A 72,089-nucleotide genomic window follows, 5' to 3' on the forward strand; every position below is an offset into this window, starting at 1 on the left:
TTAGCACTGGGAAACACTTTTTGATTGATAAAAAGTGCATTTTATATACATCTATATAGTTTAGACCAAAATGAGGGACAAATGGGGAGGGACATTGCTCCAAATCAGGGACAGTCCCTCGAAATCCGGGACAGTTGGGAACTATGGTGATGGGCACTGATGAGGAAGCATTGATGAGGCTGCACTGATGGGTGGCACTAATTGGCACTGATGGGGCTGCACTGATGATCAGTGCCCTGATTATCTGTGTAGATGTCCCCTATCCGGATTTACGGAAGCTCTGTTTACACTGTGATTTGACACAGCTGATCACGTGGAAAAGTGCTGCTGTGATCGGCCCCTTACCATGATCTTTGATCAGCCATGCCCAAAGGACACAGCGATCACAGAGTGCATCGGATGACCGCAAGAGGCGTGGTTCTGAGAGGACAGCCAAGTACACCCTCCTGGAACGAGAGATCTTCGATGTAGCTGTCTTTTTCGGCAACGACATGGTTAGGAAGCGATGCCTAGGGCAGCCCATGGATAAGTTCTTATATTTGATTCAATCAGGATGTTGGTCTCGATCCCCCCCCATCCACACAATTGATGTGGGGGGTGGCTTCCCACTGTGCCTTTTGTATTTCTGACAGCAACAAGACTTCCCCCATCATTAGAATACACTGATCAGCGCTGCCGGCTTTAGCCGCGAGTGCTGAGTGAGCAGGAAAAATCCTACAGGGTGGTTGTACAATTCAATTGGACCGACTTGCCTATACATGGATCGAAATTTCATTTCCATGGACAACGGGTGTTTTCCCAAGTCTCCTGAAGAAAAGCAGCATCAGAAACTAACAGCCAAGTGCTTGACGTGCCTAAAAGCATTTCCAAAAATGCAGCGATCGACTTCAGTACAGCCAGATGCTGTAAAGGCAACTTATCGCCAAAAGGGACACTCAGGCAGTGACATGGACACCCAGAGAAGGCCCCCCGCCCACTGCCAGACATGCAATAGGAAGTCTCCATCTTCACTCAGGCAGTGAAATGGACACCTGAAGAAATCCCCCACCACTGGACAAGGAATAGGAAGTGTCTATCTTGCTCAGGCAGTGACATGGACACCTAAAGAAAGCCCCCACCACTGGACAGGGAATAGGAAGTGTCTGTCTTGCTTAGGCAGTGACATGGACGCCTGAAGAAAGCCCCTCACCACTGGACTGGGAATAGGAAGTGTCGATCTTGCTCAGGCAGTGACATGGACACCCAGAGAAGGCCCCCACTTCCTGTTTAAAGAAGAGGAGAGAAGACAGCACTGGTAAAAAGGGTAAAGCCTCTCACTTCTTGTTGCGCCTTCAGGACAGGAAGTGAAGGGGAATCTTTCCAACAAGACAAAGAAATAAAAAGACCCTTTCTTTAGCTTTCCAAAAACAAAACAAAAACAAATATACAGTATTTGACTATTCATGCACTGTAGGATAACCGCACCTTTTATAAGATTGTCCGTTAACCTCATCGTTCATGTTATGCATATGTATGGTCGGCAAGGAAACTGTGCGTCGTTAGGCTGCCAGGATGCTGGCAGCTGGGCCACATAGCGTCTTTGGTTGCTAGGACACAGGCAACAGGACCATACAGTGCTATTGGTGGCTAGGGTACAGGTGGCTGAGCTGCACAGCATCGTTGGTTACTAACACTCTGGCAGTTAGTCTGCACAGCAATCATTGGTTAGGCAGCAGGTTTCTGGGCACATTAGCATTATTGGTTGCTAGGGTGCAAGCAGCTTTGCTGCATAGCATCGTTGGTTGCTAGGATGTTTCCAGGCTGTACAGTGTTTTTGGACAGTAGGATGCTGGCAGCTGGGCTGCACAACACCATTATACAGGCAACTAGGCTGCGTGGTCTTAATGGCTGTTAGAACCCAGGCAGCTGGCCGCTCAGCATCATTGGTGGCTAGAATGCAGACAGCTGGCCCCACAGCATACATTGGTTGCTAGAACGCAGGCAGCTGGCCGCACAGCATCATTAGTTGTTAGGATGTGAGCAGCTGGCCACACAGCATAATTGGGTTTTAGGACACAGGTGGCTGGGCCGCACAGCAAACATTGATTGCTAAAACTCTGGCAGTTAGTCCGCACAGCAATCATTGTTTGCTAGGCGGCAGGTTTCTGGGCAGTTCAGCATTATTCGGTTGCCAGGATGCAGGTTTCCAGGCAGTACAGTGTTTTTGGTTGCTGGTAGCTTGGGTGCACACCATCACTGGTAGCTGAGCTGCATAACACCATTATACAGGCAGCTGGGCTGCGTGGTGTTAGTGGTTGTTAGGACCCAGACATCTGGCCACTCAGCATCATTGGTTGCTAGGATGTAGGCAGCTTGCCACACAGCATCATTAGTTGCTAGAACGCAGGCAGCTGGCTGCACAGCATAATTTTTTGTTAGAACGTGAGCAGCTGGCCGCACAGCATCATTGGTTTTTAGGATGCGGGCAGATGGCCCCACAGCATCATTGGTTGCTAGGACACAGACAACTTGGTTGCTAGAACACAGGCAGCTGCCCGCACAGCATCATTGGTTGCTAGGAAACAGGCAGCTGGCCGCACAGCATAAATTAGTTGCTAAGACGCTAACGGCTGAGCCACACAGCACCATTGGTTGATAGGACGCAGGCAGCTGGGCCAAAGAGTGTCATTGGTCGATTGATTATCTGTACATCATTATTGGTTTTTATGGTGCAGGTATTCACTATAACAACTAATGAAGGTCTGTAGCCCAGTCACCAGCCTCCAACAGTGTCCTATGCATACAGATCAATGTTACTGAGCTGCAGCGAGTACACTCCGGCCTCAGTGCCGCCCCCCCACCAAGTGCCACCTGAGGTGGTAGCATCACTTTGCCTCATTAGCGACATGCCCCTAGGGCCATGGCATACATGCGCACAAAGAGGAAGACCTGGTGGGGACCTCTTTGCTGTGCAGGGCTAACCAGGGATGCACAGCAGAGATCACTAAATGAAAGAGGAAGGTAAGTATGGGATCTCTGGTGGGCGAGGGGTTTTAGGACAATAAGGGTATAAAGGACCATTGTACAAAAGGCCAAGTAATCCTTTAGGTGACCAAGGTGTGCAAGACCCACATTTCAGCAATAAAGCGCAACGGGCGCCATCCCTCCTGTAACGCGACCACGGAGCGCAAAGTCTGATGGTGAATATTGTATCAATTCACTTGGCGATTCTTCCCAGGCTACATTCCTGCAAAGTGTTTTCTGTTGCTAATGAGGGTAACGTGAGCTCACCCGATGAGCGTTCACACCCGCCTCCTTTCTATGGGGAGAGTGGAGGAGGAGAAGGGTGTGTGAGCAGCAGGCGTTCCCTGTCCATTTAAACAAGTCATCCCCACCCAGGGTGTGCCCGGTTTCTGCTCTCCCCAGATCCTTAAGGAGTCATAGCGTAGAATAAATAGAGTGCACAGAGCAGATCTCTTTGTTGATCACGGCTTTGGTATACCATGGCTGTGTTTCTGTTTCATCGGTGATGCCGTAGACGTCCTTATTTTATTTCTAATGCAGATCTTGGGATCCAGGATCGCCATAGGTTTTTGGCTTTAAATTGGAATGAAACGTCCAAAAATTTGCTAATTGGTAGAGTTGTTTTGGCAAAAGAGCCTCTTCTGACAAAGCATGCATTTACCTGTCTCGAGTGGCAGGATGATATAACGACATTGCACATACAAAAAAAGTTACGTTATCATTGGTCTTCAAAGAAAGGAGACGTTGGACCAGGAGAAGTTTACAGTGGTGGATGGAACAAGTGTGGACCACACATCGCTGGAAGAGGTCCAACGAGGGGGTAAGTCTGCTACAATGTGCTGTACGTTCCTCTCCAATAAAAGTTTTATTTTTTTAGTTGTTGTTTAGTTTTGAGTGGCGAGGGATTAGAACCCCTGTCAGGTCTTTATTGCTCATAATGGAAAGTGGAAAGTTAGCTCTGGACCCATTGGACTTATCTTAATGGTATTGGTATCCATAAAATGTTGTTGATGTAGGTCAATGTTTCCGAAATTCATTACTAAAGTACCCCCAATAGGTCATGTTTTGGAAATGTCCCTTAGGTAAGATAGTCGCCATAAGTACATAAGCCAATTAGGATAGCTCTTAGATAGGATAACCGCCATAAGTAGCAAGCCAACCAGGATATCCCTTAAATAAGATAGCTGCCCTAAGTACCAAGCCAACTAGGATAGCCCTTAAATAAGATAGATGCCATAAGTACCAGGCCAATTAGGATAACCCTTAGATAAGATCGCCACCATAAGTGCCAAGCCACTTAGACGCTTAGGATAGCCCTTAGATGAGATAGCTGCCGTAAGTACCAAGCCAACTAAGAGGCGAAAGGGGACATTGGGCCAGAAGAAGATTGTGGTGGTGGAGGGAACAAATGTGGACATTGTCTACCATAATGTACATTAAAGTATATCTAAAGGCATTTTTTTTTTTGAGATTTGGCTAGAGTGGTGTGGGATTAAAACCCCTGGCAGATCTTTATTGCTAATTAAGGAAAGTGGAAAGATGGCTCTAGACCCATTGGATCTATCTTATTGGTATTGATATCCATGCCACGATGTTGCTGTAGGTCAATGTTTCCCATATTCATTCCTCAAGTACCTCCAACAGATCATATTTTGGGAATGTCCCTTAGGTAAGATAGGGATTCCGCTCTTTTTTTTTTTTTCTTACCTGTGTTACAGGTGGGCGACTGCTACCTTCGCTTAGCATCCACGTCCGGCGTTTTTTTGACCCCCGGCGCGACGATTCTTTTCCTCGGGATGACTTTTAAAAAAGTGCTCTGGCGTTTTCCATTTTAAGTGTGGGCGTCTGAAGCCCACAGGCATTTACTTCCTGTGTATCGATGACGCTCGGCTCCCAGCATGCTCCGCTCCATCTCGCACATGCTCAGTGTGCAATAGTGGTAATGGCAGATACAGCTGCCTGCCCACTTTAAAAATGGCAAATTCAGACACGCCCTCGTCACGTGACCGGCGTCCTAACGAATTCTCGCGAGATTTCGCAATTTCATTGTCTCCCCCCCCCCCCCCCCATGGATTCTTGGGAAATAGCTTAGAAATTTCCCAGGGACCATTGCGAGGACGATAACCACGCCTACTCCCACGGGAGGACAACCCGGAAGTCAGCAGAAACATCTGAAATAAAAGGTAAGTAAAGAATAATTTTTTTTTTCAGGGTTCATTTAGGTAAGTATTCAATCTGGTGATTTTAATAAGATGAAGTTTCATTTTTAGGTACCAAACCGCTATAAGTACCAAGCCAACTAGGATAGCTCTTGGATAAGATAGCCGCCATAAGTACCAAGCTAACTAGAGGGGGAAAGGAGATGTTGGGCCAGGAGAAGATTACAGTGGTGGATGAAACAAGTGTGGACCTCACATTGCTGGAAGAGGGTCAACAAGGGGGTAAGTCTGCCATAATGTGCTGTACGTTCCTCCCCATTAAAACGTATTTTTTCGTTTTGGATAGCGTGGCGAGGGATTAGAACCCCTGTCAGGTCTTTATTGCCAATTAAGAAAAGTTAGCTCTGGACCCGTTGGACTTATCTTAATGGTATTGGTATCCAAGAAAGTTTGATGTAGGTCAATGTTTCCCCATATTAATTCCTAAAGTACCCCCAATAGGTCATATTTTGGAAATGTCCCTTAGGTAAGATAGTTTCCATAAGTACCAAGCCAACTAGGATAGCCCTTAGATAAGATAGCTCCAACCTCATTCACCAAGTGACCCCAAAAGGCCATGTTTTGGGAATTTCCCTAGATAAAATAGCCACCATTAGTACCATGCCAATGGTAGGAAGATGATCCCAATGGTGGAGGGAACAAGTGTGGACCTCACATCGCTGGAGGAGGCCCAACAAGGGGGTGAGTCTGCCATAATGTGCTGTACATTCTTGCACATGAAAGTTAACTAAAGGCAATTTGGTAACAAGCCATTGACGATGATTTAAAACAGCTGTCCAAAAATCGGAAACATGACCTGTTGTGGGTACTTGCGCTATTGAGGTTGGGAACCAATGATGAAGGTGATATGGTTCCCAGGCAGGCGGCTTCTAAACACCCCCAGAGAATCTCCTTGGTTTCTTTGGATTGTAGTGTAATGTCAATTGAAGTGCTACGCCACTGCTAAAAGGTCCAGATGTGACTTTGGTAATGGTCAAAGTGGACAATAGAAAGGATGCCCAACATGTTTTGAGGGTTCAAAAGCTCCCAAACCAGCTTCTGAGCAGACTTGTGTAGACAATTACACAAGGAAGGTCCAGTTACCATCTTGCACAGGTTTTCTCAAACCTTTTACATCAGAGGAACCCTTAAGATAATTTTCGGATCTTGGGGAACCGTTGCTAAATTCATTGGAGGTCAGTGGGAAGAATGCCCCCTTATAGTGGTGGTCATTGAGAAAAATGCCCCCTTATGGGGGTCATCATTGAGAAGAATGTCTCCCTTATAGTGGTGGTCGTTGAGAAGAATGTTGCCCTGATAGTGGTGGTCTATGAGAAGAATGTCCCCCTGATAGTGGTGGTCATTGAGAAGAATGTCCCCCTGATAGTGGTGGTCATTGAGAAGAATGTCCCCCTGATAGTGGTGGTCATTGAGAAGAATGTCCCCCTGATAGTGGTGGTCATTGAGAAGAATGTCCCCCTGATAGTGGTGGTCATTGAGAAGAATGTCCCCCTGATAGTGGTGGTCATTGAGAAGAATGTCCCCCTGATAGTGGTGGTCATTGAGAAGAATGTCCCCCTGATAGTGGTGGTCATTGAGAAGAATGCCCCCCTGATAGTGGTGGTCTATGAGAATAAAGTCCCTCTGATAGTGGTGGTCTATGAAAAGAATGCCCCCCTAAAAGTGGTGGTCATTGGGAAGAATGTCCCCCTGATAGTGTTGGTCATTGAGAAGAATGTCTGCTTTATGGTGAGGGTCTTCGAGAAGAACGTCCCCTTTATGGTGGTGGTCAGAATGCTACCCTTACAGACCGCTAAAAAGATCATTGGGGTGATATGCCACTGGTCCTGCCAAGCAGCGTTGGACCCAAAGCTTTGGTGGCACCATTAGGTGGGAGGTAATTAGCCACAGTTTAAGGAACCCCAATCAACCTCTAGAAGAACCCCAAGATTGCACAGTACCCTGATTGAGAAAGGCTGATCTACTGCCCTGACGAAGAGGGTGTTTTTTGATTCCCGAAATGCGTCAGCACTCTTTTGAAAGTTTCCTTTCTGGAATAAAGTGGACCTTTTTAAAAGTGGTGTGGCCCTTCAGTGCCCCCTTTTGCAACATTGCACGTTTTTTATTGCTGTCTGGGTTAGGGAGGTTCACTCTCTAATAATCCTGATTGACAATGTTACCAGGAATGAGAGTTGAGGGTAACTCGAAAATTTTGAGTAGTCACCAGAACAGGAATAGAGGGGAAATGTTCCAATGGGGGAACACTAAGAGGAGATATTGTCTACATTGGAAAGGGAGTCTCCCACTTCCTGTTGAGTCTACAAGACAGGAAGTGATAGAAATCTCCCTAATGAGACACAGATGAAAAAAATAAGGTGTTTTTTTACCCTTACCTACTCAATCGGAAATGTGAAGGGAAAAAAAAGTTTTGGCCTTGGACTTTAAGACTGTGGAGACCTACTGTAACTTTAGTTATGCTCTAAAGCTGAACTTGACATATGGTTTGCTGAAGCTCCTTGAAACATCAATAATTACTGTGGTAGTTTCCCATATCCATTTTTTTTTCCTTTTTTATAAAAAATTTTTTCCATCTCATTGCTGCTGGTTTTCTCCAGCCTCCTTGCGCTACTTCTCGTCTACATGAACCCCAGAGATGGCTGTACATTATTTCTTAGGGCTGGCTTTCTGACGGTAACAACAGTGACAACCGTGGACCATGCCTGCTCAATGTGTGTCGGCAGGACTGCTTGTAGGCTTCGCCAAGGAAGCATGTGAAAGGGTGACAACGCAGATCTCCTGCAGCCACTTCCTGTCTGCATGCAGACCAGCGATGGCTGCATAAAATATCTCAGGGTGGGTTTGCTCATCGTGACCGCACTGGACCGTGCCTGTGCAGCGCGAGCCAGCGCGGCTGCTTGTAGTCCCCACCAGGGGTGCAAGTAACAGGGTGACAATGTGGGTCTCCTGCAGCTTCTTTGCAGCCACTTCCTGCCTGCATTCACTTCAGTGTTGGCTGCATGACATTTCTCAGGGCGGGTTTGCTGATGTCGACAATAGTGGGCCATGCCTGTGCAACATGAGCAGGGGCCGCTGATAAGGCAGTACAGCCAGCCCTCCTGTACTGGTCCGGGCCTCGTCAGTTCAAAAGGGGGGGCCTGGACACCTGCCGAGAAAGAGGACCAGCTGTACTGCCTAACTGCCAACTCCTGTGCAACATGGATCAGCAGAGGCTGCTAAAGGCAGTTCAGGCAGCCCTCCTGTACTGGGTCCAGGTCTCATCATTTCAAAGGGGGGTCCGGGCACTTGTTGATCAGGAGGGCCAGCTGTACTGACTAACTGCCAACTACTGTGCAACATGGATCAGCAGGGGCCTCTCATAAGGCAGTACAACCAGCCTTCTTGTACTGGGTCCGGACCTCACTAGTTAAAAATGGGGTCCCGGGCACCTGCTGAGAAGGAGGGTCAGCTGTACTGCCTAACTGACAACTCTTGTGCAATATGTGTGGGCAGGGGCCTCTGATATGGTAGTACGGCCAGCCCTCCTTTACTGGGTCCAGGCCTTACAATTCAATAGGGGGCCCGGCCCCCTTTCTCTCACCCATATCCTCCTGCTGTCTGGTCCCCTTGTGTGCCCTCCCCCCTGCCCTCCAGCGCTGCCGACTTCCCTCCTCCCCTCTCCTGCCGAAAGCTGCTGTGGGCACACGAGGGGACCCCTGTTTTAAAAAAAAAAAAAAAAATGTCAGCATTTGGATCGCTCTTCAGAGCGCATTTGACAGTGTGAGGAAGCACATTGCCTCCTCGCCGCCTGCTTTAACCCCACTTTGCATGGGGTTTCGGAGTGCTTACATAGCAGTGCTCTTCACAAAGGGGTCGTGTTCAATGGGGGGTATAATTTTTGCTATGGGCGCATGGCATTTTGGCGAAAATATTTAATATTTTTGGAGGGGGGGGGGGGTCTGTCAGGTAGGCTGTACGGGGCCCCCATGATTTATAACAGCAGCCCTGTGTGTCAGCACAGCTGCTTGTAGTGTCCATTAGCGGTGCATGTAACAGGGGGACAATGCAGGTCTCCTACAGCCTCTTTGCAGCCACTTCCCATCCAGCGATGGATGCATGGTATTTCTAAGGGCGAGTGTCCTGATGGAAAGTTCCTATGCCCTCTGTAGCCTTTTTCTCAGGCGTTATCAGCCCTGATCCGTTCTGTGAACTACAGAACACTTCGCCCCAATGTTTAGTAGAGGGGGAGGTGTATTGTAGTTCGAACACCCTTCCCATCCTAGGGTGACAATGCTGCTGCTCCACAGATACAAGGCAATGGACACACGCTGCCACCCTAGGACAGAAGTGCGTTTACTGCTGGGATCACCTGGAGGGTAGAAAGGTAAAACATTCTGGGGGGGGGGGGGAGAAGAAAACTAAAGCAGCCACCACATCCAAAGAAGCTGAAATATATTATGGAGCCGACTTTATAAAAAATGTCACTGTGCAAGTGCCTGAGAATTCACCACATAGCAGTCACAAACCACTCCCATTGTATTTTCTTATGACTGACCGCTCCATCTAGTGGCCATAATGTGGTATTTCTTCTGATGGAGATATTGAAAGAAAATACCACAATATGGCCACTAGATGGAGCTGATAGTCATAGAAAATATCCGGTTTGTGCTGAAAACTGCACTGGACTGACTGGATCAGTCACTGGTCAGGGGTGGGAGATCGTGTGGGCAAAGATGAAAAAATCTCTTACAGTGGGGGGGGGATTGGGATGCTACCTGTCCGATACGGCCTTATGATCTTTTCAGGGAGAAGAAAGAGCGTCCGGTGTCCAGAAAACTGCAACTTTTGATGCATGGGTAATAACATTTTTAAAAGCGTAAACATGAACATTGAGCGTTTCGCTGGCTTACTTATTAGCCCTGAAGAAGGGGGATCCATTCCCCGAAACGCATTGGTTTGATATATATACACCACTAGTTGCTGTTTGGACACTGAGCACTCCTTCTTTTCTACCCAAGTCATAGGAAATAGACATATTAGACACATTACGGGGGTTATTCGTGGCGGCTGTGCAAATGCCCCCCCTCCCCCAGCCACTGGGGACACAAACGGCGAGCCCTGCATAGGCTATGAGTTGCTGGGCTCAATCGGTTCCATCTAGTGGCCAAAATGTGGTATTTTCCTGATGGAGATCTTTCAAGATAATACCACATTATGGCCACTAGGTGGAGCAGACAATCACAGAAATTTTAATATATTAACCACTTGCCTCCCAATTCTATTCTGACGCTTCTCTCCTACATGTTAAAAAAAAAAATGAATTTATTTTTTATTTTTTTGCTAGAAAATTACTCAGAACCCCCAAACATTATATATATGTTATTTTTAGTAGGGACCCTAGGGAATAAAATGGCGGTCCTTGCAACTTTTTAATGTTGCACTGTATTTGTGCAGCAATTTTTCAAACGCTTTTTTTTTTTGGGGGGGGGGAAACGTGGGGAAAAAAACCTGTTTCATAAATAAAAAAAAAATACTAGTTAGCCCGATTTATTTATTTATTTTTTGAAAAATGTGAAAGATGTTAGTGTCTGGGGACGGAAGGAAAGCCTTGCATAGGGTATGAGTTGCTGGGGGGACATCGGCTCCATCTAGTGGCCATAATGTGGTATTTTCTTAAAAAAATCTCCATACTTTTAGCCATTAGATGGCGCCAGCAGTCAGAAAATAGACATACGGTATTAGCCACATCGTGGGGAATTTTTGGCGATGGCTGTACGAATGCCCCCCAGCCACTGGGGACAAAATCAAATCATATGTTATGAGATGCAGCAATATGTTCACTGCTTGTAATTGGGTTAACCACTTCAGCTACAAAAGGTTTACCCCCCCTTAATGACCAGGCCATTTTTTTGCGATACGGCACTGCGTTATTTTAACATACAATTGGGTGGCACAGTGGTGTAGTGGTTAGCACTCTCACCTAGCAGCAAAAAGGGTCGCTGGTTCGAATCCCAGCCACGACACTACCTGCTTGGAGTTTGCATGTTCTCCTTGTGCCTGCGTGGGTTTCCTCTGGGTACTCTGGTTTCCTTCCCACACTCCAAAAACATGCAGGTAGGTTAATTGGCTTCTGTCCAAAATTGGCCTTAGTATATGAATGGGAACCTTAGATTGTGGGCTCCTTGGGGGTAGGGACCAATGTGAGTGTGCAATGTACGGGGATAGGGGTAGACGCTCAATCAGATTGAACAATTTTTTTTACGTCCTGCAATAACACATATCAAATAAAAAAAAATGTAAAAAATCGAATTTCTTCATTAGATTAGGTCAATATGTATTCTGCTACATATTTTTGGTAAAAAAAAACCCCAATAGGCGTATATTGATTTATAGCGTCAAGCATAGGTGTGCACCCCAAAGCTCAAACACACATGCGCGGGTGTATGTGTGTGTGTGTATATATGTATATATATGTGTGTGTGTGTGTGTGTGTGTATATATATGTATGTATATATATATATATATATATATATATATATAAATATTTTTTATAATAATGTGAAAAAAAATCTAAGAAATCTGAGCAAATGTTTATTAAAAAAAAAAACACATTTTTCTAATTTACGACTTGCGATCATAACGAATGACCCAAAAAATGAAAAAAAAAAACAAGCATATAACATATAACAAATATATATACTGACACTGTCATTAGGGCAGTGGACGGTGTCTTTTTTATTTTTTATTTCTATTGTTTTATTTTCTATTATTTTTTACAATTTAAATTTTTATTATTTTGTACAATTCTATTAAATTTTTGTCATTTTTTTTTTATTAAATAATTTTTATATTTTTATTAGCCCCCTTAGGGGTCTTTGGTGAAATATCAGTGGTCTAAACAGGGGAAATCTGCACCACACTGGGTGATTAGTGTGTGCCCAGGCACACCTGTCACACCCTGTGCTCATGCCTATGGCATCTACAAACCATGGGATATTTTTGTGCCATTTTTTTTTTTTTTACTAGTAATGGCAGCAATCAGCGACCTATAGTGGGACTGCCATATTGCAGTTGACAAATCAGACACTTTTTTGACACTTTTTTGGGGACCAGTGAGACTAATACAGTGATCAGTGCTAAAAAAAATAGGCACTGTCACTGTACTAATGACACAGGGGCAAATCGCTGATCAATGCCATTATTGGTAAAAAAAAAAATGAATTAATAAAAATGTCATAAATCTATCCTCTATTTTTTAGACGCTATAACTTTTGTGCAAACCAATCAATATACGCTTATTGCGATTTATTTATTTTTTTCTTAATTTTTTTTTTTTTTACCAAATATATGCAGAATACGACATGTTGGTCGAAACTGATGGTTGGTTGAAACTGATGAATACTTTTTTTTTTTTTTTTTGGGGATATTTATTATAGCAAAAAGTAGAAAATATATATTTTTTTTCTAAATTGTTGCTCTTTTTATGTTTATAGCACAAAAAATAAAAACCGCAGAGGTGATCAAATACCACCAAAAGACTGGGGGAAAAAAAGGACGTCAATTTTGTTTCGGTACAAAAAACATTTTAAAGACATTTTATTTGAGTACAGCGTCGCACAACCGTGCAATTGGCAGTGCCATATCGCAAAAAATGGCCTGGTCATTAAGGGGGAAATCTTCCCAGGGCTGAAGTGGTTAAATATACGCTTTACCAGCTCACAATCTAATTGCTCTGTCTCCCCTCTCTTCAGGCCTACATCGCTTCACCAATAATGTCATCGCATTGCAAGATCGGCGCCGAGGCTTCCGCTTCCGCTCTCCTCGCCGACATCAAGATGGAGCCGCCCGAGCAGCTCCTGGACAGCGACAGCAGTTTGCAGCAGTCGGAACCCGTCGACTTATCTCTTCACAAGCCCAAGAACTTGATCCGGCAATCCCAGAGCCCCCTTCCCTCCACGTCGGTGAGCACGCCCCCTCCGGTGATCTCCCTGTCTGGCCTCGGATCAGCCATCCCAGCCGTACTTTCCCCGGGTTCCATCTTGGCTACCACGCAGGGCAGTAGTGGACAGCGGATCCTGCATGTCATTCACACCATCCCCTCCGTCAATTTACCGAGTAAAATGGGCAGCCTGCAGACCATCCCTGTCGTGGTGCAGTCGCTTCCTGTGGTGTACACGACGTTGCCTACAGATGGCGTCACAGCACATGTCACCGTGCCGCTATTAGGAGCAGATGGGAAAACTACAGGTGAGAATGTACTTTTACTGTGTTGTGTTCTCTTGGGAGGGACTATAGCTTATAGTGGATCTTTAGTAACTCCACACCGCTCAACCGTGACCTGTAGGAGAGCTGGGAGAACCGAGTCCAGGCTTCTGTGTCTCCACACTTGTGCAGCTACAAACATACGTAATCGGATAGCGGGCAACTTGGTATCATCCAAATTGGGGTAACTTTTATTGGCTACATAGTAACATTTTTCAACGTGTTTCATCAGTCAGGTCATTGGCGTTTCGTCAGTCAGGTCATTGGCATTTTGTCAGTCAGGCCATACACGTTTCGTCAGTCAAGCCATAATCATAGTATCCAGCATAGTTTTAATAACTTCCCATTCTGAACATGTCACAGTATTCAGCAACTGTATCATTTTTTTTAAATGCTCCACCTTTCATCATTAAAAAGCCATCCTTGAGTTCTAGCCCAGTGACTTTTCCTAGGCTAGGATGACGTAATCAATCTGCATGCAGGAGGGGACATTTTCTCATTCTCCCCGTCCCCAGACTGATGTCATCTGCTGTAGGCAGGAGGAAGTATTTCCCCAGTCTTCCCTTCCCCAGTAATCAGACTGAAACATTGCAACTTTGCCTAGGCTCAGATGATGTCATCAGTCTGTTGTAAGCAGAAAGAAGCATTTCCTCCATCTCCCCTCCCCCAGTAATCAGACTGCAACATTGTAATTTTGCCAAGCTCAGATGATGTCATCAGTGTGCTGCATGCAGGAGGGAGCATTTCCCTTCACCCCTCCCCCAGTGTTCAGACTGCGACATTGTAAGTTTTCCGCAGCTCAGATGATGTCCTCAGTCTGCTGCAGACAGGAGGGAGCATTTCCTCAGTCTTCCCATCCTGAGTAATTAGACTGCAACATTGTAACTATGCCTAGGCGGATATGTCATCAGTGTGCTGCAGGCAGGAAGGAGGATTTCCTCTCTCCCCTAACCTCCAGTGTTCAGACTGCAACATTGTAACTTTGCCTAGGCTCAGTGGATGTCCTCAGTCTTCTGCAGGCAGAAGGAAGCATTTTCACAGTCTCCTCTGCCCCCAGTAATCGGACTGCGACATTTTAACTTTGCCTAGGCTCAGATGATGTCATCAGTCTGCTGTAAGCCGGAGGAAGCATTTTCCCAGTCTCCCCTCCCCCCAGTAATCAGACTGCAACATTGTAACTTTGCCTGATTTCTAAAGGTGGCAATGGTGGACCATGCCTGGTGGTAGGGGTACAATTGGGAGATGGGGTCTCCCCAGTTAAAGGGTCTGCTTCCATTTGTATTAGTATGAGCACTGGACGTTCCTGTCCCGTCCCCACATAGATGCTTTTTCAACACTTTTGCGTTTCCATTCTGCTGCATGTGGGGGGAGGTTTTTCTCAAAGTATGAGGACTCCCCTCCGTATGACTGAAATCAGATGTTTCCAGTGAAGGGGATTGTTAATACTGCTAACGACATTTTGTGCACTTCCAACCTTGTTTGTTGAAGGCTCTTTTCTGTTTCAGAATGACTGTGCCTCTGTGTACAAAGCCAGTCACCCCAAGGATGTTCAGTGGGGTTGAGGACTGGTACTGATGTTGGATGACAAGACCAGACACACAACGGGCCTTCCAATTCATCCCAACGGTCTTCAGTAGGGTTGAGGTCAGGGCTCTGTACAGGAAACTCAGGTTTCTCCGCACCAAACTCATCAAACACTTGAGTTAGGTACAGAGAAACTTGAGTGTCCTGTACAGAGCCCTGACCTCAACCCTACTGAAAACCGTTGGTCTTGTCATCCAACATCAGTACCAGTCCTCCCATACTGAACATCCTTGGTGTGACCTCAACCCTACTGAAGACCGTTGGGATGAATTGGTAGGCCCATTGTGTGTTTGGTCTTGTCGTCCAACATCAGTACCAGTCCTCAACCCTACTGAACATCCTTGGTGTGAATTGGAATGCCCTTTGTGTAGCAAGTCTTTTAATTTAACATATCTGACCTCAACCCAACTGAACACCTTTTGGATTAATTGGAATGCCTATTGTGTGCCATGCCTTCTCATCCAACATCAGTACCTGGCCTCAACCCTACTGAACATCCTTGGTGTGAATTGGAATGCCCATCGTGTGTCTGGTCTTGTCCTCCAACATCAGTACCAGGCCTCAACCCTACTGAACATCTTTGTTGTGAATTGGAATGCCCTTTGTGTAGCAGGTCTTCTCATTCAACATCAATATCTGACCTCAACCCTACTGAATACCTTTTTTAGGATCAGGTTTTCTCATCCAACATCTGTACCAGACCTCAACCCTACTGACCACCTTTGGGACGAGGTCTTATCCAACATCAGTACCTGACCCTAACCCTACTGAACCCCTTTGGGATCAGGTCTTCCTATCCAATATCAGTACCTGACCTCAACATTACTGAGCATCTTTGGAGTGAATTGGAGTACCCATTGTTGTGGCAGGCCTTACCATCCAACATTAGTGCATGACCTCAACCCTACTGAACATCTTTGGGGTCAGGTCTTCTCATCTACCATCAATACCTGACCTCAACCCTACTGACAATGACCACCTTTGGGATCAGGTCTCCTCATCCAGCATCAGTACGTGGCCTCAACCCTACTGAGCACCTTTTGGGATCCGGTCTTCTCATGCAAAATCAGTATCTGATCTCAACCCTACTTTGGAGTGAGTTGGAATGCCCGTTGTGTGGCAGGTCTTCTTATCCAACATCAGTATCTGACCTCAACCCTACTCAACCTTAAGGATAAATTGTAATGCCCATTGTGTACTTGGTCTTCTCATTCAATATCAGTACCCGACCTCAACCCAACTGAATATCTTTTGGATGCATTGGAATGGCCGCTATGTGCCAGATCTTCCCATCCAACATCAGCGACTCCATAATAATGCCCATGGTTTTGGAACCCTACAGACTAAGCCTGGGATGTTATTAAAGTTCATGTGCGTGTAAAGGTAGGCGTCCTAATACATTTGACAATATAGTATATATGGACTAGTTTTTTATATGCAGATCAAACGTGATCTTCAGCACTGTGCTGTAACAAAAGTGATTAAAGGTGAAAACAAGTATCCACGACTAAAGCCTAACGTCTGAAACGCATTGGCGTTATATATGTTTTTGCAACAAAGGATAACCATTGTTGGATGCCATTCCAAGTGCTGACCCTTTCTCTTGCGAAAACAAAGATTAACCACTTTCTGATGGCATAACATATATATGCAGCAGCAAGGCCATTGGGTTTAATGCTGGTGGGTCTCATGATCATGTGACAGCCAATCACAGGGATCACATGATCAGGAAGTCCTGGCTTTCAAAGCCCCTTAAAATAGCAGAGTTAAAAAAAAAAGTAATTGTTTCTGATCCTTCTTGCATCAATGAATAATAACAAAAGGGTCCAACAGTCAAGAAATACAACACAGACTGGCACTGGGAAGGGCAAGGATGAAAGAGAAAGAAGCAAGGAAAACAAATACATGGATCCTTCAACTAATCCAGCCTAACCTTTCACTGGAAATCCAACCTTGCTCTTTTGAAAATATAATTTTCACAGTCTCTGACCATCTCCTGTATCATGTCCACAGTCTCTAAACAACTCTTGCATAATTTCCACAGTCTATGACCATCTCCTGTATCATGTCTTCAGTCTCTGACCATCGCCTGTATAATGTCTGCAGTCCCTGACCATCTTCTGTATCATGTCCACAGTCTCTGACCATCACCTGTATAATATCCGCAGTCTCTGACCATCTTCTGTATCATGTCCACAGTCTCTAAACAACTCTTGCATAATTTCCACAGTCTATGACCATCTCCTGTATCATGTCTTCAGTCTCTGACCATCGCCTGTATAATGTCTGCAGTCCCTGACCATCTTCTGTATCATGTCCACAGTCTCTGACCATCACCTGTATAATATCCGCAGTCTCTGACCATCTTCTGTATCATGTCCACAGTCTATAAACATCTCTTGCATCATGCCCACTGTCTATGACCAGCTCTTGTATCATTTCCACAGTCTCTGACCATCTCCTGTATAATGTCTGCAGTCTCTGACCATCTCTTGTATAATGTCCAAAGTCTCTGACCATCTTCTGTATCATGTCTACAGTCTCTAAACATCTCTCGAATCATATCCGCTGTCTATGACCATCTCTTGTATCATGTCCACAGTCTCCAACCATCTCCTGTATCATGTCTGCAGTCTCTGACCATCTCCTGTATCATGTCTGCAGTCTCTGACCATCTTCTGTATCATGTCTGCAGTCTCTGACCATCTCCTGTATCATTTCCACAGTCTCTGACCATCTCCTGTATCATGTCCACAGTCTATGACCATCTTATGTATCATGTCCACAGTCTCTGACCATCCCCTGTGTTGGAAGTGAATAAGAAGTAACGTTATATATCTAAAGTTCTACACATTTGTTGGTACAGCCGAACTCAGCCATATTGATGTTTGCATGACACATGTTTAGAATGTGTAGAGGAATGTGGCAGAATCTGCATAGCAAAGGAGTTATCTTTAGCCCACCTGGTGTACACAAAGCTTCAAAGAGATTGATGACGAAGACGGCCCAGGGCACATCAGATGCATACTGGCCACAAAAGCCAAGTATGGCAGGGCAGTCAGTAATATTAGGAGGGCTGTCATGTGAACACTGATTGGTCCAAACCAAATGGGACTGGCAGTAGGGTGTGGTATGGCTGAGGTATGTTTAACAAAAAGGATTGCAACCATGAGGTGGCCCTCTTTATTCCATCAGGAGACCCAGTCATGAGGATCGATAAGTATAAGGCTTATATTGCACTGTGATTGTATGCTATGTATTATTGTAACTTCTACTGATACTTGATGCACGTTTTCTTATTTCCTTGGGAAATAAATGAGATTTAATTGACCTTAGACCGTGTATTGATTTCATAGCCAAGGGTGGTAGCATTGTGGTATTAACAATAACATGTGCTTGGCGTAATAGATTGATAGATTAGCTAAACTATAGGGACTAGCAAAGGAATACATAACTGATAATAGTAGTACTAGATTGAATTGATCGGTTACTTCACCCTGTATCACATCCACAGTCTCTGGCCATCTCTTGTATCATGTCTGCAGTCTCTGACCATCTCCTGTATCATGTCCACAATCACTGACCATTTCCTGTATCATGCCCACAGTCTCTGACCATCTCTTTTATCATACTCATAGTTTTTGACTATACCCCCACACCACGAAAGTTGACCATGTATATTATTTAAAAAAAAATGCTTCTACATATATCATTAAAAAATTGCTCCTATGTATATTATTAAAAAAAAATGCTGTCATGTATATTATTAAAAAAATGCTCCCATGTATATTATATAAAAGAAAAAAAATACTCCCATGTATCTTAAACAAATTTCTCCACAGTATATTGTTTAAAAATTGTTCCCATGTATATTATTTAAAAATCACGAAATAAACAAAAAAACGCTATAGTATATTCCAATATATACAGTTATCCTATAGGGGTAGCCAGCATACCAAAAATGACTTTTGGTGAACCTCTGCCATACAAAATTCAAATTGTGCAGGATTTTGGTACCTGTCGCTAATTCAGTTTAAAGAATTGTTTTTTGTTTTGGATAAAAAGCAGAGGTTTGAAGTCACCAATTTATTGCCTATTGCCGTATATATTTTTTGGGGATATTTATTATAGCAAAAAGTTAAAAAAAGCGTTTTTTTTTTTTCAAAATTGTCGCTTTTTTTTTGTTTATAGCACAAAAAATAAAAACTGCAGGGGTGATAAAATATCACCAAAAGGAAGCTCTATTTGTGGGGGGGAAAAAAAGGACATCAGTTTTGTTTGGGAGCCATGTCGCACGACCACGCAATTGTCAGTTAAAGCGACAGTGTCGAATTGCAAAAAATGCTCTGGTCTTTGGGCAGCCAAATGGCCTGGGGCTTAAGTGGTTAAAAAATAAATTAAAAAAATCCCAATCACTTCCCCAGCATAGTACAGTGTTACCACGATAACACTATATTGCTCTTGTCACAGTGTGTGGAAAAAATTAAGAAAAACTAATAAAAAATTATTTTGTTTTTTTTACATTGAAAATAAATTACTTTTTTTTCCCACATATTGTCAGTGTCAGTCAGTGTCCCTGATGACTGCCACACAAGTTATATGCTGACATTGTATTGCACTGGTGATGGTATGTAAAAAAATAAAAACAAATAAAAAAAAAAAAGAAAGAAACTGTTAAAAAAACTGTTTTTTTTTTTTGTTTTTAATTTCTCCATTTTCCAAAAAAATGTGACATCAAACGACAACGTCAAAAAACTCGCCATTCCTCTTACTAAATACCTTGGACTGTCTACTTTCCAAAAAAGGGTAATGTTTGGGAGGGGGTGTATTTGTACTGTCCCAATATTTTTGGGCCTCAAGAAAGTACATCATTGATCAATTTTTTTTTTTTCAGATATATATCCCATAGACTACAGACTAAATAATAATCACTGATTTAGGGTTATTTTTTTTACCAAAGAAATGTAGCAGAATGCATTTTGGCCTATATTTAAGATGAAAGATTTATTTGCACTACATCCAAAAGGTGCTCTATTGGATGAGATGTGGTGAGTGTGGAGGCCATTGGAGGAAAGTGACCTCATTGTCCAGTGGTGAGATGATTGGAGCTTTGTGACATGGAGCATTATCCTGCTGGAAGGAGATATCAGATGATGGGGACACTGTAGTCATAAAGTGATGGACATGAGGTCTGGTAAGTGTGGAGGCCAATGGCCATTGGAGTCGTGAGATCTGGTGAGTGTGGAGGCCAATGGCCATTGGAGTCATTAGATCTGGTAAGAGTGTTGGGGCCATTGGAGGACAGTGACATCATTGTCCATTGGTGAGATGATTGGAGCTTTGTGGCATGGTGCATTATCCTGCTGGAAGGAGCCATCAGAAGATGGGGACACTGTAGTCATAAAGGGATGGACATGGTCAGCAACAATACTCAGGTAGGCCGTGGTGTTTATACCATGTTCAGTTGGTACTAAGGGGCCCAAAGTGTGCCAAGAAAATATACCCCCACACCATTACACCCCCACCACCAGCCTGAACCGGTGATACAAGGCAGGATGGATCCATGCACCAAATTCTGACCCCACCATCTGAATGTCTCAGCTGAAATCCAGGCTCATCAGACCAGGCAACGTTTTTCCAATCTTCTATTGTCCAATTTTGGTGATCCTGTGCCAATTGTAGCCTAAGTTTCCTGTTCTTAGCTGACAGGAGTGGCACCCGGTGTGGCCTTCTGCTGCTGTAGTCCATCTTCTTAAAGGTTTGATATGTTCAGAGATGGTATTCTGCATACCTTGGGTGTAACAAGAGGTTATTTGAGTTACTGTTGCCTTTCTATCAGCTGGAACCAGTCTGCCCATTCTCCTCTGACCTCAACAAGGCATTTTCCTCCACACAACTGGATATTTTCTCTTTGTCCCACCATTCTCTGTAAACCCAGAGGGATGGTTGTGTGTGAAAATCCCAGATATCCTCAGAACAGCCCGCCTGGCACCAACAACCATACCACGTTCAAAGTCACTTAAATCCCCTTTCTTCCCCCATTCTGATGCTCGGGTTGAACTTCAGGAAGTCGTCTTTACCACGTCTAGATGCCTAAGTGCATTGAGTTGCTGCCATGTGATTGGCTGATTAGCAATTGAACAGGTGTACCTAATAAAACGGCTGGTGAGTGTATGCCTAATGGGCTAAAATAGAGTTTATTGGGTGTGCTGCAATATATATATATATATATATTTACCTTCATATTTGTTGCATAATTATTGAATATTGCTTCACCCGATTCTATAAGACAGGAAATATTTACTCATAAAAAATAAAAAATAAAAATGGCTTTAAGCTGATTTTCTTTTTTTCTTTTTAGGATACAGTCCTACTATAATGGTACAGTCCCTGGACACAGAGGTAGAAGATTCGGAATCCAAGGTGGACAAGTCTCCTTGTTACCGCAGCCATGTAAGCTTATCGCAGAATTCAGGTATGATAAAACTCTGCTGGGCTCTATTTCCTCTCTCCAGTGTTTTTAAAATTAGACGTGAGCCATGAAGGACCTGTAATTGTTCATTGTCATTGGTCATTTTTGTAAATAAAATGTTTTTATTTATTTTTCCCATCTTTTGTTGCATCTCAGTGCTGCAGATCTCCTGGATCCTCTTTGCAGTCACTTCCTCTATACATGCACTCCAGCGATGGCTGCGTTGTATATGATGCACGGAGCAGACTTTAATATTCATCTGAATGGGGTCTTTTGGAAAACATTTTTGTTTTTTTTAAATAAACATTTTGCTCAGATTTTTTTTTTATATATATATATAGGGTGTTTTGGAAAAATATTTCTAATCTAATCATCTAAATCCAAAATGATAATAAAAAAGGCTAAAAAATATTTTTAACAGTTTTATTACTGTTGTGATTGGGATTATAATTATATATATATATATATATATATATACAGTGCCTTGCGAAAGTATTCGGCCCCCTTGCGTTAATACTTTGTAGAGCCACCTTTTGCTGCGATTACAGCTGCAAGTCACTTGGGGTATGTCTCTATCTGTTTTGCACATCGAGAGACTGAAATTCTTGCCCATTCTTCCTTGCAAAACAGCTCGAGCTCAGTGAGGTTGGATGGAGAGCGTTTGTGAACAGCAGTTTTCAGCTCTTTCCACAGATTCTCGATTGGATTCAGGTCTGGACTTTGACTTGGCCATTCTAACACCTGGATACGTTTATTTGTAAACCATTCCTTTGTAGATTTTGCTGTATGTTTGGGATCATTGTCTTGTTGGAAGATAAATCTCCGTCCCAGTTTCAGGTCTTTTGCAGACTCCAACATGTTTTCATCCAGAATGGTCCTGTATTTGGCTGCATCCATCTTCCCCTCAATTTTAACCATCTTCCCTGTCCCTGCTGAAGAAAAGCAGGCCCAAACCATGATGCTGCCACCACCATGTTTGACAGTGGGGATGGTGTGTTGAGGGTGATGAGCTGTGTTGCTTTTACGCCAAACATATAGTTTTGCATTGTGGGCAAAAAGTTTGATTTTGGTTTCATCTGACCAGAGCACCTTCTTCCACATGTTTGGTGTGTCTCCCAGGTGGCTTGTGGCAAACTTTAGACAAGACTTTTTATGGATATCTTTGAGAAATGGCTTTCTTCTTGCCACTCTTCCATAAAGGCCAGATTTGTGCAGTGTACGACTGATTGTTGTCCTATGGACAGACTCTCCCACCTCAGCTGTAGTTCTCTGCAGTTCATCCAGAGTGATTATGGGCCTCTTGGCTGCATCTCTGATCAGTCTTCTCCTTGTCTGAGCTGAAAGTTTAGAGGGACGGCCAGGTCTTGGTAGATTTGCAGTGGTCTGATACTCCTTCCATTTCAAAATGATCGCTTGCACAGTGCTCCTTGGGATGTTTAAAGCTTGGGAAATCTTTTTGTATCCAAATCCGACTTTAAACTTCTCCACAACAGTATTACGGACCTGCCTGGTGTGTTCCTTGGTCTTCATGATGCTCTCTGCGCTTTCAACAGAACCCTGAGACTATCACAGAGCAGGTGCATTTATACAGAGACTTGATTACACACAGGTGGATTCTATTTATCACCATCAGTCATTTAGGACAACATTGGATCATTCAGAGATCCTCGCTGAACTTCTGGAGTGAGTTTGCTGCACTGAAAGTAAAGGGGCCGAATAATTTTGCACGCACCACTTTTCAGTTTATTTGCTAAAAAAGTTTAAAATATCCAATAGATTTCGTTCCACTTCACAATTGTGTCCCACTTGTTGGTGATTTTAAAAAAAAAATTAAAATTTTATCTTTGTTTGAAGCCTGAAATGTGGCAAAAGGTTGAAAAGTTCAAGGGGGCCGAAATACTTTCGCAAGGCACTGTATGTGTGTGTGTGTATATATATATATATATATATATATATATATATATATATATATATATATATATAATGTGAGAGAGAGATATACAAACATAATTTGTTTATTAACAATGTGAAAAAAAATTCAGAAAAATCTGAGCTAAATATTTATTGAAAAACATCTAAACCCAAAATGATAGTAAAAAAAAGATTAAGAAATATTCTTAAATTTTATTTTATTATCATTTTGGGTTTAGAAGGTTTTTCAATGAATAATTTGCTCAGATTTCTTAAACTCTTTTCCTGTCGCATCCTGGCAGCATACACTCTGGGTTGTGACTCCACCTCCACAACCTGATAGGACCACATAACTATAAGATGATGCTACGGCCCCCACCCCAGCATTCTCTTATTTTTCCTCACCTGTTGGGACCGCACGGATCAGCAACCCCTTACTGCTTCGCCCCAGCCAGGTTCTAGCCCCTCCTGGGTGGAAGTCCTTGCCAGTACAGCCTCTAAACAACGCTAAATGGAAGGAACACCACTCTGGTGATCTCAGGGGTATGTTACAAACTCTCTCTGTGTCCTTGGATAAAAGCCTTAAACAGGCTTAAACTGCCTCAGTTATCTTCAGCTATCTTCAGTTGAGTCTTAAATAGACTCTGGTGTTGCTTCCTAATTACCATGATTTGCAGCATGCTATTAAGCACTCTGGCATATAAGCCTTAAACAGGCTAAGCCAAAATGCAGGGGTCTCCATTCTATTGTTCCCTGTGTACCTGTTGTTTTTTTTTTTTTTTTCCCCATCTGTTTGGTCATTCTGCTGGGTGCTGTAGTCCTCCTAGGGACGCCACAACGTGTTCTGAGCGTCCCAGCACTTCCACGCATGCACGATAGCTCTGGGCAGTCTTTTAGTTTTGCCAGCATCTAAGATAGCGCCGGCCGCCGCATGGCGCTACTGCGCATGCGGGAGCAGGAGGCGACCTCGGCGGCCAATTTAAAAAGCTGATTGACTAAAGCTGCATTGCACTTGGTATCCAGAGCCTAGATTGCGGTAGTTTACTTTCCTGCTTGTCCTTATTCAAAATCCTCATCCACCATACTGAGGTAAGTGGCCTATAATTACTGTATCAATGTATCTTTGCTTTTACTGCTGTGTTTTTCTCTTTTCTGTTCTCTTCCATGCCAATTGTTTGTACTGTGTATCTCCATAGGCTTGCCCTTTTCTCCTTTCCATGGAGGCCACTGCCCTAGCAGATCACCGTCGGCCTAATAGGTAAGGCGGGAGGACTTTGGTAAGTAGTGAAGATTTAAAAAAGAGAGCAATCCTAACGCCTATATGGTTAGCCCTATCAGGTCCGCAAATTCACCCGAACCATGGTACAGAGAGACTTCACGCAGGTGAAGCCATTCCGGCCATGGACGGAGCCGCTCAAGCCACAGAGGGAGTCACAAGAGAAGTCGCTCCAGATCTTATTCTAGATTCAGCCGTTCCTACCATGGAAGATCTCCTGTTCGTAGACAGCAATCCCCAGTGTGACTTGATGGAAACGCATGCTGGATTTGTGGGGCTTCAGCTCTCCCTGATAAACTGGCCTGCTGTAGATGCTTTGAGGAGGCTACTAAAGAGAAAGAACATGTAGCTTCACAGATCCCTACTCCAGAGATAGAGTTGTCAACAGGAACTGCCTCACCTGTTCCTCCCAGTACATCAAGAGAGCAGGATTCCCCATCTGAAAATGAGGGGTTGGATGTGTCTGCGGGTTTCAATTTTTCTCTAATAGAACCATTTGTTAAATCTGTGAAAGAGGCGATTGGCTGGGAAGAACCACCGGAAGTGCAACCGAAATGTAAGAAATACTTCCCGAATCTCAAAAGGGACTTAGAGGCTTTTCCATTCATTGAGGAATTGGACAATTTAATCAAGGAAGAGTGGCAAGCTCCTGAGAAGAAATCAAGCCTAAATAATAGGCTTCCCAAATTATATCCCCTGAAGGGGCCTAAAGTGAGCGCTCTCGTCTCTCCTCCCATTGTAGACGCATCTCTCATGCGACTTGCCAGGCATGTAACATTGCCAATTGAGGACGCTGTGACATTCTGAGATGTCCTGTATAGAAGGATGAACACGGATATGAAAAGGGCCTATCTAGCGGCAGGAGGCACTTGCAGACCAGCAGTGGCACTGGCAGCTGTAGGCAGGGCCATCTCCAGCTGGTCGGCGAATACTGAGAAGTTGGTCTCAGAAGGCTCGGATCAGGAGAGCATTGTGAAGGTGCTACAGGAGCTAAGTCTCGCAGAGGACTTTGTGGTAGAGGCATCGGTGGATGCGAGTAAGTCGGCATCAAGGGCCATGCTGGCTTCTGTAATGGCCAGACAGGCATTTTGGCTAAAACCCTGGTCGGCGGATCCTGTCTCTAAATCCAATTGGTGCCGCATTCCATATGACGACGTGAATCTCTTCGGTGCAAAGCTGGATTCTGCAATTTCGAAGGTGACTGGTGGAAAATCGGGACTGATACCATCAGACAGGAAACCGAAGCAGCAGAGACCTCCTCCCTTTAGGCGTAATCTGCCAGACAGATACAGGAATGCAAAAGCTTATAGGCCGGGGAAAGAATACAGGAGGCACTGGAAGAACCCCCAAACTTCTTTTATGAAGTTCCAGAAACCCAAGACGTTCGTTCCTGGTGACCAAAAATCTTTTTGAAGGTACGCCCATCCAGCCAACAGTAGTGGGGGCAAAGCTTTCAAGATTCAAGCTGGCTTGGGCGGAAGCAATAAAGGACCCATGGACAGTGGCCACTTTCCGTTTTGGGCACAGGTGGTCTTTCAGAGGACGTCCCCCAGGGGATCATTTTTGTCCAACCAGACTTCTTCCATCAGGGGAAAAACAGTTTCTACTGACCAGTTACGTTCAAGAGCTTCTTCAAAAGAAAGCAATAAGAGAAGTACCCACTTCACAGAGGGGACAGGGATTCTACTCCCCATTGTTTCTGGTCAAGAAGAAATCAGGGGACCTTCGCCCAGTTTTAGATTTAAAAAACCTTAATCGCTCTATTCAAGTGGAGACATTCAAAATGGAGAGTTTACAATCGATCCTCCAAGCCATAAACCTGGGAGATTGGATGCTCTCCATAGACCTTCAGGACGCCTATCTTCATGTTCCGATCCATGTCGCCTTCCAGAAGTTCCTTCGCTTCTCTGTGAATCAGGGCCATTTCCAGTTTCAATGTCTCCCGTTCGGGATCTCTACCTCCCCCAGAACCTTCACGAAGGTACTGCAACCAGTGATAGCGTCCTTAAGGGAGAGAAGATTGAGAGTCCGTCACTATCTGGGCGACATTCTTCTCCTTTCAAGCAGCCAGGAGTCCCTTATCCAACGTTGGGAGATCCTAGTTGCCACTTTACAAGGACTGGGCTGGTTGATAAACTGGAAAAAAAGCAATGCTCATCCTACCCAGAGGATGATCTTCCTGGGTGCAGAGTTGGAAACTCGGACAAACACGGAACTACTGGTGGAAAAGATTTCCCTACTGATTCAGAAGGTGGGAAGAGCAATCTCAGCAACATCCCTGCTGGCCAGAGCATGTCTCAGTCTTCTAGGCACGCTGTCTGCAACCATTCCTATGGTCCAGTGGGCCCAATGGAACACGAGACACCTTCAGACTTCTTTTCTGCGTCAATGGGACTGCTCGTCCATGACCCAACCGATCTACATCTCGGGGGAGGTCAAACAATCCTTACAGTGGTGGACTCGTTCCTGCAATCTGACCAGATGCAAGCATATAGTTCCCCTTCCTCAGGAATCTGTAACCTAGGATGCAAGCATGGAAGGATGGGTGTTTCACTACCAACATCATGCAGCCCAGGGCTGCTGGCCATTCAGGATCCAGGATGCAGTTTCAAATGTGCTGGAGATGAAAGCAGCCTTTCAGGCCCTCCTGGCCTTCAGTACTTACCTGAGGGGGAAACGAGTCCTTCTGAAAATGGACAAAAAAGTGGCCATCGACTATATCAACAGGCAGGGGGGCACCAGAAGCTCCTTCCTGATGCGGGAAGTTCGCCCTGTGATGGAGTGGGCTCAATTGAACTTACTGGATCTGAGAGCAGCCTAGTCCCCAAGCGTTAATGCTCATAACTCAAACCTGGGGCTCACCGGACATAGATCTAGCAGCGACTCCAGCAAACGCAAAATGTCAGAGGTTTCTATCAAGAACCTCCTTCCCTTCAGCGGAGGGAATAGATTGTCTTCAACATCCCTGGTACTTCAACCTCGGCTACATCTTCCCTCCGACTCCCCTCATAGCGAGGTTTCTCCTGAGGCTGGAGACTGAGAGGACTAGGTATCTAGAACAAGGCTGTTCTCGGAAGGTATTGGAGACATTACTTCAGGCTAGAAAGCCGACTACCAACATACCGAAGGATCTGGGAGAAATTTACCACCTTTTCCCAAAAACAAGGTTGGGACATATCTTCTCTGGCAACCCTGAAAATCCTGTATTTCCTGCAGTCAGGTCTAGAGGAAGGGCTTCGATCCAGTACCCTGAAGGTCCAGGTATCAGCCTTATCTGCTTTGACTGGGGTAAAATGGGCTCACGACCCCCTGCTCATCCAGTTTCAGAAAGCCTGCCTTAAATTAAGGCCACCTAGAAAACCTTCATTCCTGGCATGAGATCTTTCTGTTGTCCTGGAAATCCTGTCCAAAGAACCATTTTCTCTGCTCGACAACATCTCCCTTTGGGACCTGACGCTAAAAGTTTCTTTCCTGATTGCTATTACTTCAGCAAAACGAGTCTCGGAGATGCAAGCCTTGATGGCCAAGGAGCCTTACCTGGTCGTCTACCTGGACAGGATAGTGTTAAAACCGCCAGATCGTTTTATACCGAAGGTATCCTCATCATTCAATTTTAATCAGGAGATTAATCTTCCAGCCCTTATCACAGATCAGGGTGAGCCTCATCCTCTGGATGTCAGGGGCAACATCTTGAAGTATCTCTCAGTAACCGAGTCATTCAGGAGATCGGAGAACCTCTTGATTCTTCCATAGGGCCCTAGGAAAGGTCAGGCAGCATTGGCTCGTACCATCGCTTCATGGCTGGTTAAAACAATCAAGAAGGCTTATTTACTGAGTAAATTACAGATTCCGGAGGGCTTAAAGGCGCATTCCACCAGGACAGTGGCAACTTCTTGGGCAGCCTATTGTAGGGTCTCGGCAGAGACGATCTGTAAAGCGGCCACCTGGTCTTCCAGAAACACCTTCATATCACATTATAGGGTGGATTCTGCACGGCTTTCAACAGTAGATTTGGGAAGGGCCGTTATTCAGGCCAGCTCTTCTGTTCCTTGTTAATAAATTTATTTTTTGCACTCCCACCCAGTCTGCGAGTTATTCCCCAGAGTGTATGCTGCCATGATGCGACAGGAAAACTGAAAATTGTATACTTACCTTTCCGTAATTTTCCTTTCCTGTCGCATCTTCATGGCAGCATACAATGTCTCACCCGTTTGTGGTGAATTATATATACGGAGAATGCTGGGGTGGGGGCCGTATCATCATCTTATAGTTATGTGGTCCTATCAGGTTGTGGAGGCGGAGTCGCAACCCAGAGTGTATGCTGCCATGATGCGACAGGAAAACTGAAAATTGTATACTTACCTTTCCGTAATTTTCCTTTCCTGTCGCATCTTCATGGCAGCATACAATGTCTCACCCGTTTGTGGTGAATTATATATACGGAGAATGCTGGGGTGGGGGCCGTATCATCATCTTATAGTTATGTGGTCCTATCAGGTTGTGGAGGCGGAGTCGCAACCCAGAGTGTATGCTGCCATGAAGATGCGACAGGAAAGGAAAATTATGAAAGGTAAGTATACAATTTTCAGTTTTCTTAATTTTCAAAAAATATTCTTAAAGTATCATTATTTTTGTTATTTAAAAAATAAATAAAAATAATTATAACAAAAATAATGATACTTTAAGAATATTTTTTTTAAAATGAATAAACTATTTTAAGAAAGAAATCTGAGCAAATTATTAATTGAAAAACCTCTAAACCTAAAATGATAATAAAATAAAACTTAAAGCGGGGTTCCACCCTAAAGTGGAACTTCCGCTCATTGGAACCCTCCCCCCCTCCGGTGATACATTTGGCACCTTTCAGGGGGGAGGGGGGTGCAGATACCTGTCTAAGACAGGTATTTGCACCCACTTCCGGACATAGACTCCCATGGGAGTCTATGACGTTTACTGTCTGCTGGGACACACACGGGTCCCAGAGACAGCGCGGACCATTCCTAGTGCGCTGCGCAACTCGCACATGCGCAATTGGGAACCGGGAAGTGAAGCCGCAATGCTTCACTTAGAATGGCGGCGGCAGCAGCAGCCGAGACCCGAGCGATCGATCAGTCTCGGCTGCCGACATCGCTGGACCCTGGGACAGGCGAGTGTCTATTTATTAAAAGTCAGCAGCTGTAGTATTTATAGCTGCTGGCTTTTAATATTTTTTTTGTAGGTGGAATCCCTCTTTAAGAATATTTCTTAGTCTTTTTTTATTATTATTATTTTTATTTTATTTATTTATTTCCAACTTTCTTTTATTGAATGAAGAGGAAAAAGATAATACAGATACAGCAATAAAAGGTGTATGTGGTACAATTACAGGATTGAACAAACCAAGTGCAGGGTAATAGTCTATTCCGAGGTTCGTATAACCTTGAGGATGGTATATTATGTTAGTGGTGTATGTATGAGCCTTGTTTTTTAGTGGTCATATATAAGGGGGGGGGTCTATTTAGTAGCCCAAGAGCGTGTGGTAGAAAGATTGTTACCACTATTGAAAATGTTATTTATGGTGTTTGGTTTATGAAAGTAGTCTATCGGTTGTGATGTGGGGTGCTATGGTATATTATTTTATTATTATTATCATTTTGGGTTTAGATGTTTTTCATTTAATAATTTGCTCAGATTTCTTTCTTAACATTTTTTTTTAATCATTTTTAAAAAATATTCTTAAATTTTCATTATTTTTGTTATAATTATCATTTTTAAATTATTATTTTTTTAAAAACTTAATCTAATCACAATCGCAACAATAATACAAGTTTTAAGAATAATTTTTTTAAATGTATAAAAATATTGGTAGGGGTATGTATTAAAGAATATCTAAACCCGAAATAATAAAAATAATTTGAGTTTAACTATTCTTTAATAAATACCCTAACTCAGATTTAATTTCTATCTCTTTTTTTTTTTTTAAAGATATTCTTAAAACTTTTGATTATTATAATAATGTATTAGTAATATCTCTATAAAAATTTGTTTTTTTTAATCAAATGTTTAATGAACACCTGTTGATCCTGCCAGTGTTGTCTCTCTCGGAAACTTCCCTTTAACAGGGCGACCACCAGCTTCCAGTGCTGCAGGAGTGCGGTCAGCTGTGTTTTCATCCAATCCACTGCAGTCAATGACTCCTGTTGGTCGTCTGACCGTTTAGCAGCTGAGACTCGGACTTTTGAATATTTTTTTTTTTCTAGACTGCTATTGAGGATCACACAATTATTATGGCGACTCATAACCTGCCTACTGTCCATTGATAAAACTACGCTCTTTCTTTCCAGTTAAAATAGAGCCAGACATGTGCCCGGTTGAGGAGATCAGCGACACTGATGATTGTATAGAGGAGACCTCCTCCTTTCAGGACTCGACAAATGGGTAAGAGGAAAGACTCAGACTAAGGCTCAAGTGCTGCATTTATGAACCTTTTTGACATGGAGGAACCCTTTGGTGCTCAATGAAGAGGTGCCCAGTTACATTTGTTTTCAGTGGGAGAAGGATTCTCTTATGTTGGTGGTCAGCTGGAAAACAAACATCTTCTATTGTTGTACAAGTGGGAAGAGGGTCCTAATATCTGTGGTAAGTGGAGGAAGAACCCCCTTACATTGGTGATGAGTGCTAAAGGGACCCTCTTACATTAGTGGTCAGTGAGAATATGATAATCTTGCATTGGTGGTCATTGTGAAAGGACCCTTTTACATTGGTGGTGAGTGGGAGAAGAACACTCTTACATTGGTGGTCATTGGGGAAAGGACCCTTTACATTTATGGTAAGTGAGGGAAAGGATGCCCTTATGTTGGTGGTCAGTGGGGGAAGGACACACTTATATTGTTGGTCAGTGGGAGAAGGCCCTTCTTGCATTGGTGGTCAGTGGGAAAAGAACCCTCTTATATTGGTGGGGATCCTCCTAAATTGGTGGCCAGTGAAATGAGGGCTCTTTTACATTGGTGGTCAGTGAAGGGAGGACCCTCTTACATTTGTCGTCTGTGAAGGGAGGACTCTTAAATTGATAGTCAGTGAATGGAGGACCCTCTTCTATTGATTGTCAGTGATTGAAGGACCCTCTTATATTTGTAGTCAATGATTGGAGGACCCTCTTAAATTGGGAGTCAGTAAAGGGAGGACCCACTTCTATTGGTCAGTTAATGGAGGACCCACTTCTATTGGTGGTTAGTTAATGGAGGACCCTCTTATATTAGTAGTCAGTGAATGGAGGATACTTTTACATTGGTGGTCATTGGGGAAAGGGCACCCTTATGTTGGTGGTCAGTGGGGGAAGGAAGCATGTATATTGGTAGTCAGAGAAGGGAGAAAATTGTTGGTCAGTGGGAGTAGAACCCTCTTATACTGGTGGCCAGTGGAGTGAGGACCCTCCTACATTGGTGGGCAGTGAAATGAGGGCCCTCTTACATTGGTGGGCAGTGAAATGAGGGCCCTCTTACATTGGTGGTCAGTGAAGGGAGGACCCTTCTACATTGATGGTTAGTGAAGGGAGGACTCTCTTACATTGATAGTCAGTGAAGGGAAGACTCTCTTAAATTGGAGGTCAGTGAATGGAGGACCCTCTAATATTGGTGGTCAGTGAATGGAGCACCCTCTTCTATTGGTGGTCAGTGAATGGAGGACCCTCTTATATTGGTGGCCAGTGAAGTGAGGACCTTCCTACACTGGTGGCCAGTGAAATCAGGGCCATCTTACATTGGTGGTCAGTGAAGGGAGGACCCTTTTACATTGGTGGTCAGTGGAGGACCCTTCTACATTGATGGTCAGTGAAGGGAGGACTCTCTTACATTGATGGTCAGTGAAGGGTGGACCCTCTTACATTGGTGGTCAGTGAAGGGAGGACCCTTTTACATTGATGGTCAGTGGAGGGAGGACTCTTACATTGATGGTCAGTGAAGGGTGGACCCTCTTACATTGATGGTCAGTGAAGGGTGGACCCTTTTACATTGGTGGTCAGTGAAGGGAGGACCCTTTTACATTGGTGGTCAGTGGAGGGAGGACTCTTACATTGATGGTCAGTGAAGGGAGGACTCTCTTACATTGCTGGTCATTGGGAAAAGGACCCTTTTATGTTGGTGGTCAGTGAATGGGGGGACCCTCTTCTATTGGTAGTCAGTGAAGGGAGGACCCTCTTCTATTGGTAGTCAGTGAAGGGAGTGCCCTCTTCTATTGGTAGTCAGTGAATGGAGGACCCTCTTCTATTGCTGGTCAGTGAATGGAGGACCCTCTTCTATTGCTGGTCAGTGAATGGAGGACCCTCTTCTATTGCTGGTCAGTGAATGGAGGACCCTCTTCTATTGCTGGTCAGTGAATGGAGGACCCTCTTCTATTGCTGGTCAGTGAATGGAGGACCCTCTTCTATTGCTGGTCAGTGAATGGAGGACCCTCTTCTATTGCTGGTCAGTGAATGGAGGACCCTCTTCTATTGCTGGTCAGTGAATGGAGGACCCTCTTCTATTGCTGGTCAGTGAATGGAGGACCCTCTTCTATTGCTGGTCAGTGAATGGAGGACCCTCTTCTATTGCTGGTCAGTGAATGGAGGACCCTCTTCTATTGCTGGTCAGTGAATGGAGGACCTTCTTATATTGGCGGTCAGTGAATGGATAACCCTTTTATATTGGTAGTCAGTGAATGGAGAACCCTCTTCTATTAATGGTCAGTGGAAAAAGAACCCTTTTACAAACATTAATCAGGACCAATATGTTCAATATTTTCAGCATACTTGGCGGTTTCCTTGGCACACTTGTGAGTTTTATAACTTCCAAATCATGTTAGATTTCTACCTACTTTTACTATTTTTTTTATTGTAAAATTTAAAGGATACATACAATTATACTCCTAAGAAATAAATATGCTCTTACCTGTTCCTCTATCCTATCCTATCCTATACAAACATTCTGACCTGGTACATCAGCTTCTTCTGTGTTCTGAGATATCATAATGTATGATTAGGAAGAGGTGTGGGGAGCCAGACCGCTGTTTTTGATCAGTAAGGGCTGGAGCTTTGGATATGGAAGGATATGCATTCTAGTAGATAGCTCTCCAAAGGGTGATGGCCATCGGAAGGCCCATATCTCACGTAGACTAGTGTATGGTTAAAAAAAAAAAAAAAAAAAAAAGCAATACAAATCTTTGTGTATAGTCCAGAAACTAGATTTTATTGAGTGTAACGTTCAATTAAACACAGCGCATTAGGGACTAGTGAAGGAAGACCTCGCTGAGCCCCCGAAATGTGCTGGATTTATTGAACGTTACTCCCATTTGTGTATAGTCCAAAAATGAAATAAGGCTAATGTTCAATTAAAGCCAATGCTTTAGGAACTCTTGAAAGTAGACCTCTTTGAGCCCTGAAACGTTGGATTTATTGAACATTACACTCAATAAAATCTAATATTTGGTAGACACGGGCGCCGTCAATAAATTTGTTTCGTTCCGGTTCATATTAGAATTAATTCGTACTTCGTATTTCGTGTCCAAAATTTAATTTCAATTCATACGAAATACGAATTGTTGTTAGGTTCGTTAACTTGTACGAATGTTCTTTACGATGAATTTAAAGGAAAAAATATATACCTCAATATGACAATATGTCCAAATTTCGTTACTACAGAAATAACATGTGACTTGGTTGACCAATCAGAGGGTTTCTTCTGCTGCTGAGGCCTACAGGGCAGGCCCGATCATGTGACTTCCCTTTGTGGGTTAGTTAGTGTAGTGGAGCAGATCACACGATTATTTGTCTGTGCATCTGAGCGAATATCTTTGCAATCCTTAGTTTTTCATTGTTCATTTTAGTTTATACCTGTTGTAGTTTGCGAGTGTACCATCTGTTAGTGTTTAGTTTCTGGTTTTATTTGTTTTTTGGTTGGTTTTGAGAGATCATTCTTGTTTCATTTAGTTAATATTTTGTTATTTTCTGTTGGTATAATATTTTTTTTGTACATTTGGTGATTTTGGTGTTAGTTTGTTGCAATCAAAATCATATTTTTTTTTGTCTAAATTTTTCTAACTTTTAAAGGAAAAATAAGCAGCAAACAAGGCCAAAAAAGCAGTCAGAGTGCTGCTGGGAGAGGGAGAGCTATGAGCTGTGTACATGAGCAGCAGGTGGGATGTTCTGTCTCTGTGCCCTCTGAGCTCAGCTCACCTCCCATAAAACGGAGGCGAATGGGAGTGAAGACTGCTGGTGGTAAAGAGCCTGGCAAACAGCAGACATTTGCACGTTGCCAGCTGTTCCAGGATTTACCTCCTAGAACCAGCAGCACAATTCATAGCAAAAGTGGCACTACCACCTCTGCTACTGCTGCTGTTAGCATGCTGCCCATTGGTACCTTTTATGGAAGAGGGCAGGCCAAAGGGGTTCCCAGTGCATATACATTTGTGCAGCCAAAGCTGCAGATCCTGGTCATGCAGCAGGAAACGTGTCAGGAGGCCGAGGCTCATGATGATGTCACCACCACCATTGCTGCCAATGCCATCACCATCAGCACTAGAGGGAGCTTGGCAGTGGTCAGCAAGGAGACAGAGTTTACTGCTTCTAATGATCACTGTTCCCCTGGCAACGTGAAAGAGGTGGAAGTAGGCTTTCCTGACATTGTTGTAGACAAATTTAATTTCCAGCCCTCTACCCATGTTGGCACCACCGACAGCCCAGAAAGTATTTCCCCTCAGTCCCCACTACTTTTATCTCCTGAAAAGACCCCTGCCCAAGTGCTTTCTAAGCTTCCAGCATCAGAATGGGCCAATGCAACCATTAGACCTCAATCCATCACAGAATCCAAAATACCTGGGATGTTCAGGTCTCTTCCTCCTGCTCCTGCTGAACCTCAGAAAGAGAGTGTGACCACTGCAGTGGAAGGGATTCCATCAGGCAGTGTCCGAGGTGGTGGCTGCCGTTCCAGCATTTGGCAGCATTTTAAAAGAATTGGTGTCGGTCAGAAGGCCAAATGCAATCACTGTGGCAGGGAGGTCAGCGGGGGCCGAGACATAGGGCATCTCAGTAATAGTGGCATGAACCAGCACATTCGTGTGCACCACCATGCAGTGCTGTTAGGGGAGAAAAGTATTATGGCCACTCCTCCAAACACCAAAAGGGGAACCAATAGTGGCACCGCCACAGCCACCATGAGTGCCAGCACCACCAGCCAGTATAAGGCAAAGAATGCTGTTACCATCCCGCATCCAATCCATACCAGCCAGGCCACCCTGGAAGATTTTGGTGGCTTTCAGAGTAAGGGTATGTCTCGGGCGCAGGTGCATAAAATAACACGCCTGATTGGCCAGCTCATTGCAGTTGGAGGAGCACCTTTCAACATGGTGGAAGGTGAGCACTTCAAGCAATTGATGCAGGCTGTTGCACCACAGTACCGTGTGCCATCACGTAAGACCTTCAGCCAAACTGTGGTGCCAGCCTTATACAGGTCTTGTGTCGGGTGCTCAAGGAGGAGATTGGAAGGGCAGGTGGACAGGCAGTGCACCTGACCACTGACCTGTGGAGTGCGTGTAGTGCCCAGCATGCCTTCCTGTCCCTGATGGCACATTGGTGGCAGGCCAAGGTGTCCCATGATGTAGTTCAAACATCTGGATCCTCGTCAGCAGTTGACAAACATGGGCACCGTTCCTTCCTCCTGCACGCTGAGGTGCTTGATGAAAAGCACACAGCGCGAAACATCCTGCAAGCCCTGCAGAAAATGTTGTTGCAGTGGTTTGGACAGGCAGAAAGCAACTACCGTATTGGCTATGTTGTCACTGATGGAGGCAGCAACATGGTCAAGGCTGTAAGGGATGGCAGCTTTGTGGGTGTGCGCTGCTCAGCCCACCTTCTCCACCAGGTAGTAACTGACAGTTTTCGGTTGGTGGAGACCATTTCTGGCGGCGATGGAAGGCTGTCCAAAGTGGTGGACTCTTGTCGGAAGATGGCTGTCCACTTCCATCAGAGTGTGAGGGACAGCCACCTCCTCAGGGTGGAACAGAGGAAGGCAGGCCTTCCAGAACACTGCCTAAAACAGGATGTGGGGACTAGGTGGAATTCAACCCTAGCAATGCTGGAACGCATCCTTGAGCAGCAGAAGGCTCTCCATGCCATGGCCTGTGATCATAACATTGGCATAGAGAGACCTTTAGGCAGGGAGGACTGGGCCATAATTGGGAAGATTGTGGCAGTCCTCAAACCTTTCCTCTTTGTCACAGAACACCTAAGCTGCGAGGATGCCAGCATTGGTCATGTGCTCCCACTCTTCAACCTCCTTCAGAACAAATAGGAGTGGTTCAAGTTGGCTGAGGAACCTTTGCCTGGTGGTGGCCCTCAACCTGATGTGTTGGCTCTGCTAAACACATTTCTGATGGAGTTGGGCAGGCGCACACAGGAGTTGACCGCCTCTTGCCCAGAACTGATGCTGGCTGCCATGTGTGACCCTCGCATCAAGGGCAAAATGGCTGTGCAGTGTAGTGCTCTGACAACATGGCGGGACAGACTAATCAACAGGGTGCGTCAGAGGGAAAGGCAGATGGTAAGGCTTGGAGAAGAGGGAGAGGAGGAAAAAGATATTGAAGACCCCCCCTCTCCCATGCATCATCTAGTGAAGTGAGCAGAGCTCCTGCCAGCGGAGCATCTTCTGTCTTGGCTGAGGCACTTGACACCCTAATGGGAACCTCAAGCATAGTGCACCCCAAGAATCCCATATCAGCAAAGGAGGTTGTCATGTCCTATTTGTCAGCCCCACCAGTGCACCCCACCACAGATCCAATGTTTTTTTGGCAGGAGAAGAGCGAGGAGTGGCCTGCCCTCGCAGATATTGCCAAGGAGCTACTGTCCTGCCCTCAGACAAGTGTCCAGAGTGAGCGGGTGTTTTCTGTGATGGGAAACATCCTGTCACCCCAAAGATACCAGTTGTCCCCTCAGCTAATGGAGCAGTTAGCATTTTTGAAAATCTATTTGCCAAAGCTGGGGTACCCCTCCCTCACTCTGAACATTCCTTGAACTGACTGTCTGCAGCAGAGATGGCCATTTGGTCTTAGTAGTTGGTCCCTGTCCCTCCACACAATCCCTCCCCTCGCTTCTCATCTACCCCTATTTGCTTGTGACATCATCTGGGATGGACGAGAAGAGAGGAGGTGCCACCAGGGAGGAGCGGAGAGAGAACTTATTACACACGCTTCCTGCGCTACTCTGCATGCTGGCTGGTAAACGCTGTGCCCTGATGTTCCCCAATGGGCCCTGATGTTCCCCAATGTGTCACAATGTACTCCAATATGCCCTGATGTGCCCCAATATGCCCTGATGTGCCCTGATGTTCCCCAATGTGTCCCAATGTGCTCCAATATGCCCCAATGTGCCCCCATCATTCTTCTCATTTACACATATGACTGCTAGAACAGATAAAAAGACATTTAGGGAAATTGATCAAAATCGGAGTGAACAGAATCTGGAGCAGTTGCCCATGGCAACCTATTGGCTTCTCTTCCGTTCGTTCCATTAAGATTTGAAAATGAAAGCACTGCTGGTCCACTTTTCGCCTGCTCCAGTTTCGATTGATCACCCCACACTGTTTGGGGTCACCGGGGATGTGCGGAGAGCACATGCTTGGTAACACCAAACAATTTCCAGTGACCCCACACATCCCCGGTGACCCCATACAGTGCGGGGGATCAAAACTGGAGCAGCTGTGCATGGCAGCCATGTGCTCATTATGAGGGGCTCCCACCATCCCTGTGCTGACTTCCTCCTGGGGCTGTACCCCTGCTGTGCTCAGTATGTCAGCACATCACAGCACAGGAATGGTGGCAACCCCTCATAATGAGCACAGCATAGGTACAGCCCCAGGAGGAAGTCAGCATAGCACAGGGATGGTGGGAGCCCCTCATAATAAGCATAATGACTGAGTCGTCGATGCGACGACAACTGATCCGAAATTCGTAAACAAAAGTTCGTATTGCTTACAAAATTCGGACGCATGGCAATTCGTATTTCGGATCCTCCCGAACGTACAAATTTAGGGAAATTCGTACAAATTTGAGATTCGTACGGAACGAATTGCACATGTCCAATATTTGGACAAAAACTTGTCTGGTCTTTTCCTAGACTCATCAGTCTAGGTTGGATATCGGCCTTCCTATGGCACCACTCTTCGTAGAGCTGGCTAGAAGCGCCTGAAAACACGTTGGATTTATTGAACGTTACTCCCAATGAATGTAGATTCTAAACTGATATTTTAGAATGTATGATTAATAAGAGGTGTGGGGCGCCAGGCTACTTTTAAAATTATTTTTTTCCAGAAAGGGCTGGAGCCCTGGATATAGAAGCATATGCGTTCTTCAAGGCAGCTCTCCAACGAGCGATGGCTGTAGGAAGGCTCATATCTCACGTAGACTGGTGTGGGAGTGAGAAAAGCCCAGTTTGTGTATAGTCCAAAAATTAAACTGGGGTAATGTTCAGTTAAAGCCAATGTATTAGAGGAAGATCTCTATAAGCCCCAAAACTCATTGGATTTACTTAACATTACACCCAATAAAATCACGTTTTTAGAGTATACACAAACTTGCCTGGTGCTTACCTCACCAGATACCAGCCTACATGAGATATGGGCCTTCACTCTTCAACAAGCTGCCTCGAAGAATGCTCATACACAACGTATCATAATGTATGACAAATATAAGGCATAATTCCTATATACAAATCTCATGGGCAATTTAACATAATCTCTTTTGAATATCACATCCTATTTCCCTCCAGGTCACTGATACAGCACAGTGGGACAGCTTCACCAGATCTTCGGAAAAGGAGAGTTCACCAGTGTGACTTCGAAGGGTGCAATAAAGTATATACTAAGAGTTCTCATTTAAAGGCCCACCGGAGGATACACACAGGTATCTCATTTCACAGTGCTAAAGGAGGGTTCATAGTGCATATTAGCTTGGCTAGTGACAGTATAATAAACACAGGTGTGGCTCCCAATGTCCAGTGCTACCTGTAGTTATCAGGCATGGTTGGCATCTCGTAAGGATTGCAAAGGATCCTGTTTTTATGCAAGGTTTTGTCCCCACTTGTCACGTACCTGATAGGAGACTCAAAATACATGATTAGCCTTTGTTGTATCTCCAGCCCAATCCCCACTGAAGATGGAACATATGGTACAGAGTAACACGATTGTCGGCAGGTGTTGATAGCAGAACTACATATAATGACCCAATATTTTTGTCTAATGTTTATGTTGATATAAAAAAATTCCAGCTCCCCAAAATAATGCACCAAAACACACAAAAAGGAATGGGTTCTTATGGGAATGGGTTGCACTTTCCATGGTACTAAAATGAGGAATCCAAAGTAATTTTCACATTTAGGGTACATTAATGGGGTCTCCTAAAATCCCACCTAAGCACCAAGTTATACTTGCCTTTACAGCTCTCCCCTGCCATTCCTTTGCCCATCACATACACTGCAAAATACCTAGTTTTGGCTGATGTCACCACCCCATCCATTATGTGACTGTTCATTGAGAGAAGGTGACATGCTCCTCCATACCTGGAAGTACATGGTATTTTGGAGCAACAGGGGAGCGATGTGTAGGTGAGCACTGTATATCATGGACTTAAAAAAAAAAACAAAAAAAAATTGTCACTTTGCTCCAAATGGACATGCCGTGGGGTCTATTTAATGCTGGAAAAAAAAGGTCTTAGGACATTTAATGATCCTTCTTTTTTGTTGCAGGAGAAAAACCCTATAAATGCACATGGGAAGGCTGCACATGGAAATTCGCCAGATCCGACGAGCTCACCCGCCATTTTCGGAAACACACTGGTATCAAGCCCTTTATGTGCTCGGACTGTGACCGAACATTCTCCCGTTCAGATCACCTGGCACTGCATCGCAGAAGGCACATCATGATGTGACAAAGTTTCCCAGACGCGTGGCAACATGGACATATTGAAGGAGACTTTTCACTTGATTCTTTTTTTGACTGACGGATGTGATAGCGTCTCACTTTATTATCCTTTCACCATTTGTCTAGTTTCATTTTTTCATCCCGTTCTCTCTGGTTTTGTGGTTTCAACACCTCCCTGGTTTTTAGTGTTGTTTTCAAATAACTTTATTCTGCTATATTTATCTTGACTGCTAAGAAGCCATCAAAAGCCATCAAAGCAAATTATAATAGATCTCCTTACTCAAACATGACATCTAAACCCAAGATCAAAAATATAATATAGTGCAGCTTACCAATCCTTAGATGTGATGACTGCATTCGATTTTTTTCAAGCTAAGGACTTTTTCAGCAACTAAAGAAAATATCTGTTGATCATGCCAAAACTACAGTGTTCTTGTCACCTTCTGTGAGCAGAAATGAAAGCACAAACCTTCTAAACCAGCCATTTTCAACCAGAGTTCCACTGAACCCTTGGCTTCCTCCAGAAGTTGCTAGAGGTTTCCTAAACTGTGGCTAATTGGCCTCCCGTTTGATGGTGTTTATATAGTTCATGGGCCACCACCATTTGGCAAAGCCAGCAGCAGTACACCAATGGTGTCTTTAGATATCTGTAAGTGGGGCCTTCTGACCACCACTGTAAGAGTTGCATTCACGCTATATATCATCAATGTAAGGGCATTTTTCCCACTTGCCCCACATAATTGGTTTGAGCAGGGGTTCCCAGAGACCTAAGATGGATTCAGGGGTTGCTCTAGGGCAGGGGTCTCCACGCTTTATAAGCAAAGGGCCTGATTACTGTCCTTCAGACCTTAGGAGGTCTATTGCCAGTGAGAGTAGAAAATGAAATGCCCCAGCATTAGTGGGAGTAGACAGGGTTGAGAAAGGCTGTTTAAACTTTCCTCTGTCCACTACCAATTCCCCCGCTCCTCTTGTGGTGGAGATGAAGAGAAGAAGATATGTTTGTATTCCAAGAAAGCAGCCCAAGGTGACAACCATGCCTCCCTCCATAGATACAGTAGAGTGAGTGAGCATAGCCACTCAGGGACAGAGGGGGTGTGTTACTGCGAGAAACACCAGGTAAAATAAAGGCAGAAAAAGCTAGAACCAATGCAGCCAGCATATCTAAAAACAGGTAGGCTGCAATAGATCACTAGTTTGTTTTTGGGTTTGGATGCTCCTTAGGTTTGTAAGGGAAAGGCCACAGCTGAAATGGTGCACATCATTTTCAACATAACAGAGATTGCCTAACCTGGGCCAGTAGTATTTATACTGTGAACACAACAGCAACACGACCTAGCCGAAATGCCTGTCTTGCCATGAGAGACAGATGGGCATCAGACTACTCCATATCCTTTTTGAGGGCTTACATCAGTAGAGAAACCCATGGTGCTTTGACATTGGCATGGTTTTCTGTACTGATGTATGCCCTCAAGTAGGATATGGAGTAGTATGATGCCTATCTGGCCCTCATGGTAAGGACAGGCATTTTGGCAAGATCACATCGCTGTTGAGTAGAGAAACCCATGGCAACCTCAAACCACCAATAAAGCTGTGATAATCATCATCTGGTGAATGGCTGATGGGTGGGTAACTCTTCAGACAGATGGCAAACTTTTAAGGCCAGTGATTAACTTCAGCAGAATACTAAATAGAGTCCATACTCAACCCCAAAATTAATTATCAAAATAGCCCACCTGGCCTGCACCAGATATAATCTTGAGTCCTAGGTGCATCCCTTTAAGGTGCCAAGCGTCTATTAGTGAAGATTCCTTTTCACTAAAGCTCAAGGGGCCTTCATGACATTTTGTTTCTAATTTTTGTCTGTATGATCTAACGTCTGTAGTTATCACTCACACGAGCACAAAAAAGCACAGTATTGAAGAGTCCTTTCCTATTCTACCAGCATCTTGGTTTCTTCCACACCTCCAAAAGTGCCACTTTCTTCGGCCTTAGGATATTCTAAAGGGAAGGAAACAGGACGATGAGTGTTTCTAGTTCCATGGCTATGTCCATTTTGGTGGATGTTTACCTATCTTGACAGTTCTCCAAGGGAATTCTCACCGGAGAGTAGGTACACCTGTGGTGGACATGTTGCAATATATAGGTAATGCAAGTACTATATAAGAAAAAGCCACTGTTTTAGGGTCACTTTAATTAAAATTGGGTTTATCTTTTATTTAAAATGTTAATAATTTTTGGTTTCTATTTTAATTTTAAAGCGGGAGTCCGCCGGGACTCCGCGTTTTTTTTTTTTTTTTTTTTTAAAGCCAGCAGCTACAAATACTGCAGCTGCTGACTTTTAAAATAGTGACACTTACCTGTCCAGCGCGCCCGCGATGTCGGCACCCGAAGCCGATCTCTAGATCGTCTTGTCGGGTGCTGCCGCCGCCATCTTGGGTATGGGAATCAGGAAATGGAGCCTTTCGGCTTCATTTCCCGGTTCCCTACTGCGCATGCGCGAATCGCGCTGCGCAATAAGGATGGTCCCCGCTGCCTCTGGGATCTGTGTGTTTCCCAGCAGGCAGCGGGGCACTTGCGGAAAGGGGCGGGCACTTGCGGAAAGGGGCGTAATCTACGCCCCTTTCCGCAGAGAGCTATCCCGGAAGTGGGTGCAGAATACCTGTACTGTACAGGTATCTGCACCCCCCTGAAAGGTGCCAATTGTGGCGCCGGAGGGGGGGAGGGTTCCGATGAGCGGAGGTCCACTTTAGGGTGGACCTCCGCTTTAACCATGTAACCTTTATTTTGTGTGTTTTTAGTTTTCAAAATGCCAGTGTATACAGTTGTGTATATACATTTTGTAGAAATATATATATATATATATATTTACATATATATTTATTATACACATACATTATCTTGGGTGGATAGAAGGCCTGGATGGATTAAATGCACACAATCCTGGCTAGAAGGAGTTTCAACTGAACTTGTTCTGTAATATTGAGGACGTTTCACCTCTCATCTTCTGTCCTAATAAGTTTAAGAAACATACCTAAGAATTTATAACCACATGGGTAACATTTATCCAATCACCGTGGAGTGTGTCAAGGCAGATGCCGATTGTCCAAAACATTAAGGAAAGGAGTGGAAATTTGTGAATTCATCCTATCCTCTTTGTCCGGGGGTCTCCAAACTTTCCAAACAAAGGGCCAGTCCTATAGGTTTTAGGAGGAGGCAGACTGGCCAGTGGGATTAAAAAAAGCCCCAATAAATAATGCCCCATCGTTGGTTTTAGTGGGAGGAATAGTGTCCGATCATTGGTTTTAGTGGGAGGAAAAGTGCCCCATCATTGGTTTTAGTGGGAGGAATCATACCCCGTTGTTGGTATCAGTGGAAGGAATCGTGCCCCAATGTTAGTATTTAGGGAAAAACTAGTTCCCCTATAATTGGTATCTATGATGGATAGACATGTGCGATTAGTTTCGTACGAATCGAAAATTCGTATTAATTTCCGTAAATTTGTACATTCGGAAAGATCCGAAAAACGAAGTGCTATGCTTCTGAATTTTGTATGAAATACGAAATTTCGTTTACGAATTTCTGATCCAAATTCCGTAACAACGCAAGCGTGACTGGTGTTTTGTTGACCAATAAGAGGTTTTCTTCTGCTGGAAAAATTACCTTTTTTTAATATGGGAGTGGAAGACTGGTACTGGTGGTTGATGGGAGATTCAGAATCGGACAAAATAAGAATGTTTGTTAATTACGATTATTCGTTATGATGAAGTTAAAAACCCAGGAAGTCAGCACAGCACAGGGATGGTGGGAGCCCCTCGTAATGTTAAATTCATCATAACGAACGTTTGTAATTGCTATGAATAGTGCCCCATTATTAGTTTTAGTGGTAGAAATGGTCCTGCATTTTTGGTATTTCGGAGAACAACAGTGCTCCATCATTGGTGTTTGTAGGGGAAACAGTGCTCCCTTATTGGTGTCTGTAGGAGGCATGGTACCCCATCATTGGTGTCAGTGGATGGCATGGTGCCTCAAGGGCTGGATAAAGGCATGCAAAGGGCCACATCTTGCTCGCAGGCCTCAGTTTGGAGACCACTGCCTTAGTCTATTACCCATTGTGCCTGTAAAGCCTAGGATAAATTATTTTTAAATTACATAGCTGGGGCTTAAATTGCTATTAAAGATATCCATTATATTTTAAATGCATTATATGTTGTTGAAACCTGTTGTCGAAGGCTTCCACCCCTGTTTAGGGACGACTGTTCCAGTTTGATGTATTTGGCCTCTTGCAAACCAGTTGTCCTATCTGTCCAATAGGTGTACTTCACTGCCTTGAACTAATGTAACTTTTTTCTTTTCACAGGATATCTTAACCCAGAACAAAGAATGTTATATATTGACACTACCAGTCCTTGGGTGTGGTGATTGCATACATTTTACTTTTTCATGTTTGGAACATTTTCATCAAGTACAGAAAATACCTGCTATCCTGCCAGAAATGCTGTGTCCTTGTCACTTCCTGTGAGATGAACTGAAATCTCAAATGATGTTATCTTCCTTCAAAAACTACTATATTTCGTCCCTTCCATTGTACAGAAGATAGAGAAGATGTTTTTGTAGCCCACATCAGGGGAGCAACCTAGGGTGACAACTAGCAATCTAAGAAAAGAAAATCCAGGGCACTTACATCATGTCACTCTTCCTTAAGTAATTCCAAAAACACATCCAACTGATGAACGTTTCCAATGCAAAGCCTTTGGAGTTTGACTAAATAAAGAAGAGTTACATGCCATGAGTGCTTCGGATTTTCCTTTCTTGAATTGCTGTACTGGAAACTTACCAGTAGCACCCAAACCCACTGCTGGGGTCAGAAATGCGGTAATTCTTAGGGCAAACTCTTCAATATGCACCAGTCTTAGCTGGTGCATATTGAAGAGTTCACAGGGTCAAAACCGGTCTGGGTGATAACCAGTCTGGTTGTCACCCTGCGAGGTGCCACTAAAATACATGTATGCCACTCCCGATGAGTGGCATACATGTATTTTAGAGGCACCTCTCAGGGTGACAACCATGACTCCTTCCAATGATACAATGGAGTGAGTGGGCGTAGCCACCCAGGGACTGGAAGTGTGCTTTTTGCAAGACTGCCAGATGAAATTAAAGAGGAGAAAAAAAATCCCCAACACAGCCATCACATCCAAGGACTGGCAACCTGCAATATTTTACATTCTTTTGTTCTTGGGCAAGGTTCTCCAATCTTTCCAAACAAAGGTCCAGTGTACTGGCCTTCAGACTTTTTAGGGGGGGGGGGATTTTGGCCAGTGGGGGCAGAAAATGCCCCAGGTTCTACATCAGTGAGAGTAAATTATGCCTTAGGTGTGGCATAGTACCTGTGATTAGTAGTAGGAGGAATAGTGCCCATCATTTGTATTACTGAGAGGAATAGTGCTCCTTCGTTGGTGTCAGTGGGAGGAATAGTCACCCATCATTGGTATCAGTGGGAAGAATAGTCCCCCATCATTGGTATCGGTGGGAGGAATAGTGTCCCATCATTGGTATCAGTGGGAGGAATAGTGCCCCATCATTGGTATCAGTGGGAGGAATAGTGCTCCATCATTGGTGTTACTGGGAGGAATAGTGCCCCATCATTGGTGTCAGTGGGAGGAATAGTGTCCCATCATTGGTATCAGTGGGAGGAATAGTCCCCTATCATTGCTATCAGTGGGAGGAATAGTATCTCATCATTGGTATCAGTGGGCGGAATAGTGTCCCATCATTGGTGTCAGTGGAAGGAATAGTGCTCCATCATTGGTGTTACTGGGAGTAATAGTGCCACATTGTTGATGTCAGTTGGGGGAATTATTCCCTACTTTTGGTGTTTGTGGATGGAATAGTGCCCCATCTTTGGTGTCAGTGGGAGGAATAGTACCTCATCATTAGTGTCATTGGGAGGAATGGTGCCCCATCATTGATGTCAGTGGATGGAATAGTGTCCCATCATTGATATTAGTGGGAGTAATAGTGCCACATTGTTGATGTCAATTGAGGGAATTATTCCCCAGCGTGGGTGTTAGTGTTAGGAATAGTGCCCCAAGGGCTGGATAAAGGCATGCAAAGGGCCACAGTTTGGAGACCACTGCCCTTGGGTATAGATACACTTTAAGGTGTTGAAAGAGTCCTGACTTAGAGTTCCACCTCCTATGTTGGCCTATGCATTGTTTGAGCTGTTGTTTTATCTCCCCTATGTAAAGATCTTTCCATTCCTCATTACACTATACCACGTTACGTTAAATATGTTGACTAACTACTACTAGCTATACCATGACCTGATGAATGGAGAACCTTCAAAGATGCCCATGATTTACATAAATGAAGACAATGGAAGTATTAAGTGTGAACCTCTGAGCTGCTCCACCCATGTGTGCATGTATATATGTAATTATATAGAACAGTGCTCGTGTACACATGTTTTTACCGCTTTTATTCTGCCAAAACAGAGTGAAATTTAAAGGCTGCCACATACCTGTCCTCTGAAAAAAAAACAGCAGACCAATTATGTGCAAAAGAGGATTTGAATCAAGTCCATTCCTTTTCACCCTGCCATTCTCTTCTATTCCTCTGTATGTCTATTCTCAAGAACTTTTTTTTGGGGGAAGAGCCTTGAGAAGTCTATTTAACAAAAAAAAAAAAGAGACAATATTGCGGAACACTTTGCTGTGACGTCGCTCTGCCATCGTTGTAATGGAGGGAATCGTTCTAATTAAATAATTGTTATTGAAGAGTCAATGACGAGGCTTTTGTCATTGTCTGAAAACGTATTTTATAGATTAAACAAGGACGTGAACCTGAGAACCGAGAGTGTATTTTTGTGCTTTGATATATCATGCCGAGGGTAACATTGAATCTACACCTTCTTTCACCAATGGTTCCACAGAACATCATTTGCATTGATCCCTGCCTCAAAGGAGCTTACACTCCCTTCTACTGTCCAACACGTACACACACAGTAGGGTTAGTTTGTGTGGAAACCAGTTACCTTAACAGAATATTTTTGGTTTACGTTAAAAGACAATGGTGCTTGGAGAAAATCCATGCCAACACGTAGAAGTGACATTTTATTCTTACTGTATTAAAAGGGAATTTTGGCATGGGGGAACTCTGACTCCCTCTATTTTTCCCTTCAAGGTCACCTCTCTGTGCTGGTTTCCTTATTCACCCTGGGTGGTAATGGCCATTGGGAGAGAGGGGATCCATCCTTTGTTCTATTTAGGTCCTCTCCCCATGCTTGTTCCCTTATTCATCCTGGGTGGTAATAGTCATGAGGGTGAAGGGAAATCTAATATTTTCCCTTCTAGGTCACCTCACCTCTTCATGCCGGTTTCCATATTCATGCTGCGGGGTGATGGCCATGGGGAGAGGGGCGCCTCTATCCTTCAGGAGGGGAATCTATTACTTCCCTTTCTAGGTCATCTTTCAATTCTGGCCCAAGCATTCACCCTAGTTGGTGATGGCCAAGGGGGAGTGGGCTGATCTTCCTTCTTCACTACATGCTAGTTTCCTTACTCATGCTCCATGGGGGGGAAGGGGGCTCTATCCTATGGTCTTCTAGGTCACCTTTCCATGTTGGTTCCCCTACTCACTTGGGGGGGGGGGGGGGGGGTGATGTTCCGAGGGGGTAGGAGGATCATTATTTTTCCTTCCAGGTCACATCTCCATGCTGGTTTCCATATTCATGCTGCGTTGAGATGGCCATGGGGGGGAGGGGGGCTTTATCCTCTTCTCTTCTAGGCCACTTACCGTACTGATGACCCCACATAAGGGATACAAATTTTTTGCAGAAGGGAGTTTAACAAGACACATGGCCACTCATTAAAGTTAGAAGAAAAGAGGTTTAACCTTAAATTACGTAGAGGACTCTTTACTGTAAGAGCGGCAAGGATGTGGAATTCCCTTCCACAGGCAGTGGTCTCAACGGGGAGCATCAATAGTTTAAAAAAACGATTAGATAAGCACCTGAACGACCGCAACATACAGGGATATACAATGTAATACTGACATATAATCACACACATAGGATGGACTTGTGTCTTTTTTCAACCTCCCCTACTATGTAACGTCTCTATGCTGGTTTAATCTCCCTGGATGAAGATAGCCAAGGTAGGAGGGGGGTTTATCCTTTTCGCTTCTAGATAACTTCTCTGTGCTGGTTCCTTTAATTAGCCTGGGCGATGATGGCCATGAGGGGGAAGGGAAATCTATCATTTTTCCTTCTAGGTAACCTATCCATGCTAGTTCCTGTATTCATACTGGGTGGTGATGGCCATAGGGGGATGTGGGAATCTACACTTTTCCCTTCAAAGTCACCTCTCAATGCTGGTTCCCCTAGTCAACTTTGGTGTTGATGGCCATGGAAGGGGGTTGAGGAGGATCTATCCTTTTCCCTCCTAGGTCACTTCTCCATGCTGGTTCTCTTATTGAGGAGGATCTATCCTTTTCCCTTCTAGATAACTTCTCCATGCTGGTTTCTTTAATTAGCCTGAGTGGTGATGGCCATGAGGGGTAAGGGAAATCTATAATTTCTCCTTCTAGATAACCTCTCCATGCTAGTTCCTGCATTCATCCTGAGTGGTGATGGCCATACGGGGATGTGGGAATCTACACTTTTCCCTTCAAGGTAACCTCTCCATGCTAGTTCCTGTATTCATCCTGGGTGATGATGGCCATAGGGGGATGTGGGAATCTACACTTTTCCCTTCAAGGTCACCTCTCAATGCTGGTTCCCTTAGTTAACTTTGGTGTTGATGGCCATGGAAGGGGGTTGAGGAGGATCTATCCTTTGGGTAGCCATCAGAGCCTCTATTACATTAGGTCAAAGCAGAGACCATCATCAGGGTTCCTCTTAAATCAGGGTCCCCATCAGAGCCCCTCCCCCTTACTTCAGGGTCCCAATTAGAGTCCCCCTTACATCAGCCATATCATCAGAGTCCTCCCTTACATCAGGGTCCCCGTCAGAGTCTTCTTACAATGGCTAACCATCAGAGCCCCTATTACATTAAGTCAAAGCAGAGACAATATAGACAATCATCAGGGTTCCTCTTACATCAGGGTCCCCAGCAGAGCCCCTTCCCCTTACTTCAGGGTCCTAATTAGAGTCCCCCTTACATCAGGTCAAAGCAAAAGCCATAGGCAGCCTCTCCTGATCTGAATCCTCAATCTGCCCTAGCTGTAGGCTCTATAAAATCTTGTAGTGGCCCATGGGCTGTAGTTTGGAGACCCCTAATCTAGAGAGTCTACACCCTCATGAAGGACTATACCCAGGGGCATACATACAGGGATCACCACTGTGACCCGACCCCATGCACTAAGGGGTTCGTGCGCCCCCCCCCCCCCCCCCCCGTACACCTGAATTTGGGGGTGGTGGCATGTAGAGGAACTGATCACCCCATGTAGCCGCTGAATGCCCGCTTCTCCTCCTCCCCCTCACCCAAACATTCAGCAGCATCAGGAGGGAAATGGTTTCTTGCACCAGGGTCCTGAAGGTTCCAGTTACGCCCCTGACTATACCAGCTCTGCTATCACTGAAGAAGTCACTTCTGCCGGGACCAGCTCCAGCTGTGCCAAGTCTACAATGGTGAAGGCTGCTCATTCACACTAGAGCTGCACGATTAATCGTTAAAGAACCGAGATCGTGATTCTACCCCCTCACAATATTAACACAGCATTTCCAGATTTAGTGCACAGAGTTCTCTGCTGACAGCTGGCAGAAAAACAAAACAACAAAAAACAAAATAAAAAAAGGCAGCCTGTCAAGTTCAGCTTAGCCGGAGATAATAAGAAAAGTTGTAACTGTAGCAAGGTCTCTGGTCTTGTCCAGGCTAACAAGAACTTTCCAGGCCAAAGATAGCTGACATCCTTCTGTATGCGGTGGGTTGTGAGACATAGTGGGTGCAAGGTGGACAAAGTTATTGGGCGTCAGACACTTCTTGGATTAAAAGAGGTTTTATTTCTCTTAACAGTCCTTTTATTTATTTTTTATTTTTTTGGGGAAAGAGGGTTAGGGCCAGGACACCCTTAAGTAGTGGTAGATTCAATTGGCAGACTCTGGGACTTCAATAGCAGGACAGCCATGCAGGGAAAGGCCCCCAGCAAGGTGCCACATCAGCACATGCAGGAATGTTGTCTCCAATGACAACTGTCTTTAACAGTTCCTAACTCAAACTTTAAAGTTCCTTCAGCTTCACCACAGCTGCCTCTTGTAGTTCTTCAACACTAAGCTCCCGGTCTCTCACTAGACCCTCTAAGATTCACTGACTCTGAATCCCTTGAACGCCTCTAATCTTTGTGGTGGTATCTCTCTCAAGCGTCACCCTCACTTCCCTGCTGGGTCCCTAGCTTGGCACTCAAACTACTTCTCAAAGCTTCACCCCTGCTGACCGGCTCGGTCCCTGGCTTGATACACAAGCTGCTCTGCAAGCGTCACCTCCCCTGGTTGGGTCCCTGACTTGATTACCGCCTGAAATTTCCCAATTCTCCACCATGCCTGTTCAGTGAGAATACTGCTCCGGTAATTGCTTCAGTTACTCACTGTGGTCCCTGGTAATAAGGTGGTTGGTCCCTTAGTGGTTGGTCCCCTCTACCTCCGACCACAACAGGTTCTCCAGTCGGCAGAACCGTCACTTCTGGTTGGACTGCAAGCCGCAATCCAAACCCTGTACTGCTCTTTTTCTTCTGGATAGGCCCTCACAGAACCTGGCAGCCAGATGCCCACCTGGATAGGGCCAATCTCCGACCTAGAAGCCCAGGGCAGAAGACACACGTCCACCCAGACAGCCGTCCAGGTAGCACAGAACATAGATCACATGACTCCACCCAAATATATAGGCTCTCAGCAGGTCAAGCAATTCAAGAAAACCCCTGCCCATTGGCTGAAACACCCCATATACCCATAACCTGACCTTAATTTGTGCTTCTCATATCTAGTACCACCAATAGGGATGAGCCGAACACCCCCAGTTCGGTTCGCACCAGAACTTTCGAACGGACCGAAAATTCGTACAAACTTTAGAACCCCATTGAAGTCTATGGGACTCGAACGTTCGAAATTAAAAGTGCTAATTTTAATGGCTAATATGCAAGATACTGTCCTAAAAAAGGTTTGGGGACCTGGCTCCTGCCCCAGGGGACATGGGTCAAGGCCTAAAATGTTTTTAAAAATTGCCGTTTTGGCGGGAGCACTGATTTTAATGACGATTAAAGTGAAAAAAAAGTGAAATATTCCTTTAAATATCATGCCTGGGGGGTGTCTATAGTATGCCTGTGAAGTGCCACGTGTTTCCCGTGTTTAGAACAGTCCCTGCACAAAATGACATTTAACGGAAATAACGTCATTTAAAACTGCTTGCGGTTTTAATGTTATATCTGGTTCCGGCAAAATGGATAAAAATCATTGAGAAAAATGGCATGGGTAGCCCCCCTGCCCATTACCAGCCCCTTTGGGTCTTGTACGGATATTAAGGGGAACCCCGTACCCATATTAAAAAAAGGAAATACGTGTGGCCCCCAGGCCCTATATACTCAGAACAGCAGTATACAGGCGGTGCAAACAAGACAGGGACTGTGTAGGTTTGTTGTGTTAAGTAGAATCTGTTTTGTAATTTTCAACTGGTACATTTTTAAAGTGTAGCTCCAGTCAAAAAATCTATTTTTAAGCTTTTTGGAAAACATAGGGAAGGGTTATCACCCCTGTATAATTTGTTTTGCCGTCTGTCTTTTTTCATCTCACTTCCTGTTGTCTCCTTCCGTTTGCAAGTAGGAGACGTTTGTAAGTTGGATGTTTGAAAGTAGGGGCCTGCCCTATATGCTCTGCAGAAATGGCGAAACAAGGTGTTGGTGTTGCCACAACATTGTAAGCCCTCAAAGTGACTCTTGGTGGGCGCTGGAGCGCCCTGCTGTGAACGATTATATCAAGAATTGTAATTACATGCCATTGTTGAACAGTGGTAGAAAAATTGGGCCTTTGGTGGTTGTGGTGCTGGTGCCACAACACTATAAGGCCGCGTACACACGGGCGGACTGTTCGCCCAACCTTGTCCGCTGAACAGTGTTTCAGCGGACAGTCCGCCCGTGTGTGGGCTTTCAGCGGACAGTTTCAGCGGACAGTTGGACGGACAAAGTCTTTCGGAAATTCCGAAAAACTGTCCGCTGAAACTGTGTTTGAGCGAACAGTCCGCCCGTGTGTAGGCTACTTTCGAAATGAGCAAACTGTTCCCGCTCGGAAAGTCCGCCCATTTCGAGCGCGTGTACAGGTAGGCGAGGCCCGCGAAGGAGACGTCGCGGGCTCCGGCGCCTGGAATGGGCTTAAAGGGGAACCCCAACGCCGAAAAAAATCGGCGTGGGGGTTCCCCCAAAGTCCACACCAGACCCTTGTCCGAGCACGCTACCCGGCCGGCCAGGAAAGGGGGGCGAGCGAGCGCACCCCCCCTCCTGAGCCGTACCAGGCCGCGTGCCCTCAACATGGGGGGTGCCTTGTCCCCATGTTGATGAGGACAAGGGCCTCTTCCCGACAACCCTGGCCGTTGGTTGTCGGGGTCTGCGGGCGGGGGGCTTATCGGAATCCGGGAGCCCCCTTTAAGAAGGGGGCCCCCGGATACCGGCCCCCCACCCTATGTGAATGAGTATGGGGTACAATGTACCCCTACCCATTCACCTGTGAAATAAAGTACAAAAAAAAAACACAACACAGGGAAAAAATATTTTATTGCACAGCTCCGGGGGTCTTCCGTCTTCGGGGGTCTTGTCCCCCTCTTCGGTTCTTCTGCCGGGCCACCGCACCTTCTTATAGCTCTTTTACAGGCGGTGGCCCGGTCTTCTGTCGCCGCTGCCTTCCGTTCTTCTGTCGCCGCCTTCGGTTCTTCTGCCGGGCCACCGCGCCTTCTTGTAGCTCTTTTACAGGCGGTGGCCCGGTCTTCTGTCGCCGCTGTCGCCGCCTTCCGTTCTTGTTCTTCTTGTTCTTCTTCTTCTTCTTCTTCTTCTTCTTCTCCTGGAGATGTTGACTCGACGAGCTCTCCGGCCGGAATGCCAGGGACACGCTCCGCTGCCACTTATATAGTGACAATGGGGCGGTGTCACATGGTATATGTCACATGGGTTGGTCACATGGGTTGATGTCACATGGGGACTATGACATCGTAAGGGGGCGGGGTCACCATGTGACCAACCCATGTGACATATACCATGTGACACCGCCCCATTGTCACTATATAAGTGGCAGCGGAGCGTGTCCCTGGCATTCCGGCCGGAGAGCTCGTCGAGTCAACATCTCCAGGAGAAGAAGAAGAACAAGAAGAACAAGAACGGAAGGCGGCGGCGACAGCGGCGACAGAAGACCGGGCCACCGCCTGTAAAAGAGCTACAAGAAGGCGCGGTGGCCCGGCAGAAGAACCGAAGGCGGCGACAGAAGAACGGAAGGCAGCGGCGACAGAAGACCGGGCCACCGCCTGTAAAAGAGCTATAAGAAGGCGCGGTGGCCCGGCAGAAGAACCGAAGAGGGGGACAAGACCCCCGAAGACGGAAGACCCCCGGAGCTGTGCAATAAAATATTTTTTCCCTGTGTTGTGTTTTTTTTTGTACTTTATTTCACAGGTGAATGGGTAGGGGTACATTGTACCCCATACTCATTCACATAGGGTGGGGGGCCGGTATCCGGGGGCCCCCTTCTTAAAGGGGGCTCCCGGATTCCGATAAGCCCCCCGCCCGCAGACCCCGACAACCAACGGCCAGGGTTGTCGGGAAGAGGCCCTTGTCCTCATCAACATGGGGACAAGGTGCTTTGGGGTGGGGGGGCCGCGCGGCCCCCCCTTCCCCAAGGCACCCCCCATGTTGAGGGCACGCGGCCTGGTACGGCTCAGGAGGGGGGGCGCGCTCGCTCGCCCCCCTTTCCTGGCCGGCCGGGTAGCGTGCTCGGACAAGGGTCTGGTGTGGACTTTGGGGGAACCCCCACGCCGATTTTTTTCGGCGTTGGGGTTCCCCTTTAAGCCCATTCCAGGCGGCGGAGCCCGCGACGTCTCCTTCGCGGGCCCCGCCTACCTGTACACGCGCTCGAAATGGGCGGACTTGGCTCCGCCTTACGTGGGCGAGTCCGTTCATTTCAAAAGTTGAGCGAACTGTTTGGCAAACAGTTCGCTGAAACAGTCCGCTCGTGTGTGGGCAAGTCCGCTCATGCAAATTTTGAGCGGACTGTTTGCCGAAACTGTTTGACGAACAAGGTTGGGCGAACAGTCCACGCGTTTGTACGCGGCCTAAGTCCTCACAGTTACTCTCGGTGGGCACAGGAACGGGCCCTGCTGTGAAATATTATATCAAGAATTGTAATTACATGCCCCTGTTAAATAGGGGCTGATAAATTGGGCCTTAGGCACTGGTGCTGGTGCCATGACACTGCAACCTCTCCCATATACTCTAGTTGTAGTGCAGGAATGAGCCCGGCTGCAAAGCATTGTATCAAAAATTGTAATTAAACGCCCCTGTTAAACAGGGGCTGAAAAATTGGGCTGGTGGCATCACCCAGAACCAAAAATGTTCTTCCAACATATCAGCGGAGGAGGAAGAGGATAGACAATCAACATAACAGGACAGTCACTCAGCATCAGCATAGGCAGTCTTAAAGGGATGTGATATTTCAAAAAAATCATTCGGTTACATCACCTTCAGGTGCTTCGTAGCTGTGGGTGATCCAAGACTGATTCATCTTGATGAAGGTCAGTCGATCAACTGAGTCGGTGGACAGGCGCACCCTGTGATCGGTAACAAATCCACCAGCAGCACTGAAGGTGCTTTCCGAAAGAACGCTGGATGCAGGACAGGCCAGTAGCTCAATTGCATACTGTGCAAGCTCTGGCCAGTGATCCATCCTCAAGACCCAGTAAGCCAGAGGATTTTCGGTGGGAAAGGTGTCCAAGTCTGACCTTGCCCCTAGGTATTCCTGCACCATGTAAATCAGACGCTGGCGATGGTTGCTGGAACCAATCATACCTTGGGGCTGCGGACTAAAAAATTGTCTGAACGCATCGGTCAGACGGCCACCTTCTCCACCGCTCCTTCTGACCGATGCCTCAGCAACACGTTGTCCAGGACCAGGAGTTTGTAATCTCCCAGTCTCTGGGAACGCGTTGCACAGACCTTTCTGCAAGGCCTCCCGGAGATGTCTCATCCTCTGCTCCCTCTGCGATGGCAAGATAAGGTCGGCAACCTTACCCTTGTACCGTGGATCAAGGAGAGTGGCCAGCCAGTAATGGTCCCTCTCCTTGATCCGAAGAATACGAGGATCCTTCCGCAGGCTTTGCAGGATCAGGGAGGCCATGCAGTGTAGGTTAGCTGAGGCATTCGGTCCGGAGCCCTCTGGGTCACTAAGGACAACATGATCCGCAGCTACCTCCTCCCAGCCACGTACAAGTCCACAGGTTTCTCGGGACTGTAAATCATTCCTACAAGACTGCTGCTGCTGCTGATGCTGAGTGCCAGCCTCCACCTCCATGCTGACACAATCATCCTCCTCCTCCTCCTCCTCATCCTCTTCCTGTGTGATGGGTGGCACAGCAGGAACACTGTCTGGATAAAAGGGGCCTTGAGAGGCAAGGAAGTCCTCCTCTTCCTGCCTCTGTTCTGCCTCAAGTGCCCTGTCCATTATTCCACGCAGCGTATGCTCCAAGAGGTGGACAAGAAGTACAGTGTAACTGATGCATGCACTGTCACTGCTCACTATCTTTGTGGTCTCCTCAAACGGTGACAGGACAGTGCATGCATCCCTGATCATGCCCCACTGGCTGGTGAGAAAAAACCGAGCTCCCCTGACCCTGTCCTGGTGCCATAGTCGCACAGGTACTCATTGATGGCCCTCTGCTGCGTGTGCAGCCGCTGCAGCATGGCCAACGTTGAGTTCCACCTGGTGGGCATGTCACACATAAGGCGGTTCTTGGGCAGGTTCAACTCCGAGCACAGGCATTAAATGATTGGCGGAAATGCACACAGACTTTCCTGGCCTGCTTCAGGACATCCTGTAAGCCCGGGTACCTGCCCAAGAACCGCTGCACCACCAGGTTAAGGATGTGAGCCACACAGGGCACATGGGACAGTTGTCCCTGTCGGAGGACGGAGAGGAGGTTGGTGCCATTGTCGCAAACCACTATTCCTGGCTTAAGCTGGCGTGGTGTCAACCACCTCTCGGCCTGCCCCTGCAGAGCTGACAAAACATCTGCTCCAGTGTGGCTCCTGTCCCCCAAACAAACCAGCGCAAGCATGGCATGGCATTGTTTTTCCTGCGTACTTGCGTAGCCCCTGGAACGCCTACGGAGCACCGCTGGTTCTGAGGACAGAGCACTGGAAGAGGCCATGGAGGAAGACGAAGAGGAGGGGGTGGAGGAGAGAGGTGTGTCACAACCAATAGTAGCATTTTGGAGGCATGGTGGTGGAACAACCTCCAACACTACTGCACCTTGTCCTTCCCAGCTGCCAGAAGAGTGACCCAATGGGCCGTGAAAGACAGGTAACGTCCCTGTCCATGCCTGCTGGTCCATGAGTCAGCGGTAATATGCACCTTACCACTGACTGCCCTGTCCAGCGAGGCAAGGACATTGCCTTCCACGTGCCGGTAGAGAGCCGGAATCGCCTTCCGTGAGAAAAAGTGCCGTTTGGGGACCTGCCACTGAGGAATCGCACATTGTACAAACTCATGGAAGGGGGCAGAGTCTACCAACTGAAAAGGCAGCAGTTGAAGTGCTAGCAATTTAGCCAAGCTAGCATTCAACTGCTGGGCTTGTGGATGGCTGGGAGTGAACTTCTTTCGGCGGTCCAGCAGCTGGGGCAGGGACATTTGCCTGCTATAATCGGACGTGGGTGTACTGCTAACAGAGTGCCCGGAAGCACTTGGCTGTGACACACCTAATTCTACACCTTCATTCCTCTCAGAGCAGGTTTCAGAGAGGACTGAAGGTCTAGTGGGGTTGGAGATCCCAGCTGATGAGGAGCAAGGAGAGGTCCGCTTTTTTCTTTGGTGTGGGTCTTTGAGGTACGCTTGCCAACGAGCTGCATGGCAGGTCAACATATGTCTAGTCAAGCATGTGGTGCCCAAGCGGCTGATGTTTTGGCCACGCGAGATACGCTTGAGACATATGTTGCAAATAGCAGTGGTGCGATCTGATGCACTTGTCTCAAAAAAGTCCCACACCAAAGAACTTTTAGAATAACACGCAGAGGCGGCGCCCTGCATAGGCGGAGCTCTGTGGTGTGATTCAGTCGGTGTGCTGCCCCTAAGCTGGCCCCACGGAGGGCATCCTGCCTCGTTGGACATGTGCCTCCTCCTCCTCCTCTCTCCTACCAGGCACCCACGTGGAGTCAGTGCCCTCATCATCCCCTCCCTCTTCATCGCTGGAGCAAACCTGGCAGTATGCTGCAGCTTGTGGAACATGACTGCCAGATTGCTGTCCTTCTTGAGCATCCCCTCTCTCTGCGCTCATGCTACTGCCTTCCTCTAGCTGAGTATCATCATCAGAGCCTAAAAAACACTGGGCATCCTCCTGGAGCATGTACCCAACACTGTACTCAAAGAATTCAGGAGACTCCTCAGGAGGACGTGGTGGGTCTAGGGAAGGAGTCACTGATGATGACATTGAGAGGAGGGAAGACGATGCGTTGGCAGCTGCTTTGCTAGTACCCTGAGCCTGGGTGAGAGAGGATGAGGAGGATGAAGAAGGCTTGGTCATCCACTCTACTAAGTCTTCAGCATGTTGCGGCTCAACATGTCCAGCTGCCAAAAAGAAGGACAAGCGTGTCCCATGGCCACATGCTGATGATGACGATGCACCGCGTCCACGACCAGCACTGTTGTCTCTAGACACAGAGCCTGCTTGCCATATTTTATCGGCTCGCGCCTGTCTGCCTCTCCTTGCTGGCCTTCCAGACATGGTAATGGCCTGAAGGGAGATGGGAAAACCAGCAATTGGGTAGTGTATATTGTGCAGGAGGCACACACAACACCCACTCCTGCAGATGGCTCAATTAGAGAAGAGCTATGTAGGTGGATATAACGGTGTATACTGAGGTCAGGGCACGCAGGCAGCACGCACAATCTCCTACAGCTGACTGCAAGCTCTATTTAAAAAGAGCAATATAACTAGCTATATAGGTGGATATAACGGTGTATTCTGCGGTCAAGGCACGCAGACAGCACGCACAATCTCCTACAACTGACTGCAAGCTCTATTTAAAAAGAGCAAGATAGCTAGCTATATAGGTGGATATAACGGTGTATTCTGTGGTCAGGGCACGCAGACAGCACGCACAATCTCCTACAGCTGACTGCAAGCTCTATTTAAAAAGAGCAATATAGCTAGCTATATAGGTGGATATAGCGGTGTATTCTGCGGTCAGGGCACGCAGACAGCACGCCCAATCTCCTACAGCTGACTGCAAGCTCTATTTAAAAAGAGCAATATAGCTAGCTATATAGGTGGATATTTTTTTTAATGGTTATCTGCTACCAAACATACAAATTTTCCATTACAAATCAAATATCAGTTAACATTCACTTTACAAATTAACAGATAATAAACTATACAAACAAAGGGAAAAACAACTTACATGTCATCTTCCCCATCCTCTTCCCCAGAAGAAAAATCTATAAGTAGGGCCTCACTTCTACTACTAGGCCCTGGCAATGGCCTAAGTTCCACTTCAGATGGTGGGGCCCTCTTTTTCTTCTTCTTTCCTTGTTTCTTCCTAATCGTGACCCACGCCACCTCACCCTCCTCATCAGACACCTCTTTTGGGCGTTTCTGAGCTCCTTTTACTGAAATTTCCATCTCCTCCTCCCCAGACCTATCTTCTCCGGCCGAAGAATCGGACGAAGAGACAGTGACTAGACGCCTACCTGGCCGGCATCTCCGAGGAAGAGGAGTGGGAACAGAAACTTGGGAATAAGAACCCTGAGCCCTCTCACCCAAAGGAGGAGGCCCAACTACCTCAACTTGACCAACATTTTGTTCAGACACTTGGACTTCAGCAACCGGGGCCTGGGCAACATCAGCAGGCCGTACTCCTTTCTCTTTTTGAGGAACCCTACTTGCCCTTTGAGCTCGGGACTCCCCCTGATTTGACTCAGTTTCAGGAGCACCATCCTGTCTTTCTCCCCTAGAACTCTGCCTAGTAGGGGGCGGAGCAATATCCCTCCCTGGCCTACCACCTGCTGCTGCTTCACCCCTGTAAGCCCTGGGGCACCTACTGAAGGGATGCCCCATCTGGCCACAGAGGTTACAGCAGATTAATCCACAGGTGTCACCTGAGTGCCCAAACTTGTTACATTTGGTGCAGCGCACAACTGTGCAATCTGCACTCAAATGAGTTGGACACCCACATCTAAAACACCGGCGGGGCTGGCCTGGGTAGAACACCAGGATTCTGTCCCTACCCAAGAACGCACTTCCTGGGACATGTGCAACTGTGTTGCCAGATCTTTTTAAGCGAATCCTGGTGTTCCATGCCCCAGTCCATACCCCGCGTTCGTCCAGGCACTTGTTCAAAGGACACAGCAACTGGCCGTGCCTACCCAACCAAGTCGCTATGTCCTCTGGAGGCAGGCTCTCGTTCCTTACTAACACCGTGAGGCTTTTAATGTCCTCCTGTCTGCTCAATGGGATCAGGCGGAAACCCTTCCAAGGGTCAGTCCCCCTGACTAGCCCAAAGGCAGTAATGAACCGCTCCATGGCCACTGCGTTAGTAAAGCTAACGTCGAAATCAGGGGAACCCGATGGGTGAATTACAGCAAATAATTCCTCCACCTTGAACCCCAATGCCAGGACCATGTCCACAACTTGACCTCTCGTAGGGCACTGACCAACACTCTCCCATCTTAATTGAACTACGTTCCTACGCTTGCGCTCTGGACCACCTGTCCCCCTAGACCAAGAATTGGCCCCAGAGGTCTGATCAGCCGGAGGCACTCTAAAATTACTGGCCCGAACTGATGGTATAGGTGGTCCAGAGGCACATTGGAACCAGCCACATTGGCGTAGGAGCGTTTTTCGTCAAGAGCTGTCAGCAACCTTACCTCCGGTGTACCCCTTAATACGGGCCCCGGAGGAGGAGCTTCTGTCACCGATACAGGGGGGACAGCAGGGGAAGAGGTTTTTTCCCCTCCAACATGAGAACTCACATTCCCCACACCACTTGCACCCCGCTGACCCCTCCTCAGAACTATAAAATAACGCGTTCCAAGATTCCTGCCATTCCACCTCCATGTGGGCCCCACAGGAATCCACTAACACCTGACCTTGCTCTTGCTGAGATCCCTCCAAGCTGCGGATGTATGCCATTGCAGGATTCTCACCATCCAACTCACCCATCGGGCAGTCACCCCAGGCAGGAACCTGACTTGGCTCTATAGTTGACATTTTATCGTCACAAACATTTTCCTCAGTGTCCCCTTGACCGGAAGGAGGGCCGGAAACCATAGTGGTCACCGGCCGGATACAACCTCCGCGGTCAACTTCCGGTCCCGCGATCGTCACTTCCGGTCGCGGGCCAACCCCGCCGGGAAACAACCCGCCCACCGGAAGTGCGTCCTCCTCCTCTCTTGCATTACTATTGACCTCGCGGTCAGAAGTACCGCCCCTCCTCCCGCGGGAAGACGGCGTTTTCCTATTCACGGCCGCCATTGCCGAACTTGTAGACGCCACGCCGCCGGCTGACACTGTACCGCTCCCCACAGTGGCAGCCAAGCCGGCCTGACCCTTCCCACCTACCACATACACCCCAGTCCCCTTGCCCAGAGACTGGTTCGCAGCAGCGGCAGCCGACAACGCAACTGACGGCGTGCCCTGCTTGCAACTACCGGCTGGGATCATTGGGGACTGTACTGGTAAGTCCGTTTTCTCTAGTCTAGCCAGCTGAACCACCGGAATCTTCTTCTCTTTGGTATCCTTCTTCTCTTTATTGTCTCTTTGTTGTCTCCTTCCTACATCATTGGGGTCTAACCTGCCTTCATGGGACACAGCCTCGTTCATAGGCTGGCAACCCTTAGGCTTACCTGACCCCTCTGTAAGACCACCGGAGTCAGCAGTTTTGTCTTTAGGGACACTTTTCACTTTTCCAGGTTTCTCTGCACCTTTACTCACTGGGACTGTCTCTTTGCAGGTCAATGGCTTTCCCTCACCCACAGTCTTTCTCACTGGTTTCTCACCATCCATCTTTCCTTCCACCACTCTTTCTGTCTCTTCACGGGTGGCCACCTCAGAGGGACCCGCCATTTCCTTCTCTTGCGTTGTGCTCGGGGCTAGACGCTGTCTACGGCGTCTCCCTGCCTGGGACCCCTCGTCACACGCAATTCTCACCGCCTTCTCCACATTAGATAGAAAGTCTTTCTCACTAGAAGCACTGACAATCAGGTTGGATAACAGCTCATCCATCATGTTGCACTGCTTCTTCAATCCGTCTATCACCGTCTTATACTCCTGTCTCTTTACAACGCCCGATCTGTCTCTCCGGTTCCTTAGCTCCGCCAGGACCTTCATTTTCTCGCAGTAGCTGCGGGAAGCCTTCACAATTAAGCTTTTAGCTTTCTTTCTTCTGTCTGCAGATTTCTCCGCATCCTCTCCTGGCTGTCTCAGAGACCAATCTGCAAGATCCAGTTGGTTCTCCAAGAACAACCTCTCCTCCTTGACGAGCTCCAGGAGCTTAGGGGCTCCACGTCCTTCACTAGGCCGAGAAACAGGCTCCTGGCCTGGGCTGACTGAAGCCATCAGCTCCCTTTCCTCCTCCACCACTCTGGAAACTCTCATAGATCAGAGCACGCAGCCAGCACGCACAAGCTCCTAACACTGACTGCAAGCTCTATTTAAAAAGAGCAATATAGCTAGCTATATAGGTGGATATAACGGTGTATTCTGCGGTCAGGGCACGCAGACAGCACGCACAATCTCCTACAGCTGACTGCAAGCTCTATTTAAAAAGAGCAATATAGCTAGCTATATAGGTGGATATAACGGTGTATTCTGCGGTCAGGGCACACAGACAGCACGCACAATCTCCTACAGCTGACTGCAAGCTCTATTTAAAAAGAGAAATATAACGGTGTATTCTGCGGTCAGGGCACGCAGACAGCACACACAATCTCCTACAGCTGACTGCAAGATCTATTTAAAAAGAGCAAGATAGCTAGCTATATAGGTGGATATTTTTTTATTAATAGAACTTTTTCCAAATATACAAAGACTTTCTTACAAATGATACCATAGCAACATACATATGATGAAAGAAAATAACATATCAAACAACCGCATGTCTCCTCAACCCTCCAGCAGTCTCCGCAGCGACTAGCCTCACTACCGCATGATCATCGGATTTCTTTATGGTACAACTTATCCACTAAACTTTAGTTTTAAAATATACAACTCATCCATCTAATTACACTACACACAAGATACAGACGGGAATGTAAAGAGTGAAGCGTGCCCGTACCTGTTTGTCGAAAAAAAAGAGAAACTCCAAAAGCTACGGGGGGAGGGGGGGGGGGGGGAGTGAAAGGATAGAAAGACACCACCACCGAAAGAGAAAGGACCGTGTGAGTCATTAAGGAGGCCGGAAGAAAAAACCCCTCCACAATCTGGCACTCCTTTCTTCCCTAATCCTCTCTCTTTCCAGACACCTTACTTTCTCCACTTCCCGAAAAATATCTCCCACCACCTCATGCACGGACAGGACTTTGGCCCTAGTGGACACTAAACACCTCGCGTGCCAGGTGAAGTAAAGACAAACTGTACTAACTAGATAAAGTGATGATAACTCAAAGCCCCTTCGCACCCTGAAGTTACCATATACTCACTCAGAAGCCGACAGGGCCTGGAGGCGGGGATAGCCGACGGCCTCCCCAACCCCCGGCAGAACCTCCACGTTAAAGGGACATTCGACCAAAAAGTGGTCCATGGTCTCTAATGTCCCTCCACACTCTGGACGGGGACACCCTCTGTCCCCCAGGCTCTGATATTTGAAGTTGGATCGTACGTAGAGGTGTCCATGGAACGCTCTCCACGCAAGATCCCAAAACTTGAGAGGAATTCTCACGGAATTCAGAAGGGCTCGTCCCTCCGCGAGAACCCTGTCTGGGCAATCCCTTAAGGCCAGTGGTCTCAAAAAGTCAGAGGACATGACCCTAAGGTACAGCTCACGCCGACCCATAGAGCCCACCTCTAGAGCAGTTATCCTCCACTTCCTTAGTACCTTCAGAGCAGTTGGGACATAGGACGGGAGGTACCCATGGGATCTACGAAGATCACCAGGGCGACCCCCCCCCCCCCCCCCTCCCAGCTACTCAGGAAAAGCAAGAGCCAACCCTTACATGAACGTTCCCACAGGGAATGCGTGTCCACAAAGATAGACTGTAGATTGAATTTCACAAATACAGTGGTGAAAAACACCACTGGGTTGATCATGTCCAACCCACCCTGCCTCCTCCGAAGGTACGTAACCTCCCTCTTGATGAGGTTCAGCCTGTTTCCCCACAGTAGTAGGAAGAACAGGCTGTAGATCCGTGTATAGAGCGATTCTGGCAGAAGACAAACGTAGCTGGCATAGAGAAATTCAGGCAGCAGATAGGTCTTGATCAGGCTTACCCTTTCCCTCAATGACAGCTTCCAGGCCTTCACTTTCTGGGTAGCACCCGACAGCCTGCGCTCCCAGTTTTGCTTGGGATAGTCGCCCGGGCCAAAAAGGATGCCTAAGATCTTTATCTCTGGCTGGGGCTGGGGGAAAACGTCCGGAAGGGCAAACTGGAGAACCTCACTCTTGTCCCAGTTGACTAACGAACCTGATGCCTCGGAGTAGCCCCCAATCTGTGTTTCCACAAAAAGGGCCTCCTCTCGGCTAGTCACCACCACCGAGACATCGTCCGCATAGGCCACCACCCTCACCGATGGCTCCGGGCCCCCACAGGGCTCTACCGGAACCCCCCTCAAACGCCCGCGGCCAAGCCTCCTCACGAAGTGATCTACCGCGAAGACGTAGAGTAGGGGGCTCAACGGGAAACCCTGCCTGACACCAAAGTCCACCGGGAAGGCGGAACAATTGACAAGGGGGAAGCTCTCAGCCCCCCTATACAATACTTTCAGCCAATCGATGAATTTATCTGGCAGACCGTACTTACCCAGGAGAAGCCAGAGGTACTCATGGCTTACCCTATCAAAAGCTTTCGCCTGATCTAGTGCCAGCAGATACCGACCATCACCCGTTGCCCTGCACCTTTCCACAGCCTCCCGGACGTTCAGGACAGCACTAAAGGTACTACGGCCGGGAACTGCACAGTGCTGGGAGGTGGAAAGTAACTTGTCTGCGACAGCAGACATACGCACAAACAATATCTTCACCAGAATCTTCCTATCCGTGGAGAAAAGGGCAATAGGACGCCAATTCTCTACCCTGGACGAATCTTTCCCCTTTGACAAGAGGATCAGGGCATACCTTCTCATTGAGGGAGGAAGCAAACCAGATGCCAAACACTCATTGAACACCTCCCTCAAAAGAGGAGCCAAAAGGCACTTAAAGGTTTTATAGAACTCCGCCGTGAGCCCATCAGGCCCCGGCGATTTCTTTGGTGACAAGGAGTCGATGGCTTGCTCAACCTCTGCCGTTGAGATCCCATCTGTCAAGGAGACCGGAAAGGTCAGACACTGCCTCCAGCGGTGTCTCATCAAGGAACTCCCTGGCTCTCTCAAGGTCTAAAGGCTTCTTCTTCAGGATATCGGAAAAGTGGGCACTGATGATGCCCAGGATCCCTGCCCTGGACCGCACCAGGGACCCAGAGGAATCCCTCAGGCCATGTACGACCTTCTCACTCACCGCATCGCCGCAGCTCTTGTAAGGATCCGGGGAGACAAACTTCCCGTAATCCCTCTCAAGGACCAGGGAGGCGAGACGGTCGTACTGACACTCCTTCATCTGAAGCTTCAGAGCAGAGATCTGTTCCTGAGTGCCCCTAGGAAATGAGGCGATCTAATTGCCTCTGCAGCCTCTGGTAGGCCAGGTATTTTAAAAAAAGCCCGGTGCCTCGAGACCTCTTGGAAGAAGCCCTCAGACCTCTTCTTCACCACTTCCCACCATTCCTGATGGGAGCAGCCGCCCTCAAGGAGCGTGGCTTGTTCCAAAAAAAAGGTCTCGAAAGCCTCCCTCACTTCAGGGTCCTCGAGCAGCGACCCATTTAGGCGCCACAAGCCCCGACCCTTCTGAGGAGTATCGGCCACATTCAAGGTAACAGACACCATACAGTGATCGGAGAACTCAACCGCACACAGCACAGGGGCCGTGAAGGAAGAGTCCCCCTTCAAAAAAAACCTGTCTATCCTACTCTTACTGCTACCTCTGGCGTAGGTGAAACCCGTGTGGTTGGGGAGATGACAAACGTGCACATCCACCAACCCGGCTTCCCTCACTATACTGTTCAAAAAGATACTGTCATATCCCAGGGGGCCAGAGGTTCCTGCCCGGTCCTTTGACCTGGTGACCATGTTGAAGTCACCACCAAAGACCACCTGCTGGGATGTAAACAGGTAAGGTTTCACTGCCGTAAGAAGGTCCTTCCTCCCCCTCTGAGATTGAGGGCCATAAAAATTAATTAAACGGAGGAATTCTCCCCTCACTACAGCATCCACCACTAGACATCTACCAACCTCGACCTCAATCACTCGCCGGCAGGCCACCGAACCAGTCTTAAAAAGGACCTCAACACCACTACAGGGCTCAGCCGCAAGAGACCAGAGAGAGGGCCCACATCTCCACTCTCTCTTTGCTAGATGCATCCCTGCCACAGATGCCAGCCAGGTCTCTTGCAAAAACAAAATGTCAGCATCAATCCGGCTGAAAAAATCAAAGGCTGAAAAACGAGCCGCCGCAGAACGCACACTTGCAACATTAATCGTCGCAAGGCGTATTGGCGCGGGTACCGCCATCCTTAGTGATTGGCTTACATTCCCTTCTGCTTACATTACTTGCAGACCCCCTCGTCCTCTGAGTCAGAGGGTAGGCCCTCAAAACGATTGCCCAGCAGGATAAGAGGCCGGTCAACACTCCCATCCTCACTGGGGCAAGGGCCTGCGTCTTCCTCAGGTGCGGGCACCTTCCGTTTTCTTTTTCTGACCGCTTTTTTCCTTACCCTCTCCCACCGTCCAGGCCCAGGAGGCTCACCACCCTCCTCCTCAGAATGCCCGCTAGACGCAAGGCGCTTCTGGGAGGTCTTGGCAGCCCCCTGCACCTCCATCATCTCCTGCCCGGCGACCGCCGCCGATAAGACAGGGAGACGAGGAGAGGAAGAAGGACGTGGAGATACCAGGGGAGGGGGGGTTGGAGGGGGGCAGAGGAGGGGGATGGAAGGAGAAGGGGGGAGGGAAGGGGAGGGGGGAGAGGGGAAGGGGAGGGGAATGGGGAAGGAACAGCAGGAGGGGGACAAGGGGGGGGGGATCCGGGAAAGGAGCCTTTCTAGGAGGTCTCTCTCTGGGCCCAGCAGTCGGCTGATTGGTAGATGCCTTCCTACCCACAGATGACTTATCGGGCTCTTTTTCTCCTTGGGAACTGCCCCCAAGGACCTAGATGTTCCAACAACCTTCTTACCAGCCACACTATTCCCTAACTCCTCCTTTTCCCCCCTCCCAGACCTCACCTTTTGGGGCAGCTGATCACCTGGCCCCACCGCTCCCCCTGCCCCTGAGTCCCCCCCAACCACCGGCCCGGGGTCCCCAGATGGTGCCCGGGGTTGGCCAGGTTCGCCCCCCTCTGTTGGGAAGTCCCTAAATGCTTTGGGGCACCTGCTGAAAGGGTGCCCCAGCACCCCACAGAGATTGCAGACTATAAGCCTGCAAGTCTCCTGTGGGTGCCCAAACCCGTTGCACCTGACGCAGCGGGGCATCACGCAGTCTGCGCTCAGGTGCGCCGGGCTTCTGCATTTAAAGCAGCGACGAGGCTGGCCCGGGTAGAAGACCAGGATCCAGTCTCTGCCAATGAAGGTGCTACCAGGAACGTGAGATACTATATTGCCCTGGCGCCTGAGCCGGATCCTGGCCTGCCAAACCCCAGTCCAGACCCCACGCTCGTCTAGGGACTTCCGCAACAGAGTCTGCAGCTGGCCAAATCTCCCGAGCCAGGTCATGATGTCTTCTGGAGGGAGGGACTCATTCCTAACCAGGACAGTGATATTTTTCACCTCCTCCTGTCGGGACAGGGGGACCACACGGAACCCCCTCCAGGGGTCAGACCTCCTCAGGATTTCGAGACGACGGAGAGGAAACCGACGTTGAATTCTTTGGCTCCCTTTGGATGGATGACAGCAAAGAGATCCGCCACCCGGAAACCGGCACCCAGTATCCATCCCACTACCTGACCTCTGGAGGGACATGCCCCTTCGCCCTCCCACTTAAGCTGCATGACATTCCTACGTCTTCTCTCCGGGCCCCCCGTACCACTTGACCAGGCGTCCGGCCCTGTAAGCTCGGTGGAGGGCGGCGCCCTAAAATTCTGGGCGCCAAACTGGCCATACAGGGGGCCCAGAGGAACACTAGAACCGGCCACTTGCGCGAAAGAGCGCCCTGCTTTAAGTGCACCCAATAGTGCTGTCTCCTCCTCCACACCCAAGAGACGCTCCACAGGAGCCGACACCACGTGGTTACCCCCAGACTTTGAGGCAGCCGGGGGGACCACTCCTGACTCCATGGTCTGACTCATATCTCCCAACCCTGGTGACCGGGGCGCCACTTCCCGAACCTCACTGGTAGACTGGGGGTCCTCCTCCTGGCCACAGCCAAAGAAGGCATCCAATTGGCTCCCCAGGAGGCCCGCCCATTCAATTTCGGAGCTCCTGCCAACCTCAGAGTGAGCCCCGCAAGAATCGACCACTATACACTCCTCTACTTGGGTGCCCTCAAACTGACGGATCAACTCCATCGCAGGGCACTCCCTGTCCAAAGCCCCCATGGGCGACTCACCCCACACCTGCCGATTCACCGTCCCGTCATCCGCCGGAGCTGCGGCAGACGAAGCTCTGCCCACCTCCTGTCCTGCCGGCAAACCGGGATCTGCCCCCAGCCCCGGCGGACCTCCTGCAGATGCCTGCCCCTCAAAGGCCCGCACCAATCCCGGAGCAGAGTGTGGGACTCCCTCCCCCCTCCCCCCTCCCCACGGAGGATGGCGCCCCACAGCAACCATCCCCAACCCGCACAACACCCGCCATGGCGGGAGACCCACTCAACACCACCCCATCTGCACTGTCCAACTGTTCCGACAGTCTGGGCCTGCTGACCGGGGGATCCCCCCGCAGCGGAACGAGGACATCCGGAAGTGGGGGGTTGTCCATGCCTAGCAGGGAATCCGGCTTGTCCACCGGAGCCCCTGTGACAAGTAAGCCCAAAGTTTCCAAGCGACTCTCCACTAGGCCCAGGAGGCTCCCCCCGCCAGCCTCACTCCCTGCGGACATCCTGACCTCATCGGGTGCCCTACCCAGGCCTGCAGCAGCCTCTACCTGAGGACCGGCAGGATCCTGGGGACCCTCAGTCATTTTGTTCGGGACTGGGTTTGGCATGATGTTCCAGGGGGAGAGTCCAGCACTCCTGCCCCGTCTCCTGGGTCGGCCATCCGTCTCACCCCCCCTGGTGTTTCCCGGGGGTCTCTGGTACTGCACCAACTTCCCCTACCTGGGAAGGCTTCTCCTCTTGGGAGTCAGCTTGCGGGGTCTGGCTCCCCTTCTGGCGCCAAGACGCCTGTCTCCCCTCCTCATTTGCTCTCAATAGCTCATGCTTTAGCTCATCCAAAAAGCACTCCTCGCCTGGGCCATGGTCACATAGGTTCACCAGGAGGTCGAATAACTCGGCATTCTGCTGCTTTAGACTTGCAATGGCCACTCGGAATTCCGATCTCTTGGAGATGCCGGATTGATCCCGCTGGTTCCGAAGAGAGGTTAAACAGGCCATGCGGCCCTTGTATGCACGCGTTGCCTTCTCCATTAGGTTCTTAACCTTCTCGATCCTCACTTTGCATTTCTTATCATCCTCTCCTGGCTGGGCTTTGGTCCAGCTGGTAAGACCGACCTGAGTCCCCAGAAAGAGCCTCTCCACCCTGGATAGGTCTTCAATTCCAGGGAGGGTAGCTGGAGCCCCAGGGCAGGAAAGCAACCCTGGGCCTGGGCTAGAGGAGGCCATCCTCCCCCCTCACCTGTGGACACTGGAACTCTGCAGAGAGCACGCAGACAGCACGCACAAGCTCCTACAACTGACTGCAAGCTCTATTTAAAAAGAGCAATATAGCTAGCTATATAGGTGGATATAACGGTGCATTCTGCGGTCAGGGCACGCAGACAGCACGCACAATCTCCTACAGCACATACATAACACTACATAACAATTTAGTTCTTTAGATCAAAGGGAATCAACTTTGGTCTGTAAATGAAGTCAGTTTAACCACTTAAAAACTAAAAATTTTTTTCAACAGAGACCTTAGAGAATAAAATGGTCGTTGTTGCAATATTTTATGTCACATGGTATTTGCGCATCGGTCTTTCAAACGCAATTTTTTGGGGAAAAAATACACATGCCGCCCAGCACTCAACGATGTACGTCGGCACAATGGAATGGCTGGGCAAATGGGCACCACCTTTAAGATGCAGCATTGTGGGCGAACGTGCGCACACCACGTGCTCCGTGACTGTGACCGCCGGTCCCGCGGACTCGATGTCCGCCAATGTCCCGGCGATCATGTCACGGAGCGGCAGAACAGGGAGAAGCCTATGTAGACAAGGCATTTCCCCATTCTGCCTTGTGACATGACAGGGATCTACTGCTCCCTGTCATTGGGAGCAGTGATCGCTGTCACGTGAGTAGTAGCTTATCCCCCCCACAGTTAGAATCGATCCCTAGAACACACTTAACCCCTTTATCGCCCCCTAGTGTTTAACCCCTTCCCTGCATTTACACAATAATCAGTGCATTTTTAGAGCCGCTGATCGCTGTATAAATGACAATAGTCCCAAAATAGCATCAAAAGTGTCCGATGTGTCCCCCATAATGTCCCAGTGATGATAAAAAATAAATAAATACATTTTAAAAAATCGCAGATCGCCATTACTACTAAAAAAAAATTAATAATAAAAATGCCATAAATCTATCCTTTATTTTGTAGACGCTATAACTTTTGCACAATCCAATCAATATACGCTTATTGCGATTTTTTTTTACCAAATAAAATGTAGAAAACTATGTATCAGCCTAAACTGAGGGAAAAAAAATGTTTTTTTATATATTTTTGGGGGGATATTTATTATAGCAAAACGTTAAAAATATTGCTCTTTTTCTGTTCGATATATGCTTCAGTAGATACTCCTCGCACAACTCTAAGCGGCATACGCATGTGCTTGTCTGTACCGTATTATTAAGTATGATGTCGCTTGTTCTCTGTTTTATTGTTTTTTATATTCTGTTATACCGAAACTACATTAACAATGTACTGTATATTCAGTCTGTGTATTGATAATAAAAACTTTTTGAAAGAAAAATATTGCTCTTTTTTTTGTTTATAGCGCAAAAAATAAAAACCGCAGAGGTGATCAAATACCACCAAAAGAAAGCTGTATTTGTGGGGGAAAAAAATGACATAAATTTTGTTTGGGTGCAATGTCGCACAACTACGCAATTGTCAGTTAAAGCGGCGCAGTGCCGAATCACAAAAAGTGCTCTGGACAGGAAAGAGGTAAAATCTTCCGTGGCTGAAGTGGTTAATTAATAAAAAAAAAAAACTAAACAGTAAAGTTAGCCCAATTTTTTTTTTGTATAATGTGAAAGATGACATCACACCGGGAGAATCGTAATCTTGATTCTAAGCACAAAAAATAAATTTGCGATTCATATTGGCCAGAATCGCGCAGCTCTAATTCACACTCTTCGTTATTTCTTTGTTCTCTATTTTTTTATTTCGTTTTCTAGAAGACAAAGATTCAGTATATACATTCATGGACTATTATGGAAATGTTTATGGCGGTGTTGACCAATACTGGGCGAGGAGTGTGCGGTCACAAGCAGCCCACCTTATTAGTTGTGTTTTGATGTATCGTACCCCCCCTCTTCTGTATAGCCCCTAGTTACTCTTATGCCGCGTACACACGTAGCCGACTATCCGGCGGACTTTTGAAATTAACGGACTCGCCCACACACATGGAGGAAAGTCCGCTCATTTTGAGTGCTTCTCCAGTTAGCCGGGGCCAGAGAAGGAGGCGTCGCTGGCTCCGTCACCTGGTATGGACTTAAAGGGGAATCCCTACGCCGAAAAATCGGTGTGGGGTCCCCCCTAGGTCCACATCAGACCCCTATCCGAGCACGCTACCCGGCCGGCCAGGAAAGAGGGTGGGGACAAGCGAGCACCCCCCATCCTGAGCCGTACCAGGCCGCGTGCCCTCAACATGG

General features: G+C 46.9%; 1 protein-coding gene across 2 annotated transcripts; it reads left to right on the forward strand.

Annotated features, from left to right (window-relative positions):
• The first annotated feature begins 3,392 nt into the window (after positions 1-3,392).
• On the forward strand, positions 3,393-47,469 carry LOC143948172 (Krueppel-like factor 8). 2 transcript variants are annotated; one of them, XM_077465171.1, is made up of 6 exons: positions 3,393-3,823; positions 12,950-13,445; positions 21,406-21,519; positions 31,027-31,120; positions 39,474-39,607; positions 40,449-47,469. In XM_077465171.1, exons 1-6 carry the CDS (start codon positions 3,776-3,778, stop codon positions 40,628-40,630), a joined length of 1,068 nt encoding a protein of 355 aa, XP_077321297.1. In that variant the 5' UTR covers positions 3,393-3,775; the 3' UTR covers positions 40,631-47,469. The 2 variants fall into 2 exon arrangements, with proteins under 2 accessions (XP_077321297.1, XP_077321298.1); XM_077465172.1 differs by lacking the exon at positions 3,393-3,823 and adding an exon at positions 5,296-5,444.
• Positions 47,470-72,089: the final 24,620 nt, after the last annotated feature.

The sequence above is a fragment of the Lithobates pipiens genome, unplaced genomic scaffold (assembly GCF_037356315.1).
Source record: "Lithobates pipiens isolate NorthernLeopardFrog02 unplaced genomic scaffold, aLitPip1_a1.2 Scaffold_1, whole genome shotgun sequence".
Taxonomy (NCBI): Eukaryota; Metazoa; Chordata; class Amphibia; order Anura; family Ranidae; genus Lithobates; species Lithobates pipiens.

Coding starts and splice junctions, on each gene's coding strand:
- LOC143948172 (XM_077465171.1), top strand. CDS start 3,776: ATGGAACAAGTGTGGACCACACATCGCTGGAAGAGGTCCAACGAGGGG. Junction 3,824..12,949: donor GGAAGAGGTCCAACGAGGGG/GTAAGTCTGCTA, acceptor CCCTCTCTTCAG/GCCTACATCGCTTCACCAAT. Junction 31,121..39,473: donor TTTCAGGACTCGACAAATGG/GTAAGAGGAAAG, acceptor ATTTCCCTCCAG/GTCACTGATACAGCACAGTG.